This window comes from Lygodium microphyllum, chromosome 19 (assembly GCF_053477565.2).
Source record: "Lygodium microphyllum isolate KBCC chromosome 19, Lygodium_microphyllum_v1.1.10, whole genome shotgun sequence".
Classification (NCBI taxonomy): Eukaryota; Viridiplantae; Streptophyta; class Polypodiopsida; order Schizaeales; family Lygodiaceae; genus Lygodium; species Lygodium microphyllum.
In genome coordinates, this window is record NC_141153.1 from 139,489,494 (window position 1) to 139,561,582 (window position 72,089).

Consider the following 72,089-nt stretch of genomic DNA (forward strand, 5'->3'; position numbering starts at 1 on the left):
AGTACAAAGCAAAAGCAAATTTGCACGACATGAGACAAAAGAGACAAATTGGGTGCAATCTGTGACCTAACTGCTTACCCCTCACTGCTGGCTCCACATTGAGCTAATAGCAATTGAGGACAATTGCTATCCCACCTCGGGGATATGATGCTAGGAGGCATATTTCACGATGGATTCCGTGAGGTTTTTTAGTGGATTTCGTAAAACTATTTATTTGTCGGGGCTCGTACACAAGGAAGATTCCTTGTGCAAGAAGTTGACGGGGACGCTTGTCCTTTTTGAGCGTTAGAATAATTTAATGTGCACGTGGGTGATTCCGTAGCGGGTGATTCCATAAAATACATATTAAATTAATGGACACTTACAAGTTTAGAGTGTGTACTTGAATTAAATTAAGGTTAGGACAGAGTTCCAACCTATTTAATTATTTTGTAGCTGAAGACTGTTAGGTATTCACTTTTGTTGGGTTTTATTTAATTATTTTCTAACAATTATGAATGCTTCAGTTGATGTGTAGAGTAGGTGGCAGTGGCGTTGGTAGCACTGGGTCATAGCATAAATCCAAATGCCTAGAAGAATTACTACTTTTGATGGGTGCATGCCTTATCGCTAAAGGCGTGGCACCAATATTTATTTAAGCGTACTTATTTATTAAAGCACTTGACAAAACATTTATTATATTGTATATGCATAGGCGCTCGATTAAATATTTTATTATTTGATATTTGTATTTAGGCACAGCTCGACTTTTGGATGCCTAAATGCTTTACTTTATATATGGGCAATTGCAAACGCCAAAAGAAAAAGCATTGTATTTGTAAAGTGGGCTATTTTTTAGCTTGAAGGTAAATAAATCTATAAATACATGCCTTGTGAAGCGCTCAAGAAAGACATGGGGGGAGCAAAAAAAGGACAGAAAAAGAGCAAAGATACAGCGGTGGCCCCTAAAGCTAAGTTGAAAAAAAAAGTGTAATTTTAAATGGAAGGCACCTCAAAAAAATCTAAAAACTCTTGTAAAAGAGCGCCAGGCTCCCTCCTGTTCCATTTGTAAAAGAATAGATGGATGTAGGCTTAAGGCATAAAGTAAGAAGAGGAAAATAGGAAAAAAAGACCTTGCATAGCGGTCGGTCATGTAAAAAGGAATGGGTGCCTATGGGATTTTAGGGCTTGTATATAAAGTTCAAAAAGTGAATGGAAGCTCATTCTTTGGTATTTGGCTAACAAGAGTCCTCTCTTCTTCTCTTCACCTTGCTTGTGTGTGTGATCTTGAGAGAGTGAGTGAGGGAGTGTGAGTGAGTGAGTGCATGGGAGTGAGGAATCGAGAGGGTGAAGCTCTTCACCATCTCCTCTTCTCTTCTATTTTCTTTTCTCGCGCACGTGCAACTATGGTGGATGGAGCTTGATGGAGGAGGCTTTAGGATGCTTGAGCTAGCATCTAAGATTGTGGAGCTACCATTGTGTGTGAGGGAGGAGGCAACTTACTTCGGCATCGCGGTAAGCTCACTACACTCGTAGGTTCCAAGGCGTGTCGGCTAGGTGAGAGATAGCCATTAGAGAGATTGCTTGAAATGCTTGAACAATAAGTGGTCCCTCCATGGGTCTTAATGGTTGAGCGTGAGCTCTCTCTACATTTTGGTTCCATTGTCGGGACCAACGGATTCAAGCTTGAGGACTTGCACACCTCATATCGAGCCTCGAAGTAAGGGATTCATCCCCAAAACAGAGCTTGAGATAGGTAGGAAGTTTGGGTTTTTTGATCTTCAATACAAGTAAGTATTTTGGTTATTTTGGTTGTTTGATGATTGGAAAAGAAGGGGAAATCATTTCCATTATTTGCTTTCGATTCTTGTTGCATTTAGCATAGGTTAGGATTAAGAAATTGGATTGGAAAAGTGTAGAGTTACCCGCTGTAAAACAGGGCACAAATTGTGGTAAACGGGAAAAAAAGAGTGTTTGAAATTATTAATGTCAGCAAGTGAGTGATTGTAGCAAGACCTTGCCCAAGAAGGGGCTTAACACCTAGGAGAACATAGAAGAGCTCATTTTTCACGCGAGCATTGAGAGAGAGAGAGAGAGAGCTTCCATTGGTGATTCGATTCGATCTTGCCATCGAGGAGCTCTTTGCATGCATCAGGTATATCAAACTCTTCATCCTATATCCTTGTTGTGATCTGGAAGTTTGTGTGCCTTGTGATTGCTTGGATCGCTGTATTTAATGAAATCATCCTCAGCGCTACCCATCACACGCAACTCGGCTCGTCCGAGTGGCTTGGTTCTGGGTCGAGTCCCAGAATCGGCCCTCAGCCCTCTTGTTGTTGGCCAAATCGGCCCGTCTGAACAGAAAACTCGATCAACTTAATTCGGCCCAAACAAACTCGGCCACTTCCACTCTGCCCCGAACAATCAACTCGGCCCACTGACCTGACTTTGCCCTCGGCCATGTCCATTAAGCCACCCAAGCTGCAAATTTGGCCACTGTTCCTATTCGGCCCTCGGCCCGTTCGAATCAACCACTTGGCCCCTGCAATTTGGATGAGTTGGGCCGAGTCAAATTTTTATAAATTTTTGGAATATTGCACCAGACCCAGCTAGATTTCCACACAAACCCTTGTGAGCCATCCCGACGCCCAAAACTTGATTCTACCACAAGGAATAAGCGAATTCACAAGACGCAGCTACTTAGCAGCTTGAGTAGGTTGTTGAGAGTCTCAACGCCTTAACGACAGCCAGTGGAGTCATAAACCCCAAAACAAACCTAAAACTAGTAAGAGGATGCAGCAAGAAACCCTAAAACCTATCAAGACGGCTAGAAATTGATCGAACAAGCCTATCAGCCCTAAGATGAAACGAGAGTGTGTAAGCCACTCAGACACTTGTTTTTCGCACTCACCTTGATTTCAACACTTGAAGTACACCTAAGAACAACCGAAAGCTTGATTGAGCACAAGTGCATGAAAAAGAGCACACACACACTAAGTGGAGGTAATTTGAGGATTGTGTACAATGATTAAGGAACTCACTCGGATAAAAAAAACTTGAAAGAAACCACCAATAGGAGAAGATCCCAAGACATAGACGGGCAATCGGAGCCTAGCATAGAACCAAGCGAACAACAACAGAGATGTGGATCTACCCGATCTACTTAACCTTATCGACAGCTGGGTGGAGCACGAGAATGCAATCATGTCTGAAGAAATCTTAGACCTCAGGCAAAACGAGAAACTTGACTTGGGAGTTTTCCTAGAAGCAATCCAGCAGTTGGTAAACAGCTATGATTCTCACGCTTGGTATGAGCACCGCGGTAGAACAGCTAAAGCCATCATAGCTGACCTGGAGGAGGAAAGGAAGCTAGCCCATAAAGCACTGCAAGGCATAGTGGAAAACAATCGAGACCAACAAACTAGGAGCCTGAGGCAGAATACTGAGATGCGAGAGGTATAGTGAGTGATGAACCTAGCAGGCACAAATCAAACTGACCATGAGAGAGCGCTAGAAGGGGACTTGATGCTGAGTGAGCTTCTCATGAAGCGATTGCTAGACAACACAGCAGCAAAGCAGAGTGGTGCAGCGTTAGCGATGTCACTACTAGCAGGGCTAGGGGTAAACCAAGGCTCTAAGAGCCATCCTAAGATACCAGTGTTGCTAAGAAACTCGACAAGTACCATCCCCACGATGATACATACAGCTTCATAGAGCAATTCAAGCAGGTCTACGAGGCCAACGGTCTCACCGACTTGACTCAATGCTCTCAAGCATTTGGGCTTTGCTTAGGCGACAAGGGTCGGCGACTTGGTACACGAGTCTCAGTGTTGCAGAGCAAGCAAACTTCAATGGCCTAAAAAACCTCTTCATTAAGAGATTTTCCTAGCAAAATACTCTGACAACCTGCTAGTACGACTTATGAATGCCAAGCAAAAAGAAAAAGAGGACATCTGCTATGTGATCCATGTGAGGAGTCTCTTCAAGAGAATCATGATGGGCAAATGGTCGACCGAAAGTGCAGTGTCAACAGTATTCATCAATGGAATATGAAATGAGGAGCTTTATAAAGCCTTGGCAAGCAACTCGAGAGCTTGCAGCGAGACGTGCTAGCTAGGGTGTTCGAAGAAGCCGTTCGAGTAGACGACCAGTTGAAGGAGAGGAGTTCCAAGAACTTGAACCAAGAAGAGATTAACTCTAGAAGTTTGGAGAGAGCTTCAGCATCCAACGAGTGATCAGGCACAAGTACCCAATATAAGGGAAAGGCCATGGACACCAACCAGGAATTGGCTGGCATGAAAATGGAAATAGCCAAGATGTAGGAGATGCTAAGATGACCAATGTGCCCACAGATCCAATGTGTGTACTATGGCAGAAACCACTTTCCAGCCAAGTGTCAAGACCCCAAGTCATGACCTTGTGATAATTGTGATAGGTTTGGTCACGACATTGCACATTGTAGATTGCCTAGAAGACTTTCGTACTCACAACCATACAGTCAACCTTACCTAGCGAATAGGCTGCAACAATTCTTCGGAAGGCAAGTCCCCCTTAGCCCTTCCTGCGCCGAACAATATTAAGCCAGCTGTTCCTAGAATGGACATAAATCCTATCGGAATATCGAGACCGCCTGGTCCCTATGTGACCCATCCATCAAGCCAATCCACTATGTGGAAGAGCCAAATTAGAAATAGGCTTATGTATACCCTTACGTCTCACACGACGACGAGGGAAACACAGTCCTTATAGACTATTAACCAGTCCCGGTGATGGCATTAGGTAGAGGATGAGATAGAGGTCTAGGAGGGCAAACCCAAGAACCAATCATGTGTTGGATTTGCGGTCACTCACGACACATCTCATCACGCTGTCCTAAAAGGGAGCAACAAAATAAATACAAGGCTGACCTAAGATGCCCTAAGTGCAGAATCACTTACCTCTTTGTTGACTTCCCAAAGCAAAAACCATCCTCAAGTTTGGCTAACGTGCCATCCGTCCCATTGGGGTTGTTCGGTGTCGAGCATCTCAATGGGGAGACTATACCTATCCCATTGCATGTCATGACCTGTGCACAAATGAAGCAATCCGATATATCACTGCCAAGTCCTAGCAATCTTGACGCAGCCTCGATAGGAAAGAAGAGCCATAGGCAAATGAAGAAGAGATCTGAAGCTAAAATCACACTCAAAACTAAGAATGCCACAATGCTATCTGTTGGAAATAAAGTCAATGATGCTGAGGTAGAAACATTAGCCCTAAAGATGGCTGAAAAGGAAAGTGCTAAGGTCGGGGAGTACCCCAACCCGAAGCGCCAACTAGAGGTCATCGCGAAGGTGAATGAGTGGGTAAAGGAGGCCCAAGAACACTTGAAAGATGCTGAGCCCATCTTAGAGGATGAGATTGAGGATCTCTCTAGCATAAGCATGCCAATCTCACCCCCTTGATCAAAATTGAGAGATGCGATTGCACCACAAGCAGTACCGCTTAGGCAAAGCCTTAACGCTATGGGCTAGCAAATCAGTCGACCATTGGCCGGGGCAATTCGGAATAGGAGAAAGGTGAGTAGCCAGTGACCTCCTCACTACTCTAGTGACCACCCCTATGACGCTAAGCCTCGAAGATCTGCTTAGGCAGCATCCGACCCTATGGCAAGGCTTGAAGCAGTGAGTTGAAGCATCACAAGAGCAAGCTGCTGCAGACCTACAAGAACATGATGCAGAGATGCAGATACCAAGTTTGATGTTGCACTCCGTGCCTAAGTCCTTGCACATTAATACTTTTTGGGAAGGCACCGAGATACATACATTCTTACCAATCTTAACCCTAGGCGACACAATGAGGAAAGGGATTGTAGAAACAGGGGTGGGAGTTAGTGTATTGAGCCATGCAGTGCTCCAAACTTGGGGCAACCCACCTCTCGAGACTGCTAGGTTCAATGCCACGTTAGCTAATGGAATGAAAGTGAAGCCATTCGGGGTGCTAAAAAACTAGCCAGTGAAAATCGCAGGAGTCTGATTCTCAGTTGACTTTATAGTCATGAAGGGAGTAGACTACGATATCCTATAGGGCCAACCTTGGATGCGCAATGCCATAGTGATCAAAGATTTGGGGAATGGTCTCATCTTCCTAGAAAATAGAACGAAAGTCGTAAGGGTAGAAATGGACTCCTGGAAGACTACACCAGTCGACCTTGATGCCATTTCTGCGATTCTTAAGGGTGATACTCAAATCAAGAAATCCTGCAGGCCCTTGACTAAGTATATCCCATGTCTTGAAGACGAGCAAGATTGGATGCATGTCCTTGCTACCATCAACCTGCCGCTCTCAAATAATGAGGAGTATGAATAAGCCATTAAAATGACCAGCAAGCGCAAGGGTACACCCTTGGTACCGGTCTGCATGATGGTAGGGAATCTTCGCAGAAGACCCAACCCTATCACTTTCCAAGTGTCAAACAACAAGAGGGAACTCCGTGAGATTTTAGAGTATTTGACCAGCAAAATAGCTAGCAACCTAGCAGCAAATTTCAAGCCACTCCAAGATCTCTTAGATGAACCAAGGTGGCAGTGGACCAAGGTGCATGACCTTAACCTCATGTACAATTGGGCCCTAGTCCCCGATCAAAGACAGGAGACATACCAAGACCTAGAGACGATGAGTAGTCAGATGAAGGTGCTTTCGATGATGAATACAAAGAATGTCGCTCCTTCAGTGTGACGAGAGCGAGGGTGAGATAGATACCATAGAATACGGCATTGAAGGGTGAGAGATAGAACAGATACGAGCAGACTCCAAGCCACAGAGAAAAAACACCTTCAGGATAAAGCGAGGGGCCATACGCGCGGATTGTGACTACGATTGGTTGGAATAGATAGGAGCCATATACTTTGAACAAGCAGGCCTAACCCAACCAAGTACCACACCAGTGGTTAAAACAAAGTCACCCTCTAAGCTGCAACCACAGGAGAGACTACCTCTTCTAGCGAAGACATGGTGTTCGATTCTGAGTTGGAAGTGAGTTTAGAGAGTGACCCAGAAATACCTAGACTCTTCAAGACTAGATGTACCAAGGGGGCCCTACCTGTCCACCTGAGGCATAGACGGTTAAAGGAAGAGAGGGTAAAACAGCCTAAGGACGCATGAGCAGACAAACAATGAAAACCACATGACCTCCCTAAGAGATTTATGAAGTTCAAGAATGGTGATAGGGTAGTGATCCTGCTAGGTGCCAAACATCAAGGCCAAGCAAGTGAACCCATCGAGGGATCTGACAAAGTCAAGGAGGTGAACCTAGCCCAGGAAGGGAAGACACCCTGACCTGTCTTTATTGCTGATGACTTGACAAAGGAAGAGGAGACAAGTCTCATTGCTCTCTTGCGAGAGTATATAGACGTATTGGCTTGGTCCTTAGAAGAGCTTAAGGGGGTAGATCCAAGTGTAGTGACTCATAACATACCCATTACGCCAAACACAATGCTGCTCAAGTAGCGACCCTACCCTATGAATCCAAAACACTCTCATATAGTCGAGGAAGAGATTGACAAGCTTATGAGAGTAGGAGTCATCTACAAAATTAAGCACATAGACTGGGTGTCACCCATAGTCATTGTAATGAAGAAAAATGGAAACATTAGAGTGTGCGTCAATTACAAGAAGGTGAATGCTGCCAGTAAGATGGAGAACTACCCATTGCCGCACACCGAGCACATGCTTCTCTGGATACAATCAGGTACAGGTGCATCCTGACGATAGGCATAAGACCGCATTTGCCACTGAGTGGGGTGTCTTTGCCTACATAGTCATGCCGACATGATCAGGAAAGAGTTAGAAGTTTTCGTAGACGACTTGTGTATTCACTTGACTTAGAGAGAACACTTGGACAAACTTTGAGCAGTCTTTGAACAGTGCTGCCTATATCGTCTCTCTCTGAATCCCTTAAAGTGCCTGTTTTGGGTAAAGCATAGATGCATCCTAGGGCACGTGGTGTTGAAAAATAGCATTGCCACGGACTTTTCAAAAGTCAGGGTCTTTGTTGATCTTCCACCCCCAACCAACTATAAGGGAGTTCAATGCTTCTTAGGTCATACGGGGTATTATCGATGGTTTGTGCTGAATTATGCATTGATTGCTAGATCTCTGTGATTATTTTCCAATGGACTGAAGAATGCAATGCGCATATGAGGAATTGAAAAAGGCTCTAACCACACCACCAATTCTACAAGCCCCAGACTGGACCATTACCTTCCACGTGCATATTGATGCTTCAAAATTCACCGTGAGGGCAATGTTGTGCCAAACTAGCAAACACAATCTCGACTATCCAGTGAGCTTTACTAGTAGACAACTCACTGAGATGACCAAGATGAACTACTCGATGAAAAAAAGAGAAGTTATGGCCATGGTATTTGCCATGAAGAAATTTTGGCATTATTTATTAGCCACGCCTTTCACTTTCTTTGTGGACCATCAAGTCTTGCTATATTTAGTAAACAAACATTGTGCTATAGGATGCATAGCTCAATGGCTCCTTTTGCTTTCATAATTTGACTTCTCCATGGTTTTACGAAAGGGAAAGCAGCACTACATGGCCGATCACATGTCACGCGCATCCCCACGGGAGAGGCCACTGGACAATGCATTGTCAATGAGTTGCTGCGTAGATGTGTATGCAAGCATGAGATGCACGATGCACTCTCAAAGATGCACAACAGAATTGCGAGAGGACACTTTAGCGGAGATACGACAGCCCTGCAAGGTGCTGTAGTCTCAACTATGGTGGCCCACGCTTTTTCGCGATGCGACACGATTCGTTAAGCACTGTGATGAGTGTCAGCAGACAAGAATCCCAATTTGCAAGGATCAGATGGAGCTAACCTCAATAATTGCATGACAACCCTTCGAAAAATGGGGCATTGACTTCATAAGACCCATTAGTCCTACGGCACAATACTTGCAAGCCAAGTACGGCCCCATCACCCACTTGACAGTATTGCCCACACTCCCATGGCAGCCCATCCCGCCTATGGCCCTACCACGGCCTATCCTTCCCCAACAAACAGCTCACGTTCCATGGGACTGGCACAAACGACTTTGAACAAGCAGGCCTAACCCAACCAAGTACCAGACCAGTGGTTAAAACAAAGTCACCCTCTGAGCTGCAACCACTGGAGAGACTACCTCTTCTAGCAAAGACATGGTGTTCGATTCTGAGTTGGAAGTGAGTTTAGAGAGTGACCCAGAAACACCTAGACTCTTCAAGACTAGATGTACCAAGGGGGACCTACCTGTCCACCTGAGGCATAGACGGTTAAAGGAAGAGAGGGCAAAACAGCCTAAGGACACATGAGCAGACAAACAATGAAATCCACATGACCTCCCTAAGAGATTTATGAAGTTCAAGAATGGTGATAGGGTAGTGATCCTGCTAGGTGCCAAACATCAAGGCCAAGCAAGTGAACCCATCGAGGGATCTGACAAAGTCAAGGAGGTGAACCTATCCCAGGAAGGGAAGATACCCTGACCTGTCTTTATTGCTGATGACTTGACAAAGGAAGAGGAGACAAGTCTCATTGCTCTCTTGCGAGAGTATATAGACGTATTGGCTTGGTCCTTAGAAGAGCTTAAGGGGGTAGATCCAAGTGTAGTGACTCATAACATACCCATTACGCCAAACACAATGCTGCTCAAGTAGCGACCCTACCCTATGAATCCAAAACACTCTCATGTAGTCGAGGAAGAGATTAACAAGCTTATGAGAGTAGGAGTCATCTACAAAATTAAGCACATAGACTGGGTGTCACCCATAGTCATTGTAATGAAGAAAAATGGAAACATTAGAGTGTGCGTCAATTACAAGAAGGTGAATGCTGCCAGTAAGATGGAGAACTACCCATTGCCACACACCGAGCACATGCTTCTCTGGATACAATCAGGTACAGGTGCATCCTGACGATAGGCATAAGACCGCATTTGCCACTGAATGGGGTGTCTTTGCCTACATAGTCATGCCCTTCGGGTTGACTAACGCTCCAGCCTCCTTTCAATGCCTTATGTACACTATATTTAAGGACATGATCAGGAAAGAGTTAGAAGTTTTCATAGACGACTTGTGTATTCACTTGACTTAGAGAGAACACTTGGACAAACTTCGAGCAGTCTTTGAATAGTGCCGCCTATATCGTCTCTCTTTGAATCCGTTAAAGTGCCTGTTTTGGGTAAAGCATAGATGCATCCTAGGGCACGTGGTGTTGAAAAATGGCATTGCCACGGATTTTTCAAAAGGCAGGGTCTTTGTTGATCTTCCACCCCCAACCAACTATAAGGGAGTTCAATGCTTCTTAGGTCATACGGGGTATTATCGATGGTTTGTGCTGAATTATGCATTGATTGCTAGATCTCTATACAAATTGTTGATTATTTTCGAATGAACTGAAGAATGCAATGCGCATATGAGGAATTGAAAAAGGCTCTAACCACACCACCAATTCTACAAGCCCCAGACTGGACCATTACCTTCCACGTGCATATTGATGCTTCAAAATTCACCGTGGGGGCAATGTTGTGCCAAACTAGCAAACACAATCTCGACTATCCAGTGAGCTTTACTAGTAGACAACTCACTGAGATGACCAAGATGAACTACTCGATGAAAAAAAGAGAAGTTATGGCCATGGTATTTGCCATGAAGAAATTTTGGCATTATTTATTAGCCACGCCTTTCACTTTCTTTGTGGACCATCAAGTCTTGCTATATTTAGTAAACAAACATTGTGCTATAGGATGCATAGCTCAATGGCTCCTTTTGCTTTTATAATTTGACTTCTCCATGGTTTTACGAAAGGGAAAGCAGCACTACATGGCCGATCACATGTCACGCGCATCCCCACGGGAGAGGCCACTGGACAATGCATTGTCAATGAGTTGCTGCGTAGATGTGTATGCAAGCATGAGATGCACGATGCACTCTCAAAGATGCACAACAGAATTGCGGGAGGACACTTTAGCGGAGATACGACAGCCCTGCAAGGTGCTGTAGTCTCAACTATAGTGGCCCACGCTTTTCCACGATGCGACACGATTCGTTAAGCACTCTGATGAGTGTCAGCAGACAAGAATCCCAATTTGCAAGGATCAGATGGAGCTAACCTCAATAATTGCATGACAACCCTTCGAAAAATGGGGCATTGACTTCATAAGACCCATTAGTCCTGCGGCACAATACTTGCAAGCCAAGTACGGCCCCATCACCCACTTGACAGTATTGCCCACACTCCCATGGCAGCCCATCCCGCCTATGGCCCTACCACGGCCTATCCTTCCCCAACAAACAGCTCGACGTTCCATGGGACTGGCACCCATCTCGAAGGGGGATAATGTTTACCTCAAATCGGAATGGCGAAAAAATAAAGGAAAAAGCACAAAAAGAATAGAAAGAGAGCAAAGGCATAGAGGCGGCCTCGAAAACTAAACTGAGGCAAAAAGAGAAAGTTTAAAGGAAAGGCACCTGAAAAACTCTTAAAACTCTTGTAAAAGAGCGTCAGGCTCCCTCCTGTGCCACTTGTAAAGGAATAGACGGGTATAGGCATGAAGCAAGAAGAGGAAATTAGGAAAAGGGACCTTGCCACCCACGATGGTCGGTCATGTAACAAGGGATGGGCGCCCATGGGGGTTTTAGGGTTTGTATTCAAAAAGTGAAGTGCAATCCTCATGCTAGGAACAAAGAACTCTATAAGTAGAATTGCTTCAGTTTCATAGGTCAACCTAAAAGGCATCTGGCCTACAGTCGTTTTATAGGCTGTGTGATAAGCCCACAAAACTGCCATCAACTTGTTATCCTAGTCATTACGCAAAGTAGAGACCACCTTGGTCAGGATGTTTACTAGAATTTTATTCATGGATTCCGCCTAGTTGTTTTCCTGAGGCTAGTATGGCGAGGATTTCCGATGGATAATTAGAAAGGTGGATAAAAAATGCACAATCACTTCATTAATGAAGTGTGTGCCATGGTCACTAACTAGTTTGATGGGGCAACCGAATTGTGAGATTACCTGTTCCCATAGGAACTTGGCAGTCGTTCTAGCGTCATTCTTTCTCGTAGCTCTTACTTTTGCTCATTTTGTTAGATAGTCAGTGGCTAAAGTCTAGGATGGGCTCCTCATCTTTTAGGTGCTCTTGGGCCTCTCTTACCCATTCCTTCACTTTCTCAATAGCCTCTAGTTGGCTCTTAGGATGCGGGTACTTCCCTACCCTAGCACTTCCCTTTTCAGCCGTCTTAGGGGCTGAGTTTTCTGCCTCCACGTCAATAACCTTCTTTCCTGCAGGTAGAGTGGTAGCAGTCTCGATTTTCAGTGTGATCTTAGCTTCAAGTTTCTTCTTTCTCCATCTATGGATCTTCTTCCCAATCGAGGCTGCATCAAGGTTGCTCAGACTTGGCAACGATATGCCAGCCTGTTTGTTTGTGCTCGGGTCATGACACGCAATGGGATAGGTGTGGCCTCCCCATCAAGATTCTCGACGTCAAACAGCCCCAATGGGACAGATGGCACGTTGGCTGAGCTTGAGGATGGTTTTTGCTTGGGACAGTCAATGAAGAGGTGAGTGATTCCACACTCTAGGCATCTTAGGTCTACCTTATCTCTATTTGGTTGCTCCCGTTCAGGGCAACGTGATGAGACATGCCGTGAATGACCGCAAGTCCAATATATGATTGGATCCTGCATCTGCCCTCCTAGGTCTCTACCTCAGCCTCTTCCTAACACCATCACCGGCATTGGCATCGTCCATAATAAGGATTGTGTTGCCCTCCTCGTCCTGTGAGACATATGGGTATACCTAAGTCTCTTCCTCATTTGGCTTCTCCACATAGTAGACTAGCGCGTCAATTGGTGGATGAGTCACGTGTAGGGACCAAGCGGTCTTGGTATACGTGTAGGATTTATGTCCATTCTAGGAACAGTCGGTTTAACATCGTTAGGCACAGGAAGGGCCAATGGGACTGTCCTTCCGAAGAATTGTTGGGGTCTGCTCGCTAGGTATGGCTGGCCATAGGTTGTGAGTAAGGGAGTCTTCTTGGTAATCTGCAATGCGCAACGTTGTGACCAAATCTACTGCAATTAGCGCAAGGTCGTGACCTAGGGTCTTGACACTTGGCCGGCAAGTGGCTTCTGTCACAATACACGCATTGTACGTGCGGGCACATTGTTCATCTCAACATATCCTGCAGTTTGGCTATCTTCATTTTCACCTCAATCAAGTCTTGGTTTGTCTCAGAGGCCTTCCCCTTGTCCTAGGCTGTTGGACCTAATCATTCGCTAGAGGCTGACGCTCTCTTTGAACTTTGCGAGTTGCTTTCTTCTAAATTTGAGCTCCTGGATCTCTGCTCTTTCATCTGGTCATCCACTCAAATTTCCTATTCAAACACCCTAGCCATTAAGTCTCAATGCAAGCTCGAATTACCTGCCAAGGCCTTATACAGCTCCTCGCTCCGTATTCCACTAATAAATAGAGTGGACAACGCTCTCTCGGTAGGCCATTCGCCCATGGGGATTCTCTTGATGAAGAGGCTCCTTACGTGGGTGACATAGTCGTGAATGTCCTCTTTCTCCTTCTGCTTGACATTCATCAGTCTCACTAGCAGATTGTCAGAGTATCTGAGCTCGGAGAACCTCTTCATGAAGAGGTCTTTGAGGCCGTTGAAATCCGCTCATTCTCTGGTATCTAGACTCGTGTACCAAGTCCTATCCTTGTCACCTAAGCAAAGCCCGAATGCTTGAGAGCAGTGAGTCAAGTCTGTGAGGCCGTTGGCCTCGCAAACTTGCTCGAATTGCTCCACAAAGCTGTATGGGTCGTCGTGGGGTTGGTACTTGTCGAGTTGCTTTGCAACGATTGGGATTCTAGACTGGCCCTTAGAGCCTTGATTTGTTCCTAATCCTGTTAGTAATGATGTCGCTAGTGCTACAGCACTCTGCTCTATTGGGGTGTTATCGAGCAATCGCTTCATGAGAAGCTCACTCAATGTCAAGTATCCTTCTAGGGCTCTCTCATGATCGGTCCAATTCCCACTTGCCAGGTTCAGCACCCGCTATACCTCGCGCAATTCTGCATTCTGCCTTAAGATCCTAGCACGCTGGTCCTGGTTGTATTTCACTATGCCTTGCAGTGCCTTGTGGGCTAGCTTCTGTTCATGATGGCTTCTGATGTTCTACCGTGGTGCTCATATCGAGCGTGCGCAGCTACTTAGCAACTGCTAGATCGCCTCTGGAAAAATTCCTAAGTCGAGTTTCTTGTTCGGCCTGCGGTCTGAGCTTTCCTCTGACATGATCACATTCTCTTGCTCCACCAAGCTATCGATCAGGTTGCACAAGCTGGTGAGATCCATTTCTCTAGTGCTGCTCGCTTGGTCCTACTCTGTGCCTTGGTTGTTCGTCTATGTCTTGGGATCTTCTCCTACTCATGGGTTCCTTGAGGTGTTTATTTGAGTGAGTTCCTTGACTTATTGCATCCAATCCTCAATTTACCCCTCCTCAATGTGTGTATTCTTTCCCGTGCACTTGTGCTCAATCAGGCTTTCCACTGTCCTTAAGTGTACTTCAAGTGTGGAAATTCAGGGTAAGTGTAGAAAACAAGTGTCTAAACACACAAACTCCACTATTTTCTTATTTTTTACGATCCAGGATTATATAAATCCTCACCAAACTGTTCGAAGGAAAGCATACAACTGACCTACAACAACAAAGGCCCCTTTCCACTCAACGTATAAGTCATATTCTAGGAAGACAATTGCTATGTAATCCAGGACTGATACCATGTCATGCGCCATGCATAGTGCATATGATCCTAGTGCACAAACAATATTTATCCAATCATCATTTTGTGATGTGGAAAAAACCAACCCTTTCATGATTTTCACTAAACGTATGCTTCGATGTATGGAGACTAGCACCGATTCCTCATGCTACTACCCCTCTTAAACTAAAATATCGCAATTCTAAATGGAATGCACAATAAATTATTTCAAATATTCACACCCTCTCAGCCCTCTTAATCTCTTAACATCACCCTTTCCCTCTAATGTTTAGGTTACGCTGTGTTGCATAGGTGTAGGGTATTATTTTGTATGTATTTTTTGCATAAAACAAAAAAAACATGAACTATAATGCATAAACAAAGCCGAATTGAAGCCAAACTTCATGCCTCAGCTTTGTTATACAACCACAACCACGAATCATAATTTTTAGATTTTTATAATGCGAAAATCCTATTTTTTTCATTTTTAGCTATTTTTCTCTATTTATTTGTGCATAAAAATAGATTATTTTTTAATTTATGATTAGTGATTGATTATGATAGCTGAAAGATATTTTGTCTCAGAATTTTATCCCATGCACATCTCTTTTCCCCACCCGAAACCAATAAATCCTTCATTTTTACACTAAAAAGACGCTTTTCGAGCTATAATTTAATTATTATGACTACTTATCATTACGGGTCTTTAATTTTTTTATGCCTAACCCTTAATCATAATAGAAACAAGCTCCATTTATTTTTGTTCCATATGAATTCCATTTCAACCATTAAACATCAACAAGAAGCAAATTTCCTTTGTAAAAATGACGCATACCGCTTACTTGCGTGTTGGGGGTTTTTTTATTATTTTTTCGCATTGCCAATGGACCGACCATTAACAAATCTTCAATTCTGAACATCTCCTCTCAGCCTCCTCTTGATCTTGGAGCAATCTGGGGTAAGCATCCTTCAACCGGTCTTCATTCTTCTTCATGTGCATGAACTGCCCCTTAAGGGGAGAGAGAGGGAAGAGAGAGAAAGACTAAAAATGAGATTTTAAAATCCTCTATTAAAATAGGTAAGCTTACATCCATCTTGTTCCTCTCTCAGCTCTGATCGAGAATCTCTCTCTTTCTCCAAACATGCTTGAATTGGAGAGGCATCGAGCAAAAATGAGGAGGCGCATTGACGCTTCCCTCTATTCGACAGTTTTTGCATTAGTTTCAAGGCTTTTATTAAGCCTAAGGTTTAAAACATTAAAATAACCGATTCATCTTTTTGTGTTCACATTGTCCCACAAGTGGATTTTCCAATTTTGAAGGCCCAAACAAACTCCGATTTGCAATCAGATTGGACAAGTGTCTTCATGGTGTCAAACTCCATCAATCTGGCCTCTCCCATGCACTTTACGGCTTCCTGATCCAGCAGATGCTTTATAACACTGAACTTGGCGGGGATTAAATGGGGGATCAAATGACCTCCGATTGACAAACCGAGACTTGTGTTGGATTCTTGATGTCGTAATGCATCTAGAAAAACTCTAACTCGTCCATCCGCCACCGTTTGATTTTTCATAAAAATTGGCTCGTTGACTCATCTCGGCCATGTTTCCGCTTTAAAATGGGCTCCAATGCTCCAAGAACGGATCCAAATCGGGTCGCAAAATCTAGCTCTCATTGGCACCAGGGGATAGGGTGACTTAGTCCGTCGAATCCCACAAATAGATCTGCACATAAACATAACCACAAAGAGCATCAAGCTGATACAAAATAGATGTACAACAAAACACATCACAACTCTCACCCTACCCCTTGACAAAACCAAGGCATAAAATCCACAAGGATTAGGCCTAGCACAATCTGAAAGCTAGTCACAAGCCTGTTGCTTCAACACGCCAAGCTACAAAGAACTATCAAAGAGGTCATCCTCAGTGGTGGTTTGAACTACCTTTCTAACTAAGGACAACTCAACCAAGAGCTCCTCCTAGGCGAGGACTCCTATAGCATGAGCAAGAAATATTGTCTTTTAGCACATTGTCCTTTTAGGCTTTTATGTTCCATACTCAGGCATCTAAAAAAGAGGGAGCTGAGCGTAGTGACCCAAGGAGAACAAGGCATCGGCCTCAGGTCCTATCTCAGTACTCAAGAACCTACCAAGCCCTCGTGAGGTGAAACTTAATCCTTTTCTAACGCTCACTTTTATTTTTGCTCCAAACTTCTTTTATTTCCTTTGCTTTTCAGCTAGTTACCACCCCTAGGAAGACAAGGCATCAACATCGGGTCATGTCTCGTCCCCAGGAACCTACCAGGCCTTCGCAAGGCGATGAACAATTGCTCAAGGATTTTTCATTCTTTCTTTTTCTATTTTTATAGGGGTTAGAACTCCTTTTTAAACACCTCTGTATATTTTTATTATTCAGCTATTCAAGATTTTGCTTCTTTGCATCATCATTTTTTCTGGTTGGTTTTTTTAAATGCCTCACAACTAACAGAAACTCCTAGAACGGCTGCCTAGCAAGTTAGCAGAACAAGGTCACTAGGATTTCCTTCTAAAACAGGTCTTTTAATGCCTACCAATGCCTTTACAAGAGGCAGCAACTACTCAAACCTCCCACAAACATACTTAACCTAAACCTGGGACTTTATGCCTTGATTGTCAGTCCCCAACAAGAAAAGAAATCCCTCACAAGTAACCAAACATATATAGTATAAAAACAAGGTTCTCATAACTGAAAGATATCACCTGGATTGGGCCACGAGAAGAGTCAATGCCACAAATCCCCCCCCCCCCCCCCAAGGTTCCATGTAATTTGTCTTGCACAGCACTAAAAGAGAAAATCGTAAAATGCACCCGCACTACATAGACAAATGTCCCTCTTGGCCTAAAGAAATAGCACATTTTAGTAAAAACTAACTGGCCCTCTTGGCCTAACAAAAGTAGCTCATTTGGCTACATCTAATGGATGGTCTTTTTGGCATATATAGTGCATCTTAAGGATAGCATACAATAGGAGGACTAGCACAAGAGGCCATGGGGGAGATGGACAGAGAAGAGAAAGGGGAGGAAACACCGAAACAATCTCCAATCCATGAGTATCATTCATCCATTCCAATGGGCCCTCCCATCTCTTTCTCCACAGGGAAACTTGGGAAAGAAGAAGCAAACAAAGTTCAGCAGAGGAAGAAGTAGAGCAAGCAGCTAAGAAGAGGAAAGATGACCACCAAACTCAACAAGAAGGAACCTCAAGCGAGAGAACAGTTAGCGAGCAAGCGGAGTAAGGCTTAGCACCATCTAGCTAGGGAGAGAGGCAAAGAATTATGCTGAGGATTCCCATTAGGAAGACTAGATCCACCAATGAAGAAAATAGAGAATTGCAGAGAAGATCTTATTATTTAATTTCTTCTTTTCTTGGTAGTAGTGGTAGTGGTAGTAGTAGTAGTAGTAGTAGTAGTTCTTTAATTTTTTCTTTTTTTGTTTGTAGTAGTAGTGGTAGTGGTAGTAGTTCTTTAATTTATTCTTTTCTTGTTTTTTATAGTAGTGGTAGTAGTTATTTAATTTCTTCTTTTCTTGTTTTTTGTTGTAGTAGTAGTTCTTTAATTTTTTATTTTCTTGTTTGTAGTAGTGGTAGTGGTAGTAGTTCTTTAATTTCTTCTTTTCTTATTTTTTGTAGTAGTGGTAGTGGTAGTGGTAGTAGTTCTTTAATTTCTTCTTTTCTTGTTTTTTATTGTAGTAGTAGTAGTAGTAGTAGTAGTAGTAGTAGTAGTTCTTTAATTTTTTCTTTTCTTGTTTTTTCTAGTAGTAGTAGTAGTAGGAGAGAGAGAGAGAGAGAGAGAGAGAGAGAGATAGAGACAGAGAGAGCTTTTGTTAAAGGTTCACCTTTGGTGTGTTCGAGAAGGCAAGTATTAGTAGTAGTACTGGTTCAGTGCAATACCACGGGACAAGAAATACTCCGACATAGGGTAGCTACTCTCTCGTCCCCATGCATAGCATATTAGACTTTACGTACTGTAGGCCCGTCCATAGACAGGTAGAGACTTTACATACGTTAATTTTGTTGAGTTACAAGAGAAGAAATCCCTTCTCAAAAATTTTAAGAAAGAAAAAAAGAATGATAACAAAAACAAATTGTTGGTCGTAACGTAGACCAAATGGAAAATGATAAAGGCCATGATGTTTAAGATTGCGAGGCGTATCTTAATCAGTGTGTCCCATGTCCTTGCTCTCAATGTAAGTTGGCAATTAGATGAAAATGTCAATTATCTATGGAACACATACGACGCTTCAGCGAGTTTCAATCAGAGATCATTGATCAGGCAATCTCATATTTTGAGCAAACGGTAAGAAAAGTGTATATCAATCATGCATTGTATTCGCAAACTAATTGAATATCATATACAAAAACATTGGATGTGGTCATAAAATTTATTACAGGGAGGTGATGTCTCATCTTGAGGAGGAGTGCACCATTTGCGGCTAGTTAGAAGAGTTCGCGGGTGTGCGATGGATGGAGTGCCTAAGCCAATCCACCACTTGGAAGGTACTACCCAATCTATACTGCCAATACCAAAGGAGATAGGTAGCCTTTCAGAATTTTCTACAATCTTGGAGCTTGAGATGGAGGCAATGATCGATGCATTGATGCCCATGAATGTCGAGACATCTGATCCACTTAGAGAGAAAGCATCCATACCATTATATGATGGATGCCGAGTATCTCGCCTAAAGACACTGCTTGCACTCCTAAGTGTGCAAGCGAAATATGGGTGGAGCAATGCAAGTGTGACCGAGTTGTTCAGGTATCTTCTACGTACGTTTCATTGATTTCTTTTCGACACTATCATAAAAAATAATTATGTTTTTTCAAGATATTTTATGATTTTTTTTAGATTACTAAAGTATCATATATTATCACTTGCAAATATCATACCTGAGTCTCATGATGTGCGACATATTTTACGAAATCTTGGCATGGACTACAACAGCATCCATACATGTATCAACGATTGCGTGCTGTTTCGAGGAAAATACGAGACTATAGAGACATCTCCAAAGTGTAGTGCTCATAAGTATCGACAGGACTTGCAATGGCAAATCATCCCTCAAAAAGTTCTTAGACACTTTTCGCTTATCTCCCGTATACATCACGTGTTTTGTACATTCGGCATGGCGATCTTGATAATGTGGCATGTGCAGAATAGATCCACAGATGGAGTCCAATGAATATCAGCAGATTCATGCGCATGGAGCCACATTAACTACCTTTTCAGGCTTTGTCGAGAGCCAAGGAATCTTCGGTTCGATCTTGCTATGGATGGCGTGAACCCATTTGGTCTACGCTCAACTTCTTATAGTGTGTGAGCTATAGCCCTTGTTAAGCAAATTATCAAGTCTATCCGTATTCCGACGAGTATGATGCGTTCTCTCAGGTCTGCATTTTCTAAAGACAACCAATTATCAGGGCTAAAACCCCATTATTGACATAAGATATGTCATGTTTGTACTACAAATGGATTGTAAGTGGCCTACGTATTTTTCTATTTGGAGTGTAGTTGTTCGTAATGCTTCTTCATTTGTGGCAGTTTGTACTATCGATCGTGATTGTAATATGCCTTACTCCAGAAATATACGGAGTGATTTATAGGTTATCAAATTTAGTACAATGGATCTCATAGAAGGAGATCAAGACATCTTTTATTGAATCCGCAAGGTGAAAAGCAGTGGAGAGAGTCTGTCTCTTTGAAAAGTACCTACCCACCAGCATGCTCACGATACAAACTCACCTTCTGGTGCATCTTATAGATGAAGTGGAGATTGCTAGACCTGTACATACGCGATGGATGTTATTCTTGGAGTGCTTCATGCAAACCCTGAAAGTCTTTGTGCGACAATGAGCTCGGCAAGAAGGTAGCATGGCTGAAGGTTGGTTGGTGTCTTAGGTGTTAGTACATATTTCATAGTGGCTACCAACGGCGGATTCAGACAACAGTATGCTATGGTCGCTAAATAACGATGATAGACTGACCGGAGATGTGGTGATTGAAAATGGGGTAGAAAAAAGAATAGATACTGCAATGGAGGAGAATGTGAATCGTTTTTATATGTTGCACCATGCCTCCATGGAGACATGGCTCGCTAGGTACGAGCAAGCTAGGAAAGATTGGGAGCATCTCACGAAGGGGTTAAGGTCTCAACTGAGAAGTGGAAATTCTCAAGGGAATGTAGTCTAAAGGTGACGACGTGTTTAGGGCTTGTCGTATCTAGATTTTATATGCGACAATTAATTGACTGTTTCAATGTACATTACAAAATATAGAGTGCGGTGTGGTCGTGCGGACGGCATGTCTGCTTACGTGGAGCATATCAATAAAATGCGCTCCACAACAGATTATGGTATCATGGTAAAGTTCGAGCAAAAGAGCAAATGACAAGCAACAAATCCAAACACCATTATAGATGAGATGGAGTATTTCAGAAACTTGCAAAGTATTGTTATGGTAGATTACTGTAGCTTCTCCATGATCCTATTCGATGTGCAATGGTTCAAAGTGGTACTTGAAGGACTTGAGGCAAAAGTTTGATGAGGTCCACCTGGATTTCTTGAAATAGATTCTAAAAAAAGATAGACGGATTTGTGCGACACGTTTGTATCGCCAGTCCATTGTGAACATGTACATGAACTCATGTTTTTTTTAATTTTATTATGATACGATACATGTCACAAAAGTTAAATCTCTCTTGTACGTGATTTTAAACATTTAATTTTCTATCTAAACCCCCGACAACCTCGATGGTGGTATGGTGTACCTTTAGCTCCCCGAAATATGAGAGTATATGATCAAAGCAATGTTTCCATCATAGATGAGGACAATATTCAAATAGAGGGGTCGTTATTGCAAGGGGTGGAGACCGTTGAAAACTTGGAGCATGTAGAGGAGCCAGAATCGAGAAACAATGATGGAAATATAGGAGTCCAAGAATTCTTTGAGAATGATGTCAACTCATACTTTTGTGGTGGCCTATCTATCGACCTTCCAATGTATGCGAAGTTGTGTCAAGAGATTGATATGAGACCATAGGGTACTTCATACTTGAAGCATCCACCTACTCAATTCGTTCACGAATCACTTATAAGGATACATAAGATATGTATTTTAAGTAAGATCATTTTTTGAAGATTTATATTACCGTGCTTTGCCTGATTTATATTGATTATATTAACATCAATTTTTGTCTGTGTACATGACCTTTGTGTATATTTGGATCTGCACGATGAGTCGAGGGATGAGTGATAAGAAGCTACATGAGATCTTCACACGTATGTCTCCAGATTAGATGGCTCAATTCAGAGATATGACAGACCAGGAGTTGTCTTGGACACCATCAGGCCGTTCTGTTAGATCTACTTCGACGCACTCTGATGTTTTAGTTTCCAATAGACGAGATCGATGCTCCAAACTCGGACGGAGGGAGTAGTTCTGAGAAATGCTACGGAGATGTGGATGCAGTGAGCCGGCGGTCGTCTTGGGATACAGATGCTACTTCTCGCTCTCATACAAGTTCAAGAGAGCATGGCTCAGGTGATTATTGTGGAGGTACCAATGTAGTGTCTCTATCTCATCGTGCTGCATCACCTATGGGATTTGTCTTACCCGTGGGGACGTCTACTCCAATCACTCCAGCTTTTGCCCAGCTTTTGCTCATTCGTCCGCAGGTGACACCTCTATGGGTACTACTCCGAGAGATATTACCCCCGTAGGTACACCAAATGTACATGGGTCTCCTGGATATGCCCAAGAGCGTAGTCGCAAGTGGGAGAGGACATATCTTAGGCATACCCCAGAGGGGTATGAATACCTTGTAGATAATAGGACATGAGTCATCATCATGAATGATGAGGAGAGGAGAGTGATGGCTCGTATGAGAGTTGTGCCAAGTTTTTTTACACAATGTTTTGGATCATTGGAAGAACATACCGGAGGGAAGCAAGGACTATATAGTAGCATTTTTACATGAGGAGTTTCTGATACCGCCACAGCAGATAGGTTTTTCACTGGCTGGATGATGGAGTGCGTGCATGCGTATATACCACACACACGATCAGACGCACACAAGGCACTTAAGAGTGGGACCTCAAAGCCCAAGTGGCTAGATGTAGATGACTGGCGCCGACTTAGGGAGGCTACAGATTCTCCAAGATATTGGAGACAACAACACAAGGCGACGAGAACACGACTAGAGGCAGGAGTGGTCCATCATCTTGGAATTGACGGCCACAAGACTTATCTGGAGGACTTTGTAAGTTTTTCTTTTATTTTGATTGCTTATTTTTTTGCAATATCCCTTGTACTGACATCCTGTTTCTAACAATTGTATTTTGTTTTCTTTGCAACACTCCATTATAAACCGCGATCCTACTGACCTAGAGACTCGATATGCAGAGAGACATGGTCTCACTGCATTGATTGACCAATTGTATGGACGCGGTGGCCCAATAAGTCACTCATCTTTCTTGTCCGTAGTTACTAAATTTAATTAAAATGCATTATTGTATGGTGGACTGATGTGTAGTTGTTTCTTTTTTTGCAGAATCTATTTGATGCTCCTTTGCGGCAAGACAAGGTTTTGGATGGCGAGGATCTATAGCTCGCCCTTGGATCTGTGGAGCGAACATCCTCTTCTTTTTTGGTCATGTGATTTATGTAAGCATTTTTTATGCAATATCTTATTATCATCCTTTGTATCTTGCCATAATTGTACCATTGCTTTCATTACGCGATCTTATATTTATTTTATGTATTAATCTTATGGATTCAAGTATACTTTGCCTTCATGGAGACGAACATCGTACACTTTACTAACTCTTTTGTGTGGCCCAAATAAAGCACATAGTGCAAGCTGTACTGCCACAATTTTTTTTCCCTGTAACCGTCGCTATTAGCGTCGCAAATTTACTATACGCATCGCTATTAGAGTCACAGTTAGCGTTGTAAATCATCACTACATGCGACACTGATAGCAACGCTCCTATGGCATCGCTAATACCAACCTTTTTTGTGATGACGGGGATAAATTTTTTTATGAACATTTTTGTCGCTTTGAACGTCGGTATGAGGTCTATATCTTGTAGTGTATATTAATAGTATATTCTTCTCTCTCATTGATAATATCCTTGCATTGTATATTCTTCTCTCTCCTCATTGATATCTACAAATAATATATTACAAATATTTGTTAATCAATAAGTAAAATCAGATATACACCTAAGTAGATATAATATGATATAAAAACTTACTCGTTTGTTATTAAGTTAAAATACAAATGAGCATGGTAATTCAATAACTTCATTCTGTAATAAATGGATTCTCACTTGATGTAGCATGCATGATTATCTAACCTTTATGATTGCAACAATATCCTCATTGAACCAAACATCAAGATCCACTATAAAATATTTGCTAAAGTTATCAAGATTTTAGTCTAAAGTAACCAAAGTACCACTAATATAATGTCATCTACTTTAATAAAAGCTAAATATAAAAATGAGTAGCAATAATATATTTACAAGCTAATATTGATCTATATTATATATCTTTTTTCTCTTAGATAAGTTACTCATGAATATGTATGCATCACATAGATTCAAAATAAAGTATTTTTAAAATATCATTTTTATACATTTTTTATATATAAAAGGATATAATATTAAGAAATTATTTATAGATTGAATTAAAAAAAGTCATATTTTATTCATAAAATATTCACAGATAAGGATATTTATAAATAGGCCTTGAATGCACATGATGTAGAGGATATACATATAGTAACTTCCCTGAGTTTTTTCTTTAGTCCTAATGTATCATCCTTCATTAACAAATTGTATAACATGATCATATAACGTCTCTTCATTGAAATCATAGCCTTTGATTTTCTTCTCTATATTTTTTAAAAAAAATCAACAAATATATTAATAGACATAATAAAGTAACTTTGCTTAGCCTACTTGAGATATTAATACTCTCTATATCTCAGAAAATATTTTACATCTATAACCCTCACTAGTGCTAGATTTAGCAAAGGCCACTCGAAGCTTTATAAATCTAGCAAAGAAAGGAGGGATATTAATTCCCATTGACTGCACTGCATGGAGACAATATAAGAATGGTCATAAAAGAATATTCCATTCTCTACAAGCTTTGTCTTCTTTCTACCTTTGTATATTTATTCTCCAATCGAACCATACGTAACATCAATAACATCAACAATAGACTCGACCAGTTGCCATTCCTCAAGATTAGAGGAATAAACATCTATAAGACAAAAAAATGTTATAATGAAAAACCTTAAACCAAGTTCAAGAAAAGAAAGACTTTAAGAATCAAATTCTTACAATTTGGTCTATACATTGGAAGATTTGAAGTTTTAAGTTCCAAATATAGCTCTCTATGTATAAACATATGTTGTTCCAGTACCTCTTTTATGCTATTCTTATTTATTCCAAGCTTAAAATCTCAAAATCTACCATTCTAAGCAAAGATAAATGAGCTCTAATATCTTCGTCTTTTCTCACGTTTTACGTGCTCATGGTGATCCAACTACCTTTGCTAATGATAGTAAGAATCGATCTTCAATCTATTTGGAATAAGTTGAACACTAATATGGATGTGATTTGAGAGCTTGAATGCCTTGTTAAAAGTCGAATTTCTATATATATGGCACATACACACAAGACTAGACTACCACAAAGGCGAAAAAAGTACAAGAGGAATAAAATAAGAGGAAAAAAAATGAGTGCCAAGCTTTTTATTAATTTAAATTTAGATTAATCGATCATTATTATTGAAAGTGACTAAAAATGTATGTCATTAATGCAAAGGATGTCATAATCACGAATATAAAAGGCTAAAAATAGATATTGATAATACAATTTTGTAATGCTATAATGTATATATCTTTTTGTAAAATAATTTTTTGCCTTTTAAAAAATAAGTGTTTCATTACGAAGACTAGAGCACTCTCTTTCTTTCTCTAAAAAGCATTTTCGAGACCTCAAAACTCCCCTAATGAGTGGATATTAATTTTACTAGTAATGGGCTACATTTTCAAAAGCATGTTTAGAGGATTCACACTAAAGCCACTTGCTAAAGACTCCTATGGCGTTTTTCTAGGAGCAACTTCTCTAGGCCCTCTTTTAAAGAGCACAAACGCGCAAAGCCATCTCCTCTCCATACAAAGAGCAAAAGGATTATTAAAGGTCAGATGGATCTTTATTCCAACTTGCTCACATAATGATATGTGGATTGATCTGCTATACAATTGTGATAAATGTAACGGAGTAGTATAGTTTTCTAGCTTTTGTGTCTTTTTTCAAAAGGTACAACAGAAGTCACAAAACAAGCCTGAATGTTATGATTCACTACTTTTTTGGGCCTCTATGTGTTGTAAAAAGGGCTCACGAGAAGCCCCTCGATGGCTAATAGTGTGGACTATCCCAAGAATGGATTGTAAGGGCTTCTCAAAAGGGTTCTTCCAATTATCAATCCCATTGCTTCTCACGATACCAACATTACATTACATTACATTTAATGGAATGGGACCACATGCATCCATGACTGCTGCAGGAAGCAACGCAAAGTTGCAAACTTTGCTTTTTTAGTAAGTAGGCAAAGAAGTTGGCACATGCTCAGGTGCAAGCTCGTCGGAGCTGCAAAAATTGCAGGGCCAATTGGGTGCTGCCATTTGGAGTGATTCCCCTGTGCTTTTTTTGCGCACACATTCTCTCTCCTCGGAAGGAATTCTGCTCACAGCGCATCAAATGATCGACAAGCCACTTTAGGAGACGCGACCCGTTAATCAGCAGGCCCAAAGGCCTTGTCAGGGGGGGAGCAGCAGGGTGTGAATGCATCCTTTTCTCTCTCTCTTGCCCTCCCCCGGGGCCCCCTCTCTCTCTCTCTCTCTCTCTCTCTCTCTCTCTCTCTCTAAATTCGTACTCACGTTTGGAGTGATCTATAAAATACTTGGAAGTACCGCGCGCGCGCGCGAGCGCGCGAGAGAGAGAGAGAGAGAGAGAGAGAGTCTCTAGAGATCCTTGGATTTGACAGCGGGAGCAACGGTTCAAACTTCAGACAAGATACGTACCTCGGTAGTTGGAATATTTGGTTTACTAAAAGTCCAATTTTTTAAAAAGCAGCACCAGCGAATGAGCGATGCGGCATTTGCAATTTGCGACTTTCTCTATCGATACAAACAAAATCGGGAGTTTATGATTTCATGCAGCCAGGAAACATTCAATCAGACACCCAATTCCGAGACCCGATGTACGTGGTACCCTGATCGACACCCCACCCCAGCAGGCTGCAGCAGCTGCATGTTTGTCTCGATTAAAGTATTCTTCAATGCATGAGCCCATGGATTATTGCTTGTATCTCGAATTTCGCATTCCTTTACTATTATTATTATTATGGGCTCTTTGTGAACAGAGTCCAGACGTATAATATGTGAATGCTGGCAAAAGCTGAATCTGAGCGGGACATGATTTCCCATTCCGCTTTGAATATTCTGTTTGTAAAGGGAAGCCAACACCCAACCAGACAAAGCTGCAACCAACGAAAAGGAACTCACTTACACCCCTGCGACCCCCTCCCTCCTCCCCCTTCCCCCCCTCATGTGCCTGCGCCAAAAGCATGCATATGCAATTATGAAATGCAATGCACCTAACGACGAAACATGGTTTGATCCAGTAAGTAATGGCCCTGCATTAGGACTATATATGCCCATCCATGACGTTCTTCTCTCATCCAATGTTCCGCATTTCTGTTTGCACTTATATTCTTCAATCTATCAGGCCTGATTCTTCCTTGGATGCCAAAACTGATTCTTCCTTGGATTTTTGGCATTCTCGGATGAGTTTCTTCCAAAATTTTAGATAGCCCACCAAAAAAATGTCCTGGAATCTAGAATGAATGAAAAGTTTTTAGATTTTGACCTTTCCCCTCAAAAAGCAGGCCTGGCTGTGTGTTACATGCATGCATCTGCTAGTGAAATCACATGGCGGATTCTGGACTCTGCAGTGATGGGCTCTTTCTTACCTGCAAAGACTCACTTTGGAACTTGGATCGAAAGGGAGCCTAAAACCTACTCAATTAGGTAGCGGACAGGACTAGCCACCTTGAGTTAACAAATACGTATGGAAACCCTCCAGACAGCTAAGAACTTCAACGTGCAGCAATATGAGCAATCCTACTCACACGTCAATCTCAGGGCAGTAGGCTACTACCACTTCACACTCAAGTACCATTCCAGTACACAGTTGGGACTTGCACATGGGTGCTGGAGAAGGTCACTTTTATATGTATGTAGATGACAGCTGCTTTTGAAAACCCTAGTACCTAGCCATGAAACCTACAACTACTTGTAACTTAGGCACAGATCGGTACTTCTGAGTACCAGGGCAACTTGCTCTTGTTGTTGTCAACACCTGCAATGTATCGTTCAAGCGCACACATTCAGAGCATAAAAGTATATATGGAATATGGATTTCAATACAAATATGGCATTAGCATGCCTCTCTTTCTCTCTCTGTCTCTGCTCGTAAACAGAAAAACATGTACTCTTCTGCCCTGTGTTGGTCCACACTCATGAATCTATTTGTAGCCTGAAGATACCACAAAATCAGAGAACCAACACTGTTTAATAAGTAAACAAACCTCGCATATAATTTATGACAAGACCGAGCTGCTCAATGTCAAAATTGGAGTTCTGTGTAAGTAGACCCTGCATCAACATCTCAGGGAGATTAGTCATGCTTAAAGAGCAGCTGCGTGAAGTTCCTGAGTAATCAACTATTGCCTACACTCGTAAACTGCTAGCTTGTGTTATATCATGTTTTTGCCTACGGAAGAGAGCCCATGGTGCAAAAGGAGGCTAGTCAACATGATCAATCGAGCTTCTTTTGAACCTCCAATTTTTGGGGCACGTGATGGTCCTTCTCAACACACACAGCATCATCATCATGGATATCAAGTTTATGCTTTTCCATTGCTTCAGTGACCACCTCTGTATCAGCCTTCCTGCATCTTAAAGACTCAATCCTGTTCGAGGGGATCTCCTCCAGGGAATTGCCATCTAAAAGGACCGCTCTTTTGACTTGCTCGACATCTTGATCATCGCAATCAAGGCCAGACTTAATTGATGATGATGCATCTTTCTCCTTCCATGGGCTCTGAGGCCATGGTTTGGCCTTGGCCACCTCGAGCGCTGCAATAAGCTCCTGCAATGCACGGTCAGGGGACTCGCGATGGCGCACGAGGATTTCACTAACCTCTGCAGGAGTAACATGAGCATCATCTATCATCTCCTCCACCTTGTGGAACAAGATGTGCTCCTCAATCCCCAAGTAATTTGATGCCAGTATTTTGAAGGCTTCAAAAGTGCAATAGGACATGAAGATATGCATGTCCATCCGCCCCGACCGAAGCAAGGCCGGGTCGAGGCTCTCTATGTGGTTGGTAGTGAACACGAAGATCCTTTCATCCCCACAGCAAGACCACAGGCCATCAGTGAAATTGAGAAGGCCAGACAGTGTGACTGCACTAGACATGGGAGCAGACTCGTCCTGAGGTTTGCTGCCGCTGCCGCCATATTCAGAACCAATGTAATCGTGAGCACCCTTATAAGGCTCTGCTTTTCTGAGCCTCTTGGAGCCGAGGTCCAAGGAGCAGTCGATGTCCTCGATGACGATGATGGATTTGTTGGTGGTCCGGAGGAGCAGCTTCCGGAGCTCGGCATTAGACCTAACTTGAGTGAGCTCGAGGTCATAGACGTCGTATCGGAGGAGGTTGGCCATGGCGGCGATGAGGCTGGATTTGCCGGTGCCGGGGGGGCCATGGAGGAGGTAGCCGCGCTTCCAGGCGCGGCCCGTGCGCTTGTAGAAGGCCTCGCCTTTGGCGAAGGCCTCCAGGTCGGAGCGGATGAGGGCCTTGCGGGAGGGGTCGAGGGCCAGGGTGTCGAATGTGGAGGGGTGCCGGAACGGGACGGACTCCCAGGGGTGCCGGTACAGAGAGTCGTGCCGGCTGCCGTTGGTGTACAGGAACCTCTCCCGGCTGCGGTGCCGGATGTCCCGAGCCTGCGACAGGATGTGCCGGACGTACGGCACCAGCACACGAGCCTGATCGCTCCGCTGGAGCTTCAGCATGTAGAAGCGGCGCTCGTCTGCGTCAGAGCCGGCGCGCGGCCAGTAGCCGGGCGCCGCGTGGCCGCCCCGGCCCGGCGCCCCGGGCGAAATGTGGTGCTCCCACCAGAGGCGGGCCCCCTGGAAGGTGACGGCGACGGGCTGGCCGCTAGCGGGGCTCCACGTGTACGCGCCGTCGCGACTGGCGAAGAGCTTGAGACGGGGGGACCACGCGCAGCTGGGGCCGCTTGGGGGGGCTGGGTCGGCTCCTCCGCCGGCGGCTGCCACGTGGGCGCTGAGGTGGAGACGGACCGCCGCGTAGAGCTCGTTGCAGCAGAGCATGGTGGCCCCCGCGGACGACGAGGGCGCCGACGAGGAGCTGACGTGGCACTGGATGTCGCCGTCGTCGTACTCCGGGACCTCCACGTAGACGTGGTATGGCTGCCACAGGCGCCCCGCCAGCCTCCCCGCCCACTCCGCCAGCGCCCCCCTCAGAGCCGCCGGCAGCAGTGCCTGCACCATCGTCTGCACCACCGTTACCAGCCCTATCATCGCAGTCACGTAACCCACTACCTCCGAGGCTTTCATCATCATCATCATCATTCTTCTTTTTCTTTGCAGCAGCAGCAGCTTGATCAGTAGTCGAAATTACTCGTACTAATTGAGCCACAAAATCAATAAAAGTCACACTGCTGCTGCCTGACTTGCACGATGATGGCCATCGCTAGCTGCATAAACGAAGGCCGTAGCTCAGACGGATCACCGTAGACGGGGGGAGTGACAGACAGACAAACAGACAGACGATAGAGAGAGAGAGTGTGTGTGTGTGAGTGAGTGAGTGAGTGAGTGAGTGTATGTATGTGTCTGCGCGGGGCCTGTTGCGGCTTGAATGTGGTTGTGGCTGAGCGTCGCGACAGAGAAACAATCAGCTGCAAGATGCTCTTCGAGCTTTTGCATGAGAGAGAAAGCGAGGACCTGCGCTTCACAGAGTGTGAGAGAGACTTTGGAGAGAGAGAGCGAGAGCGCCGGGTAACCAACACAGCCAATAAATCCATCGTGGCACGCAGCCAGAAGCTCAACAGCTCGGCCACGTAGATCCCTGTTTCTTTTTTGGCCAACCAATCAAAATACAAGGCCAAGCTCTAAAGCAGTTTTCCCACGCACAATCTGATTTCCACAGTTCAACATTTAAGCAAGGTGACAAAAACCTCACACTCGTCTCCTTTGAAGTGTATTATCTCAATAAATTAGAACTCTGGCATGGGCAGAAACACCCACTGCTGCGCTATGTGTGGTTGGCATCATTGTGAAGCTTCCGAGGCCCCGCTCACTTCACATTTTGGTGAGCAAAGGGAAGCAACCACGTTGTGATGCGACCACTTTCTTGTCATCAACAACCTTATCATTGAAACTAAAGACGAATGTGAGCAAAGGGAGTCAAAGGGGAGGTTTCGGAGGTGGAGAAGGCGAATGGGCCTTGGGAAATGGCCCAATCAACATGGGAGGCCCTTCGGACACACTGGGAAGAAGCGGTGGAGGCAGCCCCTACCTCCAAAGGGAGAGCCTCAAAGAAGCTGAGAGGTCTGACAACCATGCAGCTTCTGGAGGTCAGCAGAGCTTTCCTCAACGAAGCGAACATCAGGCTGAGGGTGGACCACAAAAAGGGCAATCTGACACCAACAACGGCATCCCCAAAGCGGGCCAAACTCCAAGTAACTCAGAAACGGACTCCACAACCATAGCAGGTAACAAAGTACCTCTTTTGGTTCCAGTAGGTGAGTTAAAAAAATGCAATTTGTCGTATCAGTCTAGGGCTCTAATAGGATTATGTCATGGTGCCCGACCCCCAATGGAATTTCTAAGGACATGGGTGCGTACCAACTGGGAACCAATTGGGGCTAAACCAATAGTCATGCATTATCTCCCAAATAGTTATTTCTTCTTCTTGTTTGAGAATGAACAAGCTGCCCCGACCATCTTGAGCTTGTCAAGATTGTGGGAGAGAAGGAAGGAGTCTCACTTGTAGCTTTCTTGCTTGCACAATGGGGGAATACACACAAAGATGGAGGCTGAAAACAGTTTTCCTCTTCTTAGTTGTGTAAGCCAAAAAGAACTCTAGTACAAAGAAATAGAAGAACCCTATATATGGGTCTCAAACCAAACTCAACTAACTAAGGTGGCATACTAACTGAGCCACGAACTAGAGTAGATAAGGATAGCTGTCATCTAGCTATTATTCATGGGCGGTGTACCAACCGCATCTGCAATTGACAAGTCGGTGACATAAATGCACAACGGTCACCCTGGCATATCACGAGTGGAGCTCGATATCTCAACACTCCCCCTCGAGCTCAGTCCCAATTCCTGCACACCAAGCAGGTCTCTGAACTTGCGCAGCTTCTCTGCGCCCAATGCCTTCGTGAATATGTCAGCTACCTGATTCTCTATGCTGACATAAACTAGATCAATAAGACCTAGTAAAACCCTCTCCCGCACATAGTGGTAATGCATCTCAATGTGCTTTGTTCTAACATGATAGACTGGGTTATTTGCCAAGTGTATACTGCTCATGTTGTCACAATAAATGACAACTGGTCCAATTGTAGGCTGATGCATATCATAAAGTAGCTTATGCAACCAAGCTACCTCACATGCAGCCATTGATGCACCCCTGTACTCAGCCTCTGTGCTCGACAAGGCAACTATAGGCTGTTTCTTGCTACTCCAAGTGACTGCAGCACTCCCAAAAGAGAACACATATCCACTGGTAGATCGTCTATCAGAAATACTACCAGCCCAATCAGCATCAGTGTATCCATGCAACTGTATCTGAACCCCAGTCTCATAAAATAGTCAATACTGCAATGTGGACTTCACATACCTGAGTATGCGTCTAGCCGCATCCAAATGTGGTTTCCTTGGAGCCTGCTTAAACTGACTTACCAATCCAACAGCATAGCTCAAATTTGGCCTGGTAATAGTCATATAAATCAAACTTCCTATTATGCATATGTACATAGTAGGGTCTTCGAGAAGCTCACCTGCATCTGCGCTCAGCTTCACATTCTGCTCCAAAGGAACTGAAATAGGCTTACAGCCTGTCATCCCATATTTGGACAGCATGTCCAATCCATACTGCCTCTGCAAGAGCCATATCCCACTTGGTGATCTAATCACCTCAATGCCCAAGAAATAACGCAGCTCTCCCAAATCCTTCATCTCAAACTTCTGCTTCAATAGCATTTTCACATGAAGGATATCTTCATCACTATCGCCTGTGATAATCAAATCATCAACATAAATGACAAGCAACTAATATCTTTCTCTGTTTTTCTCACATAAAGTGAGAAATCTGCATTGGAAATCTGAAAGCCAATAGTGACAAGATACTGTCCTATCTTGTCAGACCATGCTCTAGGTGCTTGCTTCAAGCCATATAAGGCTTTCTTAAACCTGCAAACAAACTCAGAATGAACAGCATGCACATAGCCTGGTGGCTGCTCCATATAGACCTCTTCTTGCAAGAAGGCATTCTTTACATCCATCTGATGTAAAGACCATCCCTTTGATGCAGCCATAGCAATGACTGCTCTTACGGTTTCCATCCTTGCAACCGGACTGAATGTTTCTTCATAATCAATGCCATATGTTTGTGCATACCCCTTGACTACTAATCTTGCCTTGTATCTGTTCACAGAACCATCTACATTGTGCTTCACCTTATAAACCCACTTACAACCAATTGCATTCTTATCTTTAGGCAAAGGTACCAATTCCCATATAGCATTTGCTTCCAAAGCATCCATTTCTTCATCCATGGCTTTCTCCCATTTTTCTTTTCCCATGGCTTGCTCAAAAAAAGTGGGTTTTGGTTCCTGTATCACTTTGACTATATAGGCATAGTGAATGGCTGTAAATCCATCATATTTCAGCCTATCCACAGGATACCTAACTCTGGTAGACCTGCACAAAGTAGGCTCACTTCCAGATGCTCTCAAAACATCCCTGGTCTTCCTTACTTCAGGTGTAACAACAGAAGGAATACCCAACTTATCATCAATGCTCTGTTCTGAGCCACTCGATTCACCATCCACATAAGAGTGACCTGCATTCACATCAAACATGGGCTGATCTACGTTCTCTTTTCCTTTTCGTGATACTTACATACCACTATCTGCATTGCTTTGAGAAGATTCTCCTGATCTCAATCTGTCTATCCATGGTGAAGAATGTGAACCACTGCTAGAGGACACTCCAGGTCCACTAATATCTTGTGACTGCTGCTGTGAATTCTATGCAGCATTACCATTTTGTGCATCTACATTATCAATCACATTTACTGGTTTATACCAAATACTCATCTCATCAAAAACATCTCTGCTCACTGTAAACTTATGAGTAGAAGGATTATAGCATCTATACCCTTTCTGCTGCAGAGAGTAACCAATAAAGATGCACTTCTCAGCTTTTGGATCCAACTTGGATCTCAACTCATCTGGCACATGAACATAGGCAATGCAATCAAAAATTTTCAAATGAGAAATATCTGGTTTCCTACCAGTATACCTCTCCTCTGGAGTCATGCCATGTATTGCTGCAGTGGGAGTCCTGTTCATTATGTAGACTACTGTAGCAACTGCTTCAGCCCAATAAAAATCTGGCAGGTCTTTTTCATTGAGCATGGCACGAGATACCTCTCCAATATGCCTATTTTTCCTTTCTGTAATTCCATTTTGTTGTGGGGTATGACTGCATGAATATTGCTGCTTTATGCCATGCTCCTGCAGGAACCTTCCAAACTCATTTGAGAGGTACTCTCCCCCTCCATCTGACCTTAGGCATTTTATTTGCAGGCCTATTTCTTTTTCAACCATAGCTTTAAGAGTTTTGAAATGCCCAAACACTTCACTTTTCTTTTTCATAAAATACACCCAAACTTTTCTGCTATAGTCATCAATAAAAGTGACAAAATAATGACAGCCTTCAATAGATGCAGCTTTAGTAGTCCACACATCAGAGTGGATTAATTCCAATGGCTTCTTACTCTCTTGAACATGTCTAGGAAATGGTTTCCTTGCCTGTTTTCCAAATTGACAGGCTTCACATACGTTATGCATTTCTGCAACCTTGAATTTAGGCAATCCTGCAACAATATTTTGGGCCTGTATTGATTTAAGTCGCTGTACATTAACATGACCAATGCGTTTATGCCAGATATCAATATCTACAACTACACCGGTCCCATGTGCAAACATTACTGCACTCAATTCAGGCATGACTGCATCCAACGTAAACATTATGCCCTTCTTCTTTCCTTTTTCTATCAAGCGACCTTTATTTTTCATATCCTCAACAAAACATCCATGAGGATTAAATCTGACTTGCAAGCCCTGCTCAACCATTTGATCAACAGAAACCAGGTTCTTGGTGATATTCGGGACATGAAATACATCTGATAGGTATTTCTTTTTCCCATCCTGCATAGACAAATGAATTTTTCCAATCTGCACAATAGGATGTGCAGTATCATCACCAGTCTCCATAAATCCTGGTTTTTCCATTTTCCTTGCATCTTGCATCCATTCTGCATGACCTGTCATGTGGTTTGATGCACCTGAGTCAACATACCACACATCGTTGCTTTCTTCTGCACTTGTCACAGAATTGGTCATGTGCTGCACCATAAACAAATGCTCATTTCTGTCATCACCCTGTCTACTAGAAGATGCATAATTCCCTTGTTGCAATTTTCCATTCATGATGTCATTTTGCTTTTTATAGCAGTCTTTAGCCATATGACCCATTTTACCACAGTAGTAGCATTCAACATTGCTGTTTGCATTTTGGCCTCTTTGCCATCCACCACGACCTCTTTGGCTCCCCCTGCCTCTAGAGTTACCACGTCCTCCTCCATAGGACTGGTTTTCTTGAGTTTGCTGCATATTCTGATTTCTACCACGGCCTCCAGATCGGCCTCCTCTATCTCTGCCTCTACCTCTTCCAGCATTTGAGTAGAGGACAGCTTCTTTTGAAGTTCCTCCTGAAGAAGATGCACCACCATTTCTCTGCTTCTCAGAAATTAGAAGAGCAATCAACTCCTCAAAATCAGGAAATCTTTCACGGATGGAAATCGATGTTCGGTACTGTGCATAATCCTTTCCTAGACCATTCAAGGTCACAGAAACTAAATCATCATCTTCCACTGGCGACCCAATGGAAGCAAGTGCATCTGCAATCTTCTTCACCTTCATGTGGTAGTCATTGATGCTCATACTTTATCTTTGCACATTGTGCAACTCTTGCTTGAGCTGCATTTTCCTGACTTGCGTATTTGTCCTATACATTTTTGACAGAGTATCCCATGCCTGCTTTGGCGTACTTGCATCCTGAATATGCACAATCATAGAGTCTAAAATGCTAATAGACAGCCAATACATAACTTTTCTGGCTCTCTCATGCCATCCTTTAAATGCATGCATTTGCTGTTGATTGGGAACATCAGGAAGAACTGGTCCTTCTTCATTTCCTGCAACAAATTCCCAATATCCTTTTCCCATAAGGAAATTCATCATTCTAAACTTCCATGCTTGGAAGTTGTTCTTGTCAAGCTTCTCAGTGACAATCTGTGAAAAGAATCAGATGCCATTACAGAACACTCCAAAGAATTCTGTCACTGCAAAAAACACAGCTTCAGCCTCACAAGGGCAAATCTTCAAAACTGACGAAAGTGGTATTTGACCACAAAGTCACTTCCTAGTGACGATTTTGCATCAACAGGCAACAAGGATGATTCTGTAACTCCCAATGTCTCTGCGCATAGGCATACGATGCAATTTCTACAGTAACTTTTCACCGACCTGTAGAACAGTGGTCGCATAGCAAAAAATAGGGCCTTTTCCTGAGTGTGTGCAGAAAACTTTCGTCTCCAAAACAGGCACCGAAATGGCCTCAAATTAAAAAAACAGAGCAACCAAGGGCTAAAGCCCTTTCCCGCAACATATACTGCCCTCTTGCTACACCGCGAAGGGCGTCTCAATCTGAGTTGCACTTTTCGGCTGTGCTACCTGTAGAGACTTGCTCCCAAAACAGAAAAATGAAAGCAACACTGGTCCTCTTACCAGAACACCGCGAACTTGGTTTGAGCTCCTTACCACGAACAAGGCTCTGATACCATGTCAAGATTGTGGGAGAGAAGGAAGGAGTCTCACTTGTAGCTTTCTTGCTTGCACAATGGGGGAATACACACAAAGGTGGAGGCTGAAAACAGTTTTCCTCTTCTTAGTTGTGTCATCCAAAAAGAACTCTAGTACAAAGAAATAGAAGAACCCTATATATGGGTCTCAAACCAAACTCAACTAACTAAGATGGCATACTAACTGAGCCACGAACTAGAGTAGATAAGGATAGCTGTCATCTAGCTATTATTCATGGGCGGTGTACCAACCACATCTGCAACTGACAAGTCGGTGACATAAATGCACAACGGTCACCCTGGCATATCACGAGTGGAGCTCGATATCTCAACAGAGCTATGGGCAATGGATGCTAAAAAGCTCACCGTTATCTCTGTTTAAATGGGCCCCGGAATTCGACCCTACATGCCCAAAGCCTACTTGTATACCTGTGTGGGTAGAGTTTCCCAATCTCCCACTGAATTTGTACCCATTCCTTAAGATGTTATCATCCCCAATAGGCAAACTTCTGGGACAAAGACCATACACGGACATCAATCCTAGATGGCACCCCCAGCTATTGATAGAAGTAGATCTCAGTAAAAAACTTGTAGAATCTTTGTTAATCTCTGACTCGGAGGGAAATTTTATAAAGGACCAGCCAGTCCTCTATAAAAATCTCCCCAACGCATGTTTTAAATGTCTCAAAACATGGCATTTTATTAGAAATTGCCCAGAATGGAAAAATAAGGAAAGACAGAGCCCCAAAAGGAACAAACCCCTCTTCAAACTGAGAAAGCCCAGGATGATGGCTTTCAGACAGTAAATAAGAAGGGGAAAAACAAGAATCAGTCAGCCCATAAAAACAGTAACCCAACTAAGAGTAAAAACAATAATGCCAATAGATTTCAGCACTTCTAATGAATATAGACGAGGAGCCCACTAGTACATTTGAGAAAGGAGAATCTAGTAAAGATAAGGAGGGTAAACCCACGGAATCTGATAATGATGATGTGATTATTGAAGAGACTCAAATGGAGGCCAATGATGAAGGAAAAAATAGGGAGAACCCCATCATAGACCTCAACACTCAGGATGACACTGAACTGACTCAGGCGGAAGAGGAGGAACTACCAGATGGGGGAGACATTCCCCTAAGTCCCCCTTTAGGGGAAAGCCCAAGAAAAGATGGAACTGGGGCACAAAACTCTAAAAGAAGATACTCGAGAGTAGGCCAGAGTGCTAGTAATCCATCTGGTCAGGGTAAAGAAGCTAGTAAAAAGGGAAAATCTAAAAAGAACTAGAATTACTATGATGATGGACAAACTGAAAATTATTTCTTATAACACAAAAGGGCTGACATACCCTAAAAGGGCATTAATCATCAGGGAATGGCTTAAAACTGATGCCATTTCCCTTGATATAATATACCTACAAGAGATTAAAGTCACTGAAACCCCTCTACTTAAGAACTTAGATAGAGTATCAAGAGAACACATATGGTTCTCAACCAAACACACAAATAGGAGAGGGGGAGCCTGCATTGGAATCTCATCAAAGCTGAATGACAAATTGCTCAAAGTCACTCATGATGATAATGCTAACTGGGTTGCAGTGCACTTCAAGGATAAAGATGAGTTTGCAATTGTGTCTATCTATGCACCCAATTCCTCTATGGAGAGAGCTAGAGTTTGGGATACCTTACAGGTAATCAGCTGTCCCATCATTTTGGCTGGAGACTTCAACATGGTGGAAACCTCCAAAGATAGGTATTTGGAAAAAGGGCATAGTATTTCAGGTAAGGAAAAAGATAAATGGTTAATCACTAAAGCATTTCATGGTCTTACTGATGTCAGTGAGGATTTGGGGTTCACTTGGGGAAATAATCAAAGTGACTGTCACCTAAGAAAGGCTAGGCTTGATAGGTTTTATGTTTCAGCAGGGTTGCTGGCCTCATATGTCAATTGTAGGTCCAAAGTCCTAGATAATATTGTGTTGTCAGACTATAAACCCATTCAACTTGTCCTTTCAAATTCTGGGCATACCATTAAGGCTGGGTGGTTTCATACAGACCCTAGGCTTTTCAAGAACCAGGATGTAAGAGACACTTTTTGCATGATATGGTCTCTATCCTTTCTACAAGATTGGTCACCTGCCCAAGCCTGGACTAGAGCCATTAGAGACACCCAACAATACCTTAAAGAGGTTAAGCTACAGCAAGTTAAAAGTACAAGGATTAGTAGAGCAAGAAAATATGCTGAATGTCAAACACTTGAAATAAGGGTTGACCAAGGGGAAACATACCTTCAGCCTCAGCTACTAAGGGTTAAAAATGAACTGAGGTTAGCAGAAGACAAAGAGGCCTCTAGTATTCAACTCTTTACGAGGCATTGGTGGGCTGGAAAGGCTGACAGACCCACCAAAGAAATGTTTCAGATCCTTAAAAAGAAAAAAGACAAAGACACAATCCCCCTGCTTAGAAGAGAGGATGGAACTTATGCCCAGAACAATGGGGAGAACCTCCTTATTGCTAAGGAGTTCTTCTCCAAAATGTTTAGTACTCCTAGGAAGAGCTGTTTGGATGACACTGCAGCTAAAGCCAAGATAGCAAGGGTAAGGAAGAAGGTGGTACCTTCTAGCTTAGCTAGCATCCTAGAGGGGGACATCACAGAAATTGAACTAAAAGACACCATAGATTCTTTAGCAAATGGAAAGAGCCCAGGGCTTGACAATGAATTCTTTAAAGAATTCAAAGACATCCTTATTCAGGGCCTTTACTAAAAGTCTGGAGAGAGTCTCTCAAATATGGGGCTTTGCCACATATTATAAATGAAGAAGTAGTAAAACTAGTACATAAAAAAGATGAGAAGGAAAGCCTAACTAATTGGAGACCCATTACCTGCTTGACCTCAGCTTATAAAGTATTTGCAAAAACTCTAGCTAGAAGATTATCAAACCATCTAGATAAGTGGATCAGAAAGGAACAAAAAGGTTTTATAAAAGGAAGATTTATACTTGATGCTATCATTGCCCTTTGGGAAGGCATTGAGCATGCTCAGAAAGAAAACCAAGATTTTGTCTTCTTCAAAATTGATTTTGATAAGGCATATGACAAGTTAGAATGGGATTTCATACTACAGTCCCTTCAAGATATGGGACTTGGTAAGAGGTTTATTAAATTTGTTAGCACCTTGTTTGGCAATGCATCCACAAGGATTGCAGTCAATGGACAAATGACAGACTCTTTTCCTCTGAGAAGATCCATTAGGCAAGGCTGCCCCCTGGCGCCACTCCTGTTTGCCATTGCTGCAGACTCTCTAGGGTGGTTAATACAAGATGGAGTGGATAAAGGGAATATTCAAAGAATCAAACTTCCAAATAAAAAGGATATGGTACTTAATCAGTTTGCCGATGATACAAACAGCACGGTCAACAATGATCCTGCTTCCCTTGTTGCATTCTGGCAATGTCTACAAATTTTCTGTAGAGCTTCAGGGTCAGTCATAAATCCTCAAAAGACAGGAATTAAAACCCTGATAAGACCCTCTCCTAGGTGGCTGATAGAAGCTGGTTGCAAAGAAATAGAATCTGGTAAAGTTTTCAGGTTGCTAGGTATTCCTATGGGCTTTGATGTGACTATGAAGCAAAGGTGGGACTGGGTGATAGATAAGATAAGCAAAAAATTTGAGAAATGGAAGGGCTGTCAGCTCAACAAAGACAGGGATGAAACAACTTGAGAGGTTGGGTAGAAATTTCTTATGGAGTGGGGATGGGGATAAATTCAAGGTACCTAAAGTGTCTTGGAAGATATGCACAACACCCAAAAAGTTGGGAGGGCTAGGTCTTCCTGATCTTCATAGCCTAGCTGAAAAGCTAGCGGCTAAGTGGATTGCAAGAAGCCTGAACAGAGAGGAGGAAGATTGGATACACCTTCTGCATGCTGCAACCAAACAATTCCAAGTGTCAATATGCTCCAAGTGGAAGGGACTTGATCCTCTAATAGTAGCAATAAGCCCTGTTAATATAAAAACCAAAAATTGTTCTCAACTAGCTAAAGGAATTTGGGAAGCCTGGTTCAAATACAAGGGTCTCCTTAGGCCTTCTTCCCAAATCAATCTCACACTCCCTTGGAGCTCCAGAGATTCTATCTGGTTCAGCTTCTTTCATGGAGCAATAGAAGACCAACATGCTAATCTGGCCTATAAACTATATAAAAAGGGGATTAAAAAGTGGGGAGACATATGGGACTATAAAGACAAAAACTGGATTCAAGAGGAAAATATGGGTGAACTGTTTAGCCTCAAACAACATGAAATTGATTTTTTAAGGGGAAGGAAAATGTTATGGGACCAACATAGAGCAAAAGGAGTAAATCTCAACCAACAATTCAACTACAGAGGAGTGTGTTTGCAAGGAGATAAGTCACTACTTCCACTGCCTGATCTTAAGATAAACAATGCTCAACTGTGCTACAAACTTAATGCTAGATGGCATATTAATTGGAATGTAGATCAATGGAACTACAGATTCAACAACCTGTGGTCTGCCTCTATTCAGCCTAAAATTTCTTGTCTGATGTGGTTGATCACGATGAAAGGCCTCTGGACCAATGAGAGGGCTTTGAAAGTTGGCATAGGAAATGGAATATGCCAAAGGTGTGGTATCCAGGTAGAATCTATCCCTCATTTGTTTCTTAATTGCTCTCAGAATACTAACATATTTTGTTTACTGCAGGTTTTAATCTTGAAGTGGCACCCCACTAAGATCACTTGGAAAGAAGTATTGTTAGGGGAAATTTATGGTTTACCCCCCCCCCCGTCTGGAACTGGCTGAGAAGCCTCTATTTATGGAACATATGGATATGCAGGAATAAAATGGTTTTTGAAAAGCAATTTGCTGATCCTATCTGGGGTTTTAAGTCTGATTTGTTTTTGCAGGATGAAAATGATGCAAAGAAGATCATTCAACAATGTGAAGACATCAAGAAAGACATCAAGAAAGAATATCAGGAGATGGAGGTGGCAGCCATGCTTGCAGAAATTTAAAAAAAGGCTGCAGAGTAGAATCATGAAGATTGAAGAGAAGACACCTTCTCTAGGGACTGTAGGATTAGATGAAATTAGTCGAAAAGCTCATGCTTTTTTGGACTTGTTCAAGGATAAAGATATGGTCTTTTTTGATCCAGGTTGCTCCCCTGTAATGGAGCCTGAACTACTACACATCTTGTAAACTTTCCTTTTAATACATACTTAAAGCTTCCTACCAAAAAAAAAAAGAAATTAAAGACCAATATTTATTTATCATTATCATACATTATCTATGCCATCCCAATATTTACCGTTAGGTTGAACCGAGTGTGAACATGATAATGAGTGGTGGTGGGAGTGGAGCTAATGAAGACTTATGTGTTCAAATAACTTTGGAGGCTTGAGACTCACAGATAAAGATGAGTGATTGGGTATATTATGATCAAATGGTTGAGAAAAGGAAGAAAAAATTATTTTCCAATCGGTGGATAAGGTTTTGAAATGGGGAGAAGAAACTTGAGGTCAAGCAAAGGGAGGCAACTATGCTATTGTGGTGCTACTTTCCTTTGCTTGCAAAAATACAAATAGCACATACTAGCTAGCCTAGCCAATGTTGCCACGGCAAGGCCCACTAATCGTGCTTCACACAGTTAGCATCATTACAAAGCTCATGAGGTTATGCTGCGCTTGCTTCACATTTTTGTGAGCAAAGGGAAGCAATCCTACTATCACACATTGCTTCCCTTTGCTCACAAAACCTTAATCAAACAACATGCTTTGTGCGTGACTGCGAAAAACAATCTTCTCATACTACAAACTCACTCTCAATTACAAATCAATGATAAAATGACATAGACTCTCTCTCTCTCTCTCTCTCTCTCTCTCTCTCTCTCTCTCTCTCTCTCTCTCTCTCTCTCTCTCTCTCTCTCTCTCTCTCTCTCTCTCTCTCTCTCTCTCTCTCTCTCTCTCTCTCTCGTGAGTTTCTACCCACCAAGCACTTGATATCCACTAGTCAAAGCACAACACTATCATGCAACCAAAAATTGTTTCGAAGTCTATGAATATTCTTCCAATAAGAATTCCTTCCATCATTCTCCCTTTCTTTAGTCTATTGTCTCAAACATCCATTAAGGAGTTCACATATCTTGGATACCACATTTCAATTGACTATACCCAATGCTAGAACGTTTGCCCTTGTCATGTGAATCCCTTTCAACTATTGATTGCTCCATTTCCACCAATCCACGTGCTTAGGCAAGTATCAAATGTTTGATCTTCTCAAGTATATCCATCTCCCTTAGGTTGCTCTCCTGATTGTGTTTAGGTTGAGGTGCAAGAATAGAAGGGAGAATGGACGTGCTTTCAAGTTGATAAGCTAGGGTAGAGAGAGGGGAAAAGAAGAAGAGCAGTTTTTACATCAACTACTTGTCATGAATGCTACAACAAGTGACCTCATTAGCAACATCGAGTTCATCTTCATCTCTAACGATTTGGTCTTTATCATCAATAAGTTTACATCATACATAATATAGAAAAATGGTCAGTGGAGAAATACTTTTCTTGAAATAATATATCATTCAAAAAATGCAAAAAGTACCCTTTCAACTTTAGCAAAGCATCTTTGAGTCATCACCTCCCTGCGATACTTGATATCTGATCTACTTTCATCAATACTTGAGTATTCCCTTTTATAGAAATACAAAGAGACCATATGGTCAAAATATTGTGGCATGCAAAGCTCTCTCTCTCTCTCTCTCTCTCTCTCTCTCTCTCTCTCTCTCTCTCTCTCGCTCTCTCTTTCTCTCTCTCTCTCTCTCTCTCTCTGTGCACCAAAGCCAAGTTACAAATAGTGGAGCATATTTTCTTCTCACGAGAGAGAGAAAAAGACAATGCAAAGTTTACTGATGGCAAGAATGATGGGTGGCTATGGCTTAGCGTCCAATGAGTCAGATCATTGACACATGGCATACAAATATAATTAATGAGAGAAAGAGATGTTACCTATTGTTGGCTAGGAATGAGAGAGAGAGAGAGAGAGAGAGAGAGAGAGAGAGACAATCCATTTGCTATTGCCATAAAGAGAGAGAGAGAGAGAGAGAGAGAGAGAGAGAGAGAGAGAGAGAGAGAGAGAGAGAGAGAGAGAGAGAGAGATCTTACATATCATTGTCCACAAATGACAAAGAGATGCCCCTTTTGCTACTTCAAAACATCACCTCCTCAAGAAGAATACATCATCTCCTTCCTCTTGCACATGTATGAGAGAATGAGAGAGATAAAGAGAGCTCCATCATCATGACAATAAATCAAAAGCTATGCAGTTGTCCTAGTCCAAGAAACATCGAGCACATGTCCTTCCCAAGTTCCATCAAGCATCTATCACTCATGCAATATTCTAAAGCATATTGCTAATGTTGATCATATCAGTTTATACTTGCTAGTATACAACTAAAATTCACCTTACCTTTAGTAGCATTGTCTTTAGCCTCACCTCCTTGGTTATTGGGGATAATATCATGGGGCTCGTATTTGTTGTCAAAACACTAGGACTGCTAGCTAATACTAGAGCAGAGATTATGTTAACCATACAGGATAGACTCTCTATGTCCAACATCCTCTACATTCATGGTCTCCCATGTGGGCATTAGACTACCCCCCCACCCCCAAGATCTCCTCCATTCCCTTCAACCTTACATTGATGAAGATAAAATCAAGAATAGCTATGAAAAACACCTTTGATGGCCTCCAAGTTGACCATGTTTTAGCTTGTGCAGTCAAGCAATTCATCCTGACACATATGCACAAACAACATAGAAATCAAAATTCAATATAACACAAGTGGCAAGAAATCCCAAGTTTGTCTAGGCAATTGACATCCTCACCTTCCTTCTGTAATAAAGCATAAGTTACCTTAGTCTAGGGAGGCTAGGGTTAAGTATAAAAGGTGGAGATGTAACATGTGAAGGATCTTTTTTCCATTTTTCAAGAAATACATGCTTTGATATTCCTTCCCCACCAACTAAGAGGGTGCATACTCTTAGCCACCAAGATATGGGGTGCATAGCATGTCCCACCTTTACATGAGGTGAGTATTCATGTTGCAGCATTGATGTATGATTCTCAGCCTTCTATGGCAATATAATTTCATGCCTAGCTACCTTGGCTATGGCTTCCTTGCAAACATGGTGTATCTCTTGTATTTCTTTGCAAGAATGGTGTATTTTGTTAGAATATCAAGCTCCCGTTACTCTTCAGCCAGTCTATCTTTATGTGTGTGACCAACATTAGCTGGTGGATACAGTTGTACACATATGTGACCTTCAATAAGTTGGTGCAGTCAGTGACTTAACCACAGTTAGTCTTGGTTAGTCATACCTATGTGTGTAAGTCTCTGTGAGTATGATGGTAGAATAATGGAAGAAGAACAACAATGAGTTGAGGCTCATCTTCTACTCCACTCTTTCTCTCTCCCTCTCAACTATCCTAAATTGCAGAAAAATGTCCTGAATAGCACGAAACTAGTCCTGAACTATAGGAAAATGAGTCAAATACTTACAAGTTGTATACATCACTAAATACCTAAGCTACAACTATGGAAAATGCTCAAGGCACTAACAATATCACTCAATTTATGGGTGAAAAGCTAGACAACAAAAATTTTTCTTTATGGAAGTTCCATATGAAGAATTTTTTGGTTGGCAGAAGTTATTGGGACTTATGTACAGGTGATGAGGTTGAACCTGAAATGCCTGAAAGGGATTTGACAAATGATCAGAAAAGGGCTCATAAGCTATGGACAGAGAGAGCATGCAAGGTGTTACATTTGTTTTCCTTATGTATATCAGATGCTATGGTTATACAGATTACTGGATGCAGTTTCCTAAAGGATGCATGGGACATGTAACATATGCAAGAAAGATTCAACTAAAGCAATAGTTCAATAACATGTCTAGTAATGACGGAAGCAAACAAGTCTACACTACAGAGATCAAGAACATAACGGATTAGCTTGCCACCATTAGATCTTCAGTGTCTGAGGATGATATGATTGCACTGACATTGAATGGACTTAGCAAAGAGTATAAAGCATTTGATACGTCTATTTTTGTGAGAGTTGAATCCCTTGATTGGGATGAGCTGATTGCTTTCTTGTTGCGTGAGGAAGTTAAGCTTGGGCTGAATACATGTTCTAGTATATCTCAAAGCAGAGACATTGTTCTTTACTCGAGCTAGCATGGCAGAGGAAGCAAAAACCATGGCCCTTTTCGATGTCAAGGAGACACTCGAAACACTTATGGATAGCAACAATAGAATGCCTGGCATGGCACAAATACACAGGGCCAACATGGATCTAGTGGTTTTTGAGGTAGGGGGAGATTCCCTAGAGGCAGAGGAGAATCCTGACAGTCAAATGATTAGTCCAACAGGGACAAGGACTATCATTATTGCGGTAGATATGGGCATATAGCCAAAGATTTTGATAAGAAGTAGGCTGACATGAAAGCCAAGGGTAGACAGCATGGAAATTATGCTTCATCTAGCGGAGTTCCTGATGATCATGGTGACAGCTTGTTTGCCATGCAGCAAATGTCTAAGAATGCATCTAGGCAAAACAGAGATGAGAGATGGTACATTGATTCAAGGGCTTCAAATCATATGACACCCCATGGAGAATGGTTTGATGAGATGGTTGCAGGTTTGCATGGACATGTTTGTACCAGGGATGACACCCAGCATACTATTCAACATAAAGGATTTATACCTCTATTGATGCCTGATGGCAAGAAAAAGAGCTTGCATGATGTACTATATGTACCTACAATAACCAAGAATCTTTTGTCAGTTGGACAGATGGCAAAACAAAATTTGCAGGTGAGATTTAATAGAGATGGATGCTTTGTTAAAGAATATGGTAATGGCTACAAATTGATTGCTAGAGGCCAAAGAGATGGCATAATGTTTACTCTTGATGCGTTAATTCCAGAACGTCAATTCCAAAATTGAAAGCAGCCATGTTTGCACATGATAGTGGTGCTATACGGGATGTTGAGATATAGCATAAGCGGATTGGCCATGTGAATGTATAAAAGCTGAAATCTATGCAGCAAAATGAGATTGTGCTTGGATTGCCTAAGTTCAAGTATCACGGACATGTATGTGATGCATGTCAGTTTGGAAAGCAGACACGGTTTGCATTTATGAGACATGTACGGAATAGCTCACGACCCTTGCAGTTGGTATATTCAAATGTATAGGTTTCGTCTCATAATGCTTTGTTTGGTGGTGCTCGTTACTATGTATCCTTCATTGATGATTTCCGCAGGTACACTTGGCTTTACATACTGAAACATAAGGATGATGTGTTTGATGCATTTAAGGACTTCAAGAGGCATGCTGAAAATGAGTTGAGCTTTAAAATTGCATGTCTTAGATCAGATGGAGGTGGAGAATATGTCTCTAATTACTTTGGCAAGTACCTTGCTAAATATGGGAACAGAAGACAGTTAACTTGCAACTATATACCACAGCAAAATGGTGTAGCAGAAATGAAAAATAGGGTACTAATGGAATCGGCAAGAGCTATGCTGAATGAGAAGAGTTTGCCAAATGGTTATTGGGCTGAATCAGTAGTGACTGCTGTCTATGTGCTGAATAGAACACCTATAACAGGGATTCATGATGTAACTCCATATGAGAGGTTGTATGGTCATAAGCTTGACAATTCACACTTGAAGATATTTGGTAGTATTGCATATGTGCATGTTCCTAATGAAAAGAGGAAAAAATTGGATCCTAAAGCTGTCAAGAGTGTGTTCCTTGGTTATGCACAAGACCAGAAAGCTTACAAGTGTTATGTACCATCTACATATGAGGCATTGATTAGCAGAGATGTTGTTTTTGATGAGTTGGCATCATGGTATGGTAATTCTATTGCAGTGGCTATTGATGGATCAACCAGCATTAGTAATGTTGAAAATACACCTACAGTGAGTACATCTATGAGTGGTCCTACAGGTGATGGGTCACCTACAGTAAGTCCTTGGTCAGGACACTTGCGGAGTTGTACTCCTATGTCCACTGACACAGATATGTTAGTGAGGGGGAGTTGTATAAGGGAAAAGAAAAGATGCTTAAGGATGTGATAGGTCCACTTACAGTAGGATATGAGTCATCCAACAGTGACAGTTTGGATAGTGAGTTGGGTATTCTGTCTATTATAACGCCTAGAGCAAGGTAGAGTCATTATGTACTGCCTCATGAGAGGCAACCTCAGAGTGAGCCACAGTTACAGAGATTTGAGAGAGTTAGAAAACCAATTGACAAGTTTACATACACTGGTTATTCAGCTCGCCATTATGCATATATGGCTAGTGTGACAGGTTACAAAGAACCTACAAAGGTTGATGATGTAGTTACAGATGATAATTGGCGTGCTGCCATGGATGATGATTATGCAGCCCTAGCTAAAAATGAGACATGGGAATTGGTTGAGTTTTCTGAAGGCAATGTCCCCATTGACTGCAAATGGGTGTACAAGGTTAAGTGCAAGTCAGATGGTTCGTTAGAATGCTATAAGGCCATGCTAGTTACAAAAGGGTATGCGCAGTAGTATGGCCTTGACTATGAGGAGACTTTTAGTCCGGTAGCTAAAATGGCAACAATCAGAACTGCCATTGCTTTGGCAGCATGCAAAGGATGGAAATTATGGCAAATGGATGTCAATAATGCTTTCTTGAACAGTGATTTGGTTGAGGAAGTATATATGGAGCAGCTTGAAGGCTATGCTCACCCGAACTTTCTTGCACATGTATGTAAGTTGAAAAAGACTTTATATGGCTGAAACAGGCACCTAGAGCATGGAATGCTCAGATCAGCAGTTATTTGCAACAACATGGATTTAGATTGGATGATGCAAATCACAGTCTGTTCACGAAGAAGACAGATCATGGATATGTGTTTCTAGTGGTTTATGTAGATGATCTTATCATCATTGGAGATGATGAAGAGGGCATTGCTGAAATTAAATCATGTTTAAAAGATGAATGCAGAGTCAAAGACCTTGGTGAGCTGAAGTATTTTCTTGGGATTGAGATAGTCTCTACGCCTCAAGGTATATGGCTGCTACAGAAGTAGTATGCTCATGACATGTTACAGAAGTATGATATGGATGAATGCAAGCCTATGGAGATACCTTTTGATCAGAATGTCAAGCCGCAGATTGATGTTGGGAATGACATAGAGAATTTGACCATATATCGACAGATGGTGGGTAGCTTGATATACTTGACTATTACCCATCCTGACTTATGTTATGTAGTGGGGATGATTAGTCAGTTCATGCAGAAGCCTCACAAACCACATTTAGATGCAGTCTGGAGGATCATGCGATATGTAAAGGGTACTATAGATTATGGGTTGTTTTATGGATATGAAAAATCCCTTGACTTGACAGGGTTTACTGATGCTGATTGGGTTGGTTATGCCTATGACAGGAGGTCAACCAGTGATTATGCATTTGGATTGGGTAGTAGTATGATCAGTTGGCAGAAAAAAAAATAGCCTACTATTGCATTGTCCAGTATAGAAGCAGAGTACAGACGAGCTGCCTTAGCGGCTTGCGAAGCAGTTTGGTTGATGAAACTGCTAAAATACTTGGGAATACAATTGGAAAGTAGAGTGAGATTGCATTGTGATAACCTCAGCAGTGTTATGTTGGCTACCAATCCTGTCTACCATGCGAGGTCCAAAGATATTGAGGTTCACTACCATTTCATCAGAGAAATGGTTCTTACAAGGCAGATTGACTTGATTCATGTGAAGACTAAAGACCAGGTAGCAAATATATTACCAAGTCTCTTGGTAAAGAAAAGTTCATATACTTCAGACAGCTACTTGGAGTTTATTAGATGGTTTGAGCTTGAGGGGGAGTGTTAGAATATCAAGCTCCCGTTACTCTTCAGTCGGTCTATCTTTATGTGTGTGACTGACATTAGCTGGATACAGTTGTACACGTGTGTGACATTCAATAAGTCGGTGTAGTCAGTGACTTAATCACCATTAGTCTTGGTTAGTCATACCTATGTGTGTAAGTCTCTTTCTGTGAGTATGATGGTAGAATAATGGAAGAAGAACAACAATGAGCTGAGGCTCATCTTTTGCTCCACTCTGTCTCTCTCCCTCTCTTCCAACATATTTCATGAATTTCCAGTTATTTTGTTTACTATGAGAACTAGCTATTTTACATTGGTATCAGAGCAATAGTTTAGATCCTTATAAGGAGTCATTTTCTTGTACTTGATCTAGTTTCACAGACTAGGGAGTGAAAACCGCAGTTAAAAATTAGTCACAACAGTTAGTTCTTCCATAATCGTGGTCCCACATGGAGATCTGTCACAAACCATGACTAAGATGGGGTTTCTTGGCATGAACCAGTGGATAATGGCAGGCTCCAGCTATTTTGGCAAGTCATGACAAAAAATTTAACCAAAAATTGAGGTAAGTTGGACAAAATGAAGGATACATGGTTTAGTATGGGGTAAGCTTGAGTTACTTTTCAAGAACAGGGATTCTTTCTCTTCCTTTTCAACATTCCCTCAAGAATCCATGGCCAAATCTTCTTCCCATGATTTCTATAATTCAAATAGACTCCATAATCTTGTTATTGACATCTTGAGATGCATGTAGAGTAGTGATTTTGGCTTACTTAGCCTATTTCTTCTTCCTCATCTCATGGAATGTAGTGGTGTTAACTGTGGCTGATCAAATGCACAAGATCTTTTGGAGTTTTTTCTAAAAGGAGGGGGGGGAATCTAGAATACTGAGTGGATCTTGTCGTGTATCTTGAATCTCCTCATGTTCCTCTTTAATTAGCAAAAGGTTTGATCGAGATCGGGTAGTTGGTTTGTTATACTATTGTGGTGCCGTAGGCGAAGGCAGTGCAAAATCAAGGAAGCTGACACATAGATCTTCTTCTTTGCTATCCATCATTTGGTTTTAGAGATGAGATAGATCGGAGACCAGGCAAGGGAGCGATTTGCCTCGTGGCCATTTTACTTATGCAATGGAAGCTATGGTGCCCGAAGACTTGCATCGTGGCCATTTTTCTTATGCGATGGAAGCTATGGTGTCAAAGGCTTCGACTGATGCTTAATCTGTAAGCGATGGAATCTATGGTGCTTGAATGCTTCGATTGATGCTTAATTCATAAATGGCAAAAATTGATGAAACTCGTATCTACGCTTCGAATCTGTAAATGGTGAAAACTGATGAAGCTCGTATATGCCTCAACGATGGAAGCTATGGTGCTTGATCAAGATTGATTAAGATAGAAGGAAGACACGAGAGGTTGTAGAAGGATTCGAAAGCTATGGTGCCCGATCAAGCTCGATTAAGATAGAAGGAAGACACGAGAGGTTGTAGAAGGATTCTATTCTTGGACAAGAGAAATACCAATTCATTTCAAGATTTCTTACAATCTGCAAGGTCCTAAACTCCATATTTGCTAACTCAAGCCAATTGTACTTTTGTGTTGTTGTACCATATGCCCTCTCTGATTCACAAATACAGAATCTAAAAGCTATCTTCTCAGATTTTTCAATCCAAGTCAAGGGGGTTATGAGAATAAACCATTACTGGAGTATCTTCATACTCATGACTTCAATCTTTGGGCAAGATTGAACCGACATTGAAGAGATTTGGACCTATCTTGACCTATGGAGGTTATGGACAGCATAGGTTTCAATTTCCACTAAAGTCATTGAGTTTCTCTTCAGTCTTGAACTCTTCAACCATCATTGGAATGCCTATTTCCAATATCCAAGGTCTCTTATCAAATGGAAGAGGATTTTTCCTTCCATCAACCATATATGAAGAAATAGAGCAAAATGGAGTTCATAAGAGAAGAGTATGAAGCTGGGAGCTTATTCTATATTGAAGCATGTTTAAATTGGGACTTCTTTGGATCAGTTGAAGTTGAAGACAAGTCATCTTTATGAGGGATATCTACATCAACCACACTCTTCACATATAAGCATAAGAGGTACTTCCAATCGTCTTTAATCTCTCCTTTTGAATCCAATTGTGCTGAGCTGATCCAATTGATGAAAGAGGGATTAAAATGATTTCATAAAAATCCATAGAGCTACTTTAGTGATTAATCATTGCTTGATCACTTTCATTCACTGAAATAATCATTCTCAATGCTTCTAATTCTCATCCATTCTGTCCTAACCCTGACATTGAATTGTTTACCTCTTGTTTCATTGACATGAATGAAAATTTTTCCCAATAAGTGGAATAAAAATCGTAAAGTAGTAAGTCACTGTTGTAGGTATTCCTTACCTATTCCAATTTCATTTTCAGCCCAGTTCCATTCCAGTTCTTGCATATCATGAAATGGCAAAATCTTGATTCAACCATACATATTATGCTTTGATTGTTAGAACACTAGCTCTGCCATGTATATTTCAACCGAGGAAAAAGGTCGAAGTCGGACATGATAGCAAGACAATAGTGAGGTGACCCTCCCTTGTTATTTATGACTCCATAGGGGTGCACAACCTAGCCCAGAAGGACACCTTCTAGAGTTTCAAAGCCCATTTAGGTGTGTGTCCTGCCGTTTTATCCCTCATCATAGGTGGTGGACCATGGAAGACCACTTGGGAAAGAGTAGATGAAGACTTGAAGACTTATGGTACCAAACATGGCAGTTTGTGATATCTTTGAACAGATATACAGGTCTACATGTGCTTTGAAGTTGATTCCACGTGGATGATTGAGCCTCCAGGTTATACTTTAGTGCCCACATGTGGTTCTTGATGAACTTTGCCCACCTCCCGTAGTCTTGGAGCCCACACAAATTTTAAGTTTAGGTGCAGGTGCAAGTACATTCTTTTGAGCCAAGAGTTGATAGTGGTATTTCAGTAAGATTAGAGATTCATAGGGCTACAGACATTTAGCACAACAAGAGAGCAACCCTCTTGATTACTACAGTTGGCAGGGTAACTATAGATCTTTCCAATAGGTACCTATTGGAAAGATCAAGCCATGGAGACCATTCAAGAAGACATCAAAGAGTATGTCAACGATCAAAACAACATTAATGAAGCCTTCAATCATGACCAACAAGATGATGGTGTAAGTATTGGTAATGCTCATAGTGCACGAGTGGGTAATGATAGAAATCCCTTGTCTCACAAATCTTTTGAAGACTCTATGCTTTGAAGAGAGATGCGTATGTTGAACATTGGGGTGCATGATACTTATGAGCAACTATCCAAATCCTTGGGAAAGGTTGAGAACACATCCAACAAAGTGAATGAAGGACTTCAACAGTAGTCAAGTTTATGAAGAGTGGATTTGAAGATGTAGTAGCAACTATCAAGGACTTGAAGACTCAAACCACATCTTTTACACAAAATGTACCCACTTCTCATATTGAAAATACTTCAGCCCAGCCCTTCAATATGAAAGGAAAGGGGATTGATCAGCCTATAATGTCAACCTTTGAGAAATGAGGAGTGCTCATTATCAGCCACCACCAATATCATCCAAGCATCATGCCCATCCTTAATTCAATTCAAGACATGAGGCTACTTATGAAGAAGAGGAGGACGTAAGAGAAGAAGAGAGTGAAGAGTTTCATGGATGTGACCCCTTCTTCAAATATTTCCCCCTCAATCTACCATCAAGCAAAAAGAATCTGAGTTTCATGATAAGAGTGGAAGATTTGATGAAAGAAGGATTGACAGATGATTTTTGATGCTGAGAAGTACTTAAAAATAATCAAAAATTACGAATTTCAAGGGAAAAATAGACTTCGTCGAAGGCGGTGGTGGCAATCAGTACGATTTTAAGCGGCAAGTCCCTAAAGCGCTAGTGCTAATCTTCATGGAGAATGAAATGATGGCGGATGGTCAAGCTAGAGTTCACCTAGATGCAAAACAACGTCAGAAATCCAACGCAAGTCTCGGATCTCCATTCCGAGGTCGTTTGATCCCCCATTTAATCCTCGCAAGGTTCGGGGTTGTGAAGTAGCTATTGGATCTGGAAGCCAAGAAGAGCATGAGGGAGTCCAGATTTGTAGATTTCGATGTCACGGAGCCACCCGTCCAGACGGATCTCGAATTCGATGTCGTTTGCCCCCTCAAAACTGAAAAATCCATTTGTCGGAAGTGTGAAAGCAAAAGGACATGAACTAGATAAGTTGATTAAGAGCTTAAAAGCTCTTAACAAAGAGCTTAATGCTCACGAAATAAAACGTTGGGGGAGGGGGGGGGATGTCAGTATTTTCCGCCCCATTTTTCCCCCATTTTTAATGGATTTTCTGATTGGTGGAGGTAGGAGGAATCCTCCTGGCCTTGAGATGCTTCTATCCTTCGCCCTTCATCACCACAAACGGATCAAGGAATGATGCACTGAGCAAAGAGATAAAAAACTAGTCTTTCTCTCTCCTCCCTCCCTCTCCTGCATAGAGGCAATTCATGTGCAAGAAATTAAGAAGAAGAGGGGCTGAAGAATGCTTGTCCGGCTGTGATGATTGGATTGCTTCAAGATGAAGAGGAGGCTGAGGAAAGAGGTTCAACACTGAAGAATGGTTGTTGATTGGTCTGTGGCTGCCCATAATAATTAAAAACCTACAACATGCAAGACACGCGGTATGCTTCAATTTCACAAAGAAATTTGATTGTTTTTGTTGTTTCATGGTCCAAATATTGTTCATATACAATGAATTTTTGTTTGAATATTGTTTGCATCATGTTTGAGGGCTGTAACTACAAAAATGCAGAACCCACAATGATTTATAGCCGTTATTAATTCTTTAAAACCCGTAAAATGTCATTTTTAATGAAAATTAGTGGTTTTTTTTATTTTGAGTTGGGAGAAAGGAGTGGAAATGGGATAAACTCAGAGAAAATGTTAAGTTTCAATCAAAATAATAAGCCAATACAAATAAGTAAGAAAATACCTATTTTCCATGAATAATAAATATAAAAAATAGCAAAAAATAAAGAAAATTAAAATTTTCGTGCTAAAAAAATATGAAAAATAAGATTTATGTGCGTGAATGTTTGGCGAGGTTAAAGCATGAGGTTAAGCCTCATTTTGGCATCGTTCTTTGTGTTATAGTACATGTTTATTGCTTTTTACATACAAAAATGATACAAAATAACTATTTACACCTATGCACCGCAGCAACACCTAAACGGTGAGGGGGGGATAAAGTTTGCGCGACGACCTATTTGCTAAAGAGATACAAATTCTGATTTCCTTATTTTTTCATAGCATTTAGGGATCCTTCCATAATTAAATATAGGTGACTAGTAGCACGGAAGTTCCGGTGCTAAGTAGTGCAGCACGTAACGCTTAGTTAAAATTCATGAAAGGGCTATTTTTTGCACCTCACATGGCTGGTTTTTTAATCATAAAATGGTTGTGCACAATCATCATACACCTTGCATCAAGCATACCATGTGGTATCTCCTGGAATGCATTGCAATTGGTTGATAAACTTTGACCAACACTGAGAGGACAAAAAACCTAAGTCGTAGGTTAGACGGGTGCTTCCGTTGGGGAAAGTTTTGTGAGGCAAATCAAAATCTCCTGGAATGCTGAATTATGAAAGAGTGGAGTTTGTGTAAATGTTATATGTGTTAGCGACGCATCTTGGGGCCAATCCCCGAGGTGTAGGAGAGTCGCAGTGGAGCTGCGGCAATCAGCCGAGAGGTGCTTCCCTATGTGTGTATTACGAGGCATTATACCTATATGTTATGGGATCTCCCTCTGAGAAGAAGGGAAGGTGAACGTTGGACTACATATTGGATACAAACACAAAATCTTCATAAGCATTTAGTGCAGAGTGAGTCTTAGACGCTCCTGGCCCGCGAGGCTGTGTGGGGGTTGTCTGTCGTATGCATGAGGTCCGGCTAGTGCCATAGCCAGTGCCGGCCCATTTTAGGTCCCATCAAGGTCATTTCATGATATCACCAACAAAGACAATTCATTTCATGGTCAGCCTACTAATGGACATCATCATTCTTTTGGATTGGGACAACCGAATCATGGTGGTAATACTTCTAGACTAAACTCTTTTGAAGAGATTCAATGTATAGAGATTCTAGGAGACAATCATCTTTTGGGTAGCACTCCAACAATTTCCAGCCAATCTATAATGAAAGGGAGTACAAAGAAAAGATTACCATTTCCAACTTCAAGGGGGACAATGCATCTCCAATGGAGTGGGAAGAATGGGTAAACAAATTAGAGATGTACTTCAGACATTTCCCTCACCATGATAAAGCCAAGATCTATTTTTCAGCACTCCATCTTGAAGGCTACGCGCATACATGGTGGAGATATATGCAAAGAGTTGGTCACAATTTTGCTTCTTGGGAGGATTTGAAGAAGGAAATGTTGGAGGTATTTGTCTCTCCAATGGAGAAAGAAAGATTACAAAGAAGATGGTATGGTCTTCAACAAAGGGGCATGTCTGTCTGGGATTACTCCAATATGTTCCTTAATCTTTCTATGTACATTGAAGGGATTGATGATTTGGTCAAGTTAAACAAATACATCTTTGGTCTAGATTCAGCCCTCTCTTCGGAAGTAGGTGCAATGCAGTCCAAGACAATTCATGAAGCCATTTTATATGCTGAAAGGTATGGATAAAAATATAGAAGAGACTCAATGGGGGTTCAGCCAAAAAGTACAAGGTATTCAATACCTAATCATCCTTCAAGGGTTGGAGCTCATTTTAGCCAACAAAGGGATGTTTATAGGCAAGAAGGCAAGGGAATTAATACCTACAACAGTAATTACAACAAGTTGCCTACATATCCAACAGTCTATGGATCAAAACCAAGTGGAGGAAATGGTCATAGGCCAATGGATGAAGCAAAACAAAGCTTTGCAAGGGCTGAAAATGTACAAAAGGGATCTCAAAATATCACTTATAGCAAGGTCCTTTCAAATGATCAAATAAGGGACATGAGGGCCAAAGGGTTATGCTTCAAGTGCGGAGAAAAGTGGACACAAGACCATAGGCTGAAATGCGAATCCAAAAATAGCAAGCTTAACTTTGTCATCATCGATGAGCCGGATGAAGATGAAAGTGAAGAGGGGAATGTATTTCATGTGGAAGCAAACCCTATGGTTGAAGAAATGCATGATGAGGATGAAGGAAATAATGATGAATTTTATGATATTATGGACAACTTTCCTTTTGATCCAGATGATTCTTTATGTGCAATTTATCATGATGCATGGACCAATTGTAAGGGAGAAAACACCCTTCGACATGAGGGGCTGATCAATGGAAGAATGGTTCACCTTTTGATTGATACAGGCAACACCCATAGATTCATTAATACCAAATCTTTGCATGGGTTGAGATTGCTTCCTCAACAAATGCAAGTGCCGTTGAAGATCCAAGTGGCTAATGAAGCTTATGAGTGAAGTAATGAAGTATGCTTACACACTCCTATCACTCTATCTCCTTCATATACTTTGGAAGTGGACTTGATCACTTTGGAAATGGGACCCATAGATATTGTCATTGGCTGCGATTGGTTGAAAACCATTGGAAAATTTTCTTTGGACTTGGAAAATATGTTGATGGAGTTCAAATGGAAAGGACAGTATATAATATTGAAGGGCATTGGTCAAAAGCAAATGGAACTCATCTCTATGAAGAAGATGCGTAAAGAAATCAATGCACTATCATGCATATTCACTCTTTTGCTTGTGAAGTGGATAAAGAGTAGCCACCAAACCAGCCATCATCTTCTTCAAAACAAAAGAATCCAAGAATGGAAGAGCTATTGGAGGAATACAAATATTTATTCAACTATCATCAAATTTTAATGAATGAAGGGGATGAGCATAAAACAACTTTTATGATTGAAAGAGGGTTATACCACTTCTTGGTCATGCCATTTGGGTTTTCAAATGCGGCTGCTACTTTTTAAGCACTCATGAATAAGATATTACAACCTTTCTTGTTCAAAATAGTCATTGTATTCTTTGATGATATCCTCATTTATAGAAAATCCAAGGATGAGCATTTGATGCATGTGCGAGAGGTCTTTGACACATTAAGAAGACACACACTCTTTGCCAAAATGTCAAAGTGTTCTTTCATGGAAGATGAAGTGGAATACTTGGGTCAGATTGTGGGAGAGCAAGGCATTCGTGTGGATCCTAACAAGGTGAAATGTGTCAAAGATTGGCCAACTCCTACGAATTCTACTTCTTTGAGGGGTTTTCTTGGATTGTCTTCATTCTATGGGAGGTTTATAAAAAATTATGCTAATGTGGCGGCTCCTTTGACTGATAGGCTAAAGAAAGAAGCTTTCTTTTGGGACTCCATAGCTGATAAGAGCTTCAATGAGCTAAAATCTCTCTTAGTTTCAGCACCTATTCTTGTATGCCCAGATTTCTCTAAGGAATTCATTATATCCGTGGATGTTAGTGGAAGAGGAGTTGGGGCTGTTTTGTATCAAGACCATAGAGTTATAGCCTATGAAAGTCGCAAGCTTGATGACAAGGAGCATCAATTACATGTCTATGAGCAAGAGATGTTGGCAATTTTGCATGCTATCAAAGAGTGACATCACTATATATATGGAAACCATTTCAAGGTGAAGAGCGATCACTGTGTGTTGAAATACCTCCTTTCCCAACCAAATTTGTCCCCTAAACAAAGGAGGTGGCTAGCAACTCTTCAAATCTATGATTTTGAAATATTCTACATGGCCGAAAAAGATAATGTTGTGGCGGATGCTTTATCATAGATGTGGGCATGTTCTATCTCTTCAATTTCAATTGTACATAAGGATAGGATTCATGACATCCAAGAAGAATATTTGCTTGATGAGCAAGCATCAAAGATGATGAAGGAATTTCAGCAAGGTAAAGTAGAAGAGTATCCCAATTTCAATTGGCACAAGTCTTTTATGGTATCATGGTAGAGTCTACTTGACACCTGGAGCCCCAAGAGGAACACCAAGGAAAAGGGAATTCTCTTGCAAGAAAATCTATCTTGTAACATCAACAAGCTTTTTTATTAGGGTTTATATGATCACAATGAAGAAAAGAACACCAGGCACAACAAATCTTCATGCAACATCATGTAGATCTCCCACGGATTTGATAGAATCAACCATATTCTTCAATATCTTCACAAAATCCATCAATAGAACAAAGAAAGCAAAGGAATACACCATCTTTGAATGGAAATACATCACATAGTATTCATCTTCAATGTCTTCATAGTCTTCTCTCTCAATCTTTCACATACAATCACTCTGTTTTGATAGATTTGGCTATCTCTGACTCTCTCTCTCTCTCTCCATCAATAGTACATCATATCCTCACTACAATCTCTCATAATCACTCACAATAATCCTTCTTAGGTCATGGATACCCCTCCCAAGAGGTGTGTTTGATATGAAGAGGCACCAGAGCCACTACAGTGTCCTTTCGTAGCTCACCACTGTCACTTCACTCCAGTCTTCACTTGAGTCTTCAGCAGCTACTTCTTTCACTTCTTTTAGCTCTTTTGCACTTGTATTCACCTCTTTCCAAGGCTAGAAAACTTTCCCAAGCTACACTCTCATCCATCAGAACACACACAGAAGCATACAGAAGGTCTACAGAAGCTCATCAGAGAGTTACAGAAGGTCAACAGAAAGCATCAGAACCACACAACTCATACCAAAACCATTCCAAACCATCAAAAATCACTCAGTAAGCTTTCAAACAATCTCAAACCCTTTCAATCAATACTCCATCCCTCCTTACAGAGAGAAAACAGAACAAAACAGAAGCTCAATAGAACCAATCAGGACCAATCAGAACATATCAGAACATCATCAGAACTTCACATCTCTACTAATAAACATCATGAGCTTAATAAAACCATTCCAACCTATCCAAAACACTCTCAAAACACTTCCAAACCAATCAATCGTCTCATAAAATCAACCATTCAGCTCTCAAAAACAACAAAAATCAACCAAAAAATAGGTCATTTCAACACTCAACATATCCCCACACTTAATAAGGAAGCGTCCTCGCGACCCAGGAAAAAGGAAATACAAGTTCATTCAAAAGCTCAACTTTGATCTTCAATAAATCTTCAAAAACAGTCCATCCAACCACGACCCCAACTTATAACCTGTATCTGATATAAAGATACAACGAAAGGAAAACCCTTTATACATTAACACTTCTTATCAAACTGGAAATCACAACAAACTTGTAAAGGATATAAGAGGTTTCTTCTTTTTCTGCATCAGCATCTTCAACTATCCAACCAGCAACACCATCACCACAATTCTCCAAAAATGTAACTCGCACGAAAGAAAATCGAATAGACAACCACCACGATCTTATTACATAAATTAACCCACAACACAAATACTACACACAACACAACCATCTGAATGACTCCTCCAAAAAGAGAGATTTATCATTAAAAAATCATCCACCATACATTGGAAAAGGTATCAATGAAGATGATCCCTCTTGAAAGATTGGTGATTTCGGAAACGATCCATAGACAAGGATTCATCTACAAATGTCTTGGGAGGATTCTGAAAAAACTGAAGGCAGCACATCCTTTCCAACAGGACAAGGTATCTGCTAGGCAAACAGAGGGCATGGAAGTACAATACATCCAATTGCTGGGAATCAATGCTCACATTGACATTCATGCACAACTTTGGAATAGGCTTTGAATCATTATGAGAATGCCTATGCATATATGCCAGGTACCAAGTAAAATGAGCAGTTAAGCGCACAGAAGGATCTGCAGACTGAGAATACTGCTGAGCAAAATGCAGATAATTCTGATAAGCCTGACTAGCACTTATCCATTCTCCTGGGATCAATGGCCAATTGATTTGAGGTCCAGTAAGGGAATCATTTGAACTCCAGCCTCTTCGTCGAAGAATCTTCTGATCAAATCCTGGATACCCACTAACCAACTGAGGAGGATTAGGAATAGAAGTGTTAGGAAATGGAAGGGGGACTAATGAAGGAGGATGAAGCGATGGATAGGCAAAATCATAAAATGAAGAATGAATTAAAGATGGATTGGTTGAAAATTGAGGAGATTCTGTTAAGAAAGGTGTTAAAAGATAAGGAGAAAAAGTTGATAGAATATCAGGGGATGGGGAAGGACAAGGATCAGGAGGTAGAAAAACTCTATCTTCAATAAAAGAACAATGGGTAAAGATAGGAATTTGAGGAGATCCTTGAGGTTGGAAAAGAAGGGGTAAAATGACTTTTGGGTTAGATTGAAAAAGGAAAATATAAGCATCATACCTATGAGCCATTTGTTGATAATGAGTTAAGCATGGTGAGGATGGACCTAAAGCTGATCTACGATGATAGGCTTCAAAGAAAGAAGTATCAAATGGGGGTTGATTGGAAAGATAGGCTAAAAGATCCACCCTCAGTTGGTTAGTGTTCTGGGCATGAGCTGAAGCTTTGACCTGACGGTGATTCAAAATGACAGAATCAACCATAGGGTGCCATGAAAACTCAGGACACTCAGCCACCTTGGAAAGATATCCCTGGAACATCTCATCAATCCTCAACTCCAAATGTCGGACATACAAAGAAGCTTGCAATACCACATCTCCGACATACCAAGCCAGATCTTCCTCATCTGGAATCAGTAAATCACCCCTCAAATACATGTAGGACAGAAGCATTGTATCTGGAGTGACAGAGTCTTCAAAAACCATCCTTACGACTTCGATCAGCAAATCTGATGACCAGGCTCCACTCCATCCATCCTCTGGAATAGGTAAATCCATCGTGGAAAGCTTTATATAGAAGGCCAACTTCTGTTGTTGATAATGGACAAAAAAGGAATGATCTAGTGGAACATATTCTTGATACTGCTCAAAAGAAGACCATAACAAATCCATACGAGATTGCAATCTTTCCACCTTGGCCTGGAATAAGGTACATAAGGTAGCCTGTCTTTGAAGAGCTGCCAAGTCTGCAGGGGATAAAAGAGAAACTGGCTGCACAGGACTCTGTGTATTAGACCGAGACTGAGTCAACTGATCTTTGAGTTGCTGGATTTGAACAATGCTCTGGTCTAAGATAGCTATGGTGGATTTCAACTTCTCTGCTTGGGCAGCTATCACCTCCTTTATCTCGTGACTCTCCTTCTGTAACTTATCCCTCTCCTCTGTTACAGCAACCACTTGAGACCTAGCTTCTGCCAACTCAGCTTTCAACTTAGAAATTTCAGCGTTCTGAGTATCTACGAGCTTAATCTGCTGCTCCATTTGCATACAAAGGTCAGAGAATTTCTCCTGAGCAGAGGCTAACTCAGTAGTGGTCTTATTCAATTCCTCCTTAGACTACTGAACTTCATCATAAAATGAAGAATATAACTGCTGGATACAGGCAGTCATCGAAAGTTCAATAGAACTCTAGATATCCTTGCACAGGAATGGAATAGCATCTCCTGTTACCAGGCGGTGAACATAAGGAATATTAAGATCGAGCATCCCATCTCTATGGGCTCTGAAAAGGTTTGGCGTCTAAAGGAATGCAGGCAATCTGCTGCAAGATTGGGCAGGAATCGTCACTGGAACTGGAGGAACAGGCATTGAATCAGCCACCCTCTTGAGGCGTTTTCTCTGAATGACTAGGGGAGGAGGAGAATCATCATCCTCAATTATCACTTCATCATCTTCATTATCAGGCAGAGGAGGAACTTCTGGAGGATCAACTGGAGGTAAAGGAACTTCCTTTGCTGGGGCAGCATGTAGAAGAAAACATAGAGGAAGGACCCAAATGTAACATTAGTCACATTTCCTCGAGTAGCTCGGATAAAGTGGTGATCCATCTTGGAGAGGAGGTAGGTACTCCAATCAATGGTTATGCCTTTCAAAATCATTCGAGAAGCTGTAAACAACTCCTTAGAAAGATAATGAGATGGGGATTTTGCAGGCATGAACCTGTCCTGAAGGAATTGGCAAATCTGTTTCCATAAGGGATTGGAAATCATGGAAACACCCACTCCTGATGTGGTAATGACATTCTTCGGATCAAGAACATCTTGAGTCTGCTTCTGCAACAGCTTCAAAATATCATCATTGGTAAACAACTGTCTGGCAGCAGGGACAGATTCCCCATGATATGGCAAACCAAGAGCCTTGTCTAGACTCTTCGGTGTCAAAAGAACATTTGTGCCACGGACTGGACCAGACCTCTTGCTGTAAGAGGTTAGAAACTCGTCACAAATGGAAGGATCATCTGGAACCAGGGGGAAAGACAGGCTGACAAACTTGGACAAGCCCGCTTTAGCAACAATGTCCGAATCCAGTAATAAAGAATAATCATGGACAGCCAAAGGAACATACTGAATCGGGGGAGGAGTACGAGAGGGCGCCATTCAGATGGTTACACACACACCACAAACACAGACAAACAAAAGAGAATGCTTGCAAAGCAACAAACAAAAACCAAGGATAAGATATCAACCAAAGTGATAAAACGTGACTCGACCAACTATCCCCAAGCAAACCACTGCCTAGAAAAAATTCGACATGACCTCTACACATATGCGACCGAAAGCTTCATGCTATGCAACATGCAAACACCCAAATCCCCGTATCAGGCAATAAAGAAAAAACTACACACCATACCCTTAACCGTAACAAAGAAACTGAACCAAAACATAACAACAACCCACACATATCAAGACCACAACTTTGATAGGCAAGTTTTGACCATGAAGACAACTCCAAAGACTTCGCGTACCCATCCCACGAAACAAGTTCATTAAAAAGGGAAAATAAGTGCAGTGAGGGAGAATTAATTTAATGAAAGGTTCATTTTATGAATTATTAAGAAATGGGTGAATTTTTATTAAGTGATAAACCTTATCAAGAAAACGGCGGTTCCTTCTTAAAATTTTAATTACCAATTATTAGGTTGAAGCGGTGCTTTAATCCGAATCCCAGACTTCGATACCCAGACTGGGTCTCTAAATGCAAATTCATTTCTTAAAAATTAAGGTGATGTGGAGCGCTTTTTTGCCAGCGCGTGCTCTTGTGAACAGCTGGTTCATTTTTAATTAAAAATGTTAAAGTACCTCTTAAGCGCACTTAGCGCGTGCTAAGTGAACGACGGGTTTATTTTTATTATAAAATGGTGTGTTAGGCGCGAATGCGCGTGCCATGGTGGTGTTTAGGGTTCATTTTTAAAAATTAACCGTGAATTTTTGGGTTAGCGAAAAAAAATAAAAATATAAAAGGAAAAATACTTGATAGTGGGTGTATGTGAATGCAAAGAATGCGCACTTCTCAATCCAAAATATACGTCAGCAATCCAAAAAGAACCAAGGTATTTGGATGTTTTTAGAATTTTCAGTTTGTATTTTGAATGAAAGAGGATTGTTTTTTATGAATTTAGGTATTTAATGAAGTATTTTTACCATAAAATAATTATGGAATAAAATGACACATCATTTTCAGCTTAGAAAATATTCCAAAAATAAGTAAAAAGTCAATGGAATTTTTAGGAATTTTTTTGCAATTAAATTGAAAAATTTTACAAATTTTAATTATTTTTTTCATTTTGTGGGTATTTTTAAAAAAGAATTTCTAATTTTAAAATGTTCTGAATTTTTTTGTGAAATTTTCAGTTTAGAAAAATATGGCAATTTACTGCAGAAATATTGGGAATTGTTCAAGATTTTTCTGTAATTTTGTTTGAATTTTAAGTATTTTTAATGATTTTTTTTAATTTTTCAATGTATTTTAAAGGTTTTCGGGTATTGGAATTAAAAATCCGGGAATATACCCAGAAATAGACTGTGTGTCAGCTGCGTGTGAACAGCCGGCTGCACACCACCTCACGGACCAGCTAATGCGCGGCCCCGCGCGTGAACATCCGCGAACGGACTCCCTCACACGCACACGAACAACCACACTCACACGTTCGTGTGTCAAGGGGCTGAGATAAGGTGCCTGCGGGTTGCTATGTAGTTCATGAAGTTCTACTGGTGCTGCTGGTTTCGGCGGGTGAAAGGGGGGCGTAAAGGGGGTGTTCTGCGGGTGAAAAGGGGCTGACGGGGAGTTTTCTGCGGGTGAAAGGGGGCTTACAAGGAGTTTTCTGCAGGTGTCTGCGTCTCGAGGGAGAACAGGGGTTTAGAGGGTGGTTTTCTGCGGGGTGTGTTTTTGCGAGGGGGAACAAGGGCTTAGAGGGTGGTTTTTGCGGGTGGGACGGGTGTGGTGGGGTTCTGCGGGTCTGTGGGGTGTGAACAGGGGCTTGGGTGGGGTTCTGCGGGTCTGCGGGACGGGGGGCTTATGGAGGGGTTTGGTGGGTTATGGGGTTGGTGGGGTTGGAGTGGGGCTGAGGTGGGGTGAATAGGTGTGGTGGCGGAGTGTGTCTTGGGGGGGAAAGAGGGCTTACAGGGGGGTTGGAGGTGGGTTGTGATTGTGGGGGGGGGGAAGGGGGGCTTGTGTGGGGGTAAGGGGGGTTTGGTGTGCTTGGGGGGAAGGGGGGCTTACAGGGGGGTTAGTGGGTGGGGTGGACAGGGCACGTGGTGGGCGATAGCAGGCAGCGGGCGGGCAGGGGACCGTGGCGGGAGGGCACAAGGCGTGGGCAGGGTGCAACACAGGGCGTACAGGGCCACAGGCGGCGTGGGGCACAGGGCCCACGAGGAGGCGCAGTGGCGGCGGCAGAGGCGGGTACAGGGCGGGCGCGGGCGTCGTTGGCAACGGCGGCAGAGGCCACAGGGCTGGAGGCCACGAGCGTCACGGCGGCGCTTCAAAGGCGAAGGGGGAGGGGGCAAATGGCGTGGAGGAGGGAGGGGGCGCCCGAGGGATGGCATCCAGGGCGCAAACGGCGACATCAGAGGCGGGGCCCAGCGACGGCACAAGGCGGTGCGTCAGCGGGCTTCACGGCGGGGTCCACGAGGAGGGGGGCAGGTTTCATGGTGGAGGAGAGGAGGGAGGAGACGAGGAGAAGGAGGGAGATGGAGGAAAGGAGGAGGAAACACGTAGGGGGAGGGAGATGGAGAGAGGGATGGAGGTAGTTGGGGAGGGAAGGGTCGAGGAGAGAGAAGGGTGGGGTTGGGGGGGATAGGGAAGGGTGTGGGGGGGTGGGGTTGAAAGGGCGCCCGGGGGGTGGGGGGGGCCATGGATGGGGGGGTTAGAGAAGGGTGCCCAGGGGTGGGAATGGGCGGGGTGCCCATAGGGGGGAAGGTTAGGGGATAGGGGTGCCCAGGGGTGGGAATGGGATGGGCGGGGGGCCCATGGGAAAGAATGGTACCCAAGGAAGGGGGTAGGGAGATGCCCGCCATAAAGGAAAGGCGTACCCTCGTCCCGCGCGCATGCGCGGGGCGGGGTAAAAAAATTTGCCGTGACGGGATCGAAGTAGCGCTGGGATGGTGAGACAGGGCATGGGACGCGACCGGGCCGCGTGGAGGTGCGGGAAATTGAAAACGGGCGCGTTCACGCGCGGGACGAGGCGCACGAAAATATGGAAAAAGAAAGAAAAATGAATATCTCCCAATCCGAGAATCAAAACGAAATGTCGTAAAAACAAAAACTGGGCAGACGGCAGGGGGAAGACAGGGAAAATGTGCAACGGGGGTTCCGGGGGAAAGACAGGGCGTTCACATGCAAAAAACACAAAAACGGGTCCAAAAACACAAATGAAAATTAATATCGGAAGATCCGTGCATCGGAACAAGGTGCACGAAAAAGGAAAAATGTGCAAAAGGACGTGTCCGACAATCCTATCACGTCAAAACATAGTTCCGACTGAGATAAGATGCGTTCACATGGGAAAAACCCAAAAAATAGACCTGAAAATGGAATCAGAAATTAATATTGGACGAACCGCTTGCCGGAATGTCATGTAGTAAAAAGAAAAAATGTTCGTAGGAAGGGGGGGTATAGGGTTGTTATGTCAAAATGCAGTTCTGGTGGAAGTAGGAGGGGTCACATGTGAAAAACACCAAAAATACGTCCGAAAACACATTGAAAAATTAATAATTAAAAATCCAGAAGTCGAAAGAGGGTGGAGGAAAAAGGAAAAAGGTGGGGGAAAGCACGAGGGACACGGCTGTCAAATCAAATTGGAATTCTGATGCAAACAAGGCAGGTTCACATGGAAAAATGTCAAAAAAATGCATGAGAAAGTCTCAAGAAACAGCAAAAATTAATATTGGACAAACCATGCATCGAAAGGACACGGAGTAAAAAGGAAAAATGTCAAGGAGAAAGCGATTATCAGGGCTATGATGTCAGATCACGGTTCCGAAGCAAGCAATGCACGTTCACATGGAAAATCGTCTAATGTGCGCAAAATGCTTCAAAAATTAATAACGCGAGAACGGTGCACCGGAACAGGGGTAGCTAAAAAGAAAAAATGGTCAGTTCAAAGGGACGAACAGGGCTATAAGGTTGGATATGGATGTTGGTAAACGTAGGATACGTTCACATGGCAAGACAACAAAATCAGGGAATGAAGGAAAACTGCAAGGGAACAGCCCCAAGGGTGGGTGAAAAATGGACGGGTGGGTGGGAAGGGACCCGAGCAAGGTAAAAGCAAGTCATGGCATATATGCATGAGCAGGTTGAGGCATATGCAGCGGGGTATGCAATGTAGACGCGCAGGGATGCGTCCCCACACTTAAAACCTTAAGGGATAGGGTGAACCGAGCAACAGGGACCTAGGACTACACAACAGACCAACCACTAACGTCCCCACACTTAAAACATGAACGTCACTGAGAAACAGAAGGTGTAGGGTTAGAAAAACTTGGCCCATATTGTCGAGGATCAAGGTTGATTGTCGATGGCACGCCCTGTGTTGTTGTCGGCTGCAGGAGGTACCAAGGCATCGTCACAGCACTCGTCCTTCATGGCAGGGACCATGCAGCAGCACCTAGGGAGGTAGCTGGTTGAAGGAATCGCCAGAAATTCATCAATGGCGAGGGATATTACACACAACTCACAATCACTCATATGGAATGAAAGAGATGTCACTCACCCCATGACTAATATCACTTAAGGAATAATGATTGAAACCCATATCTCATACCCGGTTTAGAAATCGACAGGGGAATGGTGCAGAGGGAGTATGCCAGGGTGCACAGTTGATGGTGCATCAGTGCGTCCAACCCGTCTGGTATAAGTGCAAGGAGGAAGGCAAGGGAGCCTTACAGTGCAGTGTACAGAACAAGGTGACGTGTCCTGTACTGATGGTAGAGATCCACCCCATGGGTGCATAGGGAAACGGGAACATACTTGACTCCAAGTGTCGTAACGTCCCTCAATCTCACCTCTCGGTAATTGATTGAAGAAACTTCAGTCACACTCAGCCCACCCTATGTCTCACGCTCTGTTGAAAGATACAGGAGGGCAACCATGTCCTGAAACCCATTGATGTAATCCTCACGGTCACTTGTGCAAATGTTGTATGCCTTGTGCGCATTTAATGGTGCAACTGTGCATCCCGCCATGTGCCGGCATACGGTGCGAGAAGAAAGGCCAGGGAGCCTTATGGTGTAGTGCACAGAAACAAATTGTGCTTTGTGCATTGAGAGGCCCATCCCGTGCGTGCAATACTTCATTCACATGTCTCACCTCTCATTTGATTTGAAGGGAAAAGACTGGTCTCTCGCCCACCCTCTGTCTCACTCTTTGTTGATAGTTACAGAGGGCAACCATACTCACGTCCCCATCCAGTTAGGATGAAAGCTCACGTCACTCGATTGTTTGCCGATGAAGATCGCGTCGTCAGTTGTTGAAGAGGCGTACCCAGGGAGGCAGCCATCAAATCGAACGTTGTGTTGGATAGGAACATGGCATCTGCTAGAGGACAGTTAGACACTTTGCAGAAAGACCCAGGACACAGCGTACCAAGGGAGGCAGCTTCGGAACTGGATCCTGGGGATATCAATTGATGAATCCACTTTCTGGACTGCTGGGTGTTGCCATCTTTTCCACAGCTAGCTTTCCGCCCAAGGGTGTTAAACACCTTTTCTTGGAACGAGGCCTGCTATGACAGGGAATTTCTTCATTTTCTCCCATAACAGATTTGTTTTTTTTTCTTGTTTTTTTTTTCTTCTTTGCTCTTTTTTTTCTTGTTTTCCCCTATTCCTGAGGGTGTCTCCACCTTTTCTCGAAGAATAGGTCCGCATGACAGGGACATAAGTCCTTTTCTCCCATGACCGATATATGTTTTTTTTCTTTCGAATTAAGCAAGGAAATGGTGGAAATACCATGTGTCAGAACCCACCTCGCCACTGTCGCTGGTGGAAAATAGAGGATAAGAGATCAAGGCTAGAAGATAGGGTTGAGGGGACAGAGGGTGGCGTCCACCTCATCAGAAGTGGCTGAAGAATGGCTATCAGAACTAGCATCATAAGAGTGACAGTGCCACGCCAACGAGGGAAAGGATCAGGTGACCGTGATTGTCAAGATCCCCAAGGAGGGAAGTACTTCTTCAGGCGATATCCATTGATCAGGAAGGGATCATCAGAGGCATCAACGGTCTGTACTTGGACAGAGCCATTAGGGTTGACAGCAAGTACCTTATATGGGCCCATCCACCGCTGTTGAAACTTGCCAAATTGTGAATCATAGGCTAGGACCAAATCACCTTCTTTGAACTCCTTGTGCTTGATGAAGCTGTCATGGTAAGTCTTACATCGAGCTTGCGTGGCTTCCATGCACTGTAGAGCCATCCTGCGAGTTTCGTCCAAACATTCCAGGTACAGGAGACGGCGTTGTAGTGAATCATCGTTCCCCAAACGCTCTTTGATAGCCACTCGCAAAGAGGGTAATTCCAGTTCAACAGGAAAAATAGCTTCTGTACCATACACCAGCTGGAAGGGCGTCTGTCCTGTTGTTGCTTTATGGGAGGTTCTGTACGCCCAGAGGGCCTCTGTAAGTCGATCGTCCCAATCACGACGATGTGCGGCAATCGTCCTTGTCAGGATCAAGCAGAGGATGCGATTGGTGATTTCAACTTGGCCGTTGGTTCTGGGGTAGTAAGGAGTGGACTTGTGATGACAGATCTTGTACAACTCTGTCAACTCTTCCATGACTTTATTAATGAAATGAGTGCCTCTGTCACTTACTAACTCTAAGGGACTGCCAAAACGGGTGATGATATTCTCGTACATGAACAGGGCCACGCTGTTACCATCGTCTCGCTTTACAACCGATGAACACCATTCAGTATGCTGAACAAGGAAGATCAAACCCGCTTTTCGCAACTTTTGAAGCTCCTCAAACAACCCATCCCTTAGTTCAAAAGGAATACACCTTACTTTTTGACGTACGGCCCCACGTTCTTCCTTTAGAGGAATGGTATACATAGCCAGTCTGGGAGGAATGCCTCTAAGTTCATCATAGCTCCAAGCGAAGATGTCACAGAACTCCTGAATCAGAGACACATAATCCTCTTTGTCTTCTAAACTAAGCATGGAACCTAATTTGATTGGCCATGAATCAGTAGGCATACCGAGGTCCAACTCAATAATGTCCGCGTCTCTTACTCTATCTTGAGGTTCTATCGGCTCATTCAATGTTATCTAATAAATGTCCTCTATATAGTGGATCCTTCCTTAGATCCATCACTCGATGATGTCTCACTACTAGATGGATTATCTACTATTTCTAGTTTATTAGAGGATAAAAGAGCTCTCTGAGGAGACTCAGGGTAAGCATCCACTATTACACAATTAACACCTCTACCTAGAATCGCTCGACCAACAGGTATATCAACTTGACAATCTATTTGTAAACTCCATGGCCTGTCTAGCAAAACTCGATAGATAGGACGTCCTGCAAACCTTATCACCCTAAAGTCCAGTAGCATTCCATGCTTGCAATAGTAATGTGGACTTTAGTGATGCAACCTTCTGGTTGTCTTAAATAGTCATCAGCCATCCTAAGAAGTGTGGAGCCGTCTTTTTGAATTTCTAGACCTAGCTTCTCCATCAAGTCTGAACTCATGATATTGAGGGAGGATCCACTATCCACGATAGCATGCTCAACTAATATTCCATCCACATATGATGGAACCCTGTGACAATGCTTTTCAACATGATCAAACCAATCTTCTCCTACTCGTGCTATGCCGAAAGGTTCTACAATATACCCAATATACAGGATTTTCTTGAATTCCTTGCGTATTCCTGGAGACAGTTTAATCAATTGCAAAAGATTCACATCTAGTTTAACTTCGCAAAGAGAACTTGCTAAGTCAAAGTCATGGTAGTTAGCCAAAGTTCTCTTCTCGCGCCAAACCATTCTCTCTTTTGGTCTTTGGATCGGCTTTGGTACCTCTTTTTTAACTTTTGCCTTCTTTCTTGGCCACTCTTTATCCTTCTCAGGATCAACTTTACTATCAACAGGCCTTAGAGGTCCACCTTCCATATCAGGATTCAGAACTTACTTTCCCCTAGCATCTTGCTTAAGGTTTTCCTCGACAGGTTTTACAATTCCTTTGTCACAATCTTTAGTCTTTGGACCTCTTGTTACGGTTCATAGATTAGAATTTTCAGTGTCATTGACACGTATGGTCTCAATAAGACTGACTCCACTGCCATGAGGCAACTCCTCTACATTAGCCTTTCCTTGTTGCAGTATTTGCCTTGGTCCCTCATCTTGGTGGAGATTATTCCCTTGTGCGCGATGATTAACTAGACCTAGTTATTTACTTCCTTGTTGGAGGGAACTAATCTTATTCCAATAGGTAGCAGCTAAGTGGCAAGACTTTCCACAAATATCGCATTTAACATTCAAACAATTCCTAGGGAAATGTTGGCCACCACACCACTTACAGCTAAATCTTGAGGGGGCACCCTCTTCAGGGCGTCGACTCCCTATCAAATTCTACTGTCTTAAGGAAATTGACATCCACAGCTATTTGTCTATATTGTTCGCTAATCATATTGGTGTAGTGCTT

General features: G+C 42.4%; 1 pseudogene; it reads right to left on the minus strand.

Moving 5' to 3' along the window:
• Positions 1-28,199: 28,199 nt before the first annotated feature.
• On the minus strand, positions 28,200-30,923 carry LOC148020436 (AAA-ATPase At4g25835 pseudogene; annotated as a pseudogene).
• Positions 30,924-72,089: the final 41,166 nt, after the last annotated feature.